Here is a 72,089-nt window from a genome sequence, read left to right as displayed (position 1 = left end):
TCAGTACGAATCCAAGGCAAACCATTCAACATCACAGTAATTCAAGTCTATGCCCCAACCACTGATGCCGAAGAAGCTGAGCTTGATCAGTTCTATGAAGACCTACAACACCTTCTAGAACTAACACCAAAAAAAGATGTCCTCTTCATCATAGGGGATTGGAATGCTAAAGTAGGAAGTCAAGAAATCACCGGGATAACAGGCAGGCATGGCCTTGGTGTACAAAACGAAGCAGGACAAAAGCTAATAGAGTTTTGCCAAGAGAACACGCTGATCATAGCAAACACTCTTTTCCAACAGCACAAGAGGCGACTCTACACATGGACATCACCAGATGGTCAATACTGAATCAGATTGATTATGTCCTTTGCAGCCAAAGATGGAGAAGCTCCATACAGTCAGTAAAAACAAGACCTGGAGCTGACTGTGGCTCAGATCATGAGCTGCTTCTTGCAAAATTTCGGCTTAAATTGAAGAACGTCGGGAAAACCACTAAACCATTCAGGTATGACCTCAATCATATCCCTGATGAATATACAGTGGAGGTGAGGAATACATTTCAGGGATTAGACCTGATAGAGTGCCTGAGGAACTATGGACGGAGGTCCGTAACATTGTTCAGGAGGCAGCAACTCAATCCATCCCAAAGAAAAAGAAATGCAAGAAAGCCAAGTGGCTGTCTGATGAGGCTTTACAAGTAGCTCACGAAAGAAGGGCAGCGAAAAGCAAGGGAGAAAGGGGAAGATATACCCAACTGAATGCAGAGTTCCAGAGAATAGCAAGGAGAGACAAGAAGGCCTTCTTAAATGAACAATGCAAAGAAATCGAGGAAAACAACAGAATGGGAAAGACTAGAGATCTCTTCAAGAAAATTGGAGATCTCAAGGGAACGTTTTGTGCAAAGACGGGCATGATAAAGGACAAAGAAGGCAGGGACCTAACAGAAGCAGATGAGATTAAGAAGAGGTGGCAAGAATACACAGAAGAACTCTACAGGAAAGATCTGAATGTCCCTGATAGCCATGATAGTGCGCTCACTGAACTTGAGCCGGACATCCTCGAGAGTGAAGTCAAGTGGGCCTTAGGAAGCATTAGTAACAACAAAGCTAGCGGAGATGACGGTATTCCAGCTGAGCTATTTAAAATCCTAAAAGATGATGGTGTTAAAGTGCTGCATTCAATATGCCAACAAATCTGGAACACTCAACAGTGGCCACAAGACTGGAAAAGGTCAGTTTACATTCCAATTCCAAAGAAGGGCAACGCCAAAGAGTGTTCAAACTACCGCACAATTACGCTCATTTCACATGCCAGCAAGGTGATGCTCAAAATCCTACAAGCTAGGCTTCAGCAGTATGCGAAGCGAGAACTACCGGAAGTACAAGCTGGGTTTAGAAGAGGCAGAGGAACTAGAGATCAAATCGCCAACATTCACTGCATCATGGAGAAAGCAAGAGAATTCCAGAAAAATGTCTATTTCTGCTTCATTGACTATGCTAAAGCCTTTGATTGTGTGGATCACAACAAACTGTGGCAAATTCTTAAAGTGATGGGAGTACCAGACCACCTTACCTGTCTCCTGAGAAACCTGTATGAGGGTCAAGAAGCAACAGTCAGAAGCAGACATGGAACAACCGATTGGTTCAAAATTGGGAAAGGAGTACGACAAGGCTGCATATTGTCACCCTGCTTATTTAACTTATATGCAGAGTACATCATGAGAAAAGCTGGGTTGGGTGAATCAGAGGTCAGAATTAAGATTGCTGGGAGAATTATCAACAACCTCCGATATGCAGACGATACCACCCTAATGGCAGAAAGCGAAGAGGATCTAAAGAGCCTCTTGTTGAAGGTGAAAGAGGAGAGTGCAAAAGCTGGTTTGAAACTCAACATTAAAAAAACTAAGATCATGGCATCTAGCCCTATCACTTCCTGGTATATAAAAGGGGAAGAAATGGAAGCAGTGACAGATTTTACTTTCTTGGGCTCCAAGATCACCGCAGACGGTGGCTGTAGCCATGAAATTCAAAGACGCTTGCTCCTTGGGAGGAAAGCTATGGCAAACCTAGACAGCATAGTAAGAAGCAGAGACATCACCTTGCCGACAAAGGTCCGTCTAATCAAAGCTATGGTTTTCCCAGTAGTAATGTATGGCTGTGAGAGCTGGACTATAAGGAAGGCTGAGCGCCGAAGAATTGATGCTTTTGAATTGTGGTGCTGGAGAAGACTCTTACAAGTCCCCTGGACTGCAAGGAGGTCAAATCAGTCCATCCTAAAGGAAATCAACCCTGAGTGCTCATTGGAAGGACAGATACTGAAGCTGAAGCTCCAATATTTTGGCCACCTAATGCGAAGAGAAAACTCTCTGGAAAAGACCCTGATGCTGGGAGACTGAAGGCAAAAGGAGAAGGGGACGGCAGAGGATGAGATGGCTAGATAGCATCACCGATGCAATGAATATGAATTTGAGCATGCTCCGGGAGAGAGCGCAGGACAGGAAGGCCTGGCGTGCTATGGTCCATGGGGTCACGAAGAGTCGGACATGACTGAACGACTGAACAACAACAACAACAACAATCCATATTGTTTAACTGAACATGTCATTTCAGTGGCTGTTTATATATTAGTTTGTGTTATTGCATTATAAACTGCTATGACTGTTTTAATAGAAAAGCAGGGAAAAATACTGACTAAAGCAAACCAATTTCCATTATGCATTTAATTTGTCATACTTGCAGACAAATCTTTCAAACCCTTTTCTTTCTTTCTAAACAAAACCAAGGATATTTGGGGGGAGACCACAGGACCACCAGGAGAACAGCATCTTGAGAAAAGGGCTTCCTTTAATGTGAGACAAGTGGAGCAAGCCTATGCTTTCTGCTCCGATGTCAGAATACGATGTCAGAGCAATCCAATGCTCTGCAGGCTGATGTCCTCCTTTGTGCCCCCCCACACACACCACTTTTGAGTGCATCTACTAGTGGAGTCATGGGAGCATGACCTGGTAGGCTCCAGGCTCCTGCAGACCCCTGGTCCCTCCCCTCCCTCCCCTCCCTCCCCCTCCCCCTGTTTGCACCTTCACCCAAGGTCAGAGCTCTGAGCTCGAGTGCGGAAGCCACCACATTCTTTTAACGCTGCTGCAAGAGGCAGGGGGAAACAATCTCCATTCGGATTTCTCCTTCCAAAGCCAGTGTCCATGGCCTCAGAGGGGAAACTCAGAAATCTCCTACAGTCCCTGGAACACTTTCCATAGGATTTCCCCCGGAACCTGTGAAACAAGGCCAACTTTCCTATACTTACTTTTAAGAGGTGTTCTGGTGTGCAAAATTTATCGGTGACTTTTATTATATCTGGAACTTATTTCCATCTCCAATGACTTGTTATCCTGCATCGTAATAAACACCATAAATATATGCTTGGCTACACTTTATGTCTAATTACACTTTATCCAGTTTTTCAATACTTGCTTTTTATATCCCATCATAATGGCTTTTTGTTGCTATATCATTCTGACTTTCTTTGCAGCTTTCATCCCTATAGTTATACCAAAGAAAAAAGAAAAACAAGAATGCAGCATTATAATTATAATCTCAAGTCCAGTGAAGTATATGATGTAAGATAATTATACTGTGTTTATTTGCGTACTAGCGGAACATCAAACCACTGCAGTAACCTTCCTTGGCTATCTAATTAGGGAGTAATGGGGCAGAACAGTTCAAGGGTTTGTGGACTCAGTGCTGGTAACCTGTGCTCCTGCCTTGTTCTCATGGAAGTTGTCTACTTGTATCTAGACGACTGCAGTACTAAAATCTGCCCTCCCAATTTCTCAAAAGTTTTCTTGCCCCATAAAAAGTGTCTTTTTTTGCCACATTCTCAGGTGCTTTAGAATTTCTTTTGGCAGTGTTTTGCAGCTAACCTTATCACTGTGAGGTGGTTGAGAGTGGTTTGTGCGTGTGTTTCTGTTACCCATTCTCCTATTGTTCTGCAGCCTCCTTGGCTGTCCACACTTCCTGCTTTGAAGAAGCCCCATGGGGAAGCTAGGGAGACTGCAGATTGCCAAAGAGATGATGATACAATGAAAGGCAATCATTGTCTTGGCAATCTCACAACTATGGAAAGCACAAGGGAATGAGGATGGTAGAGAAAAAAGGCAGAAGAATTTCTCAGCACAACATTAATCGGAAATGGGCTGTGGGCAACATTCTGAAGTGACCCAGGAACCATGGGAACAGCCAGAAGTCATGCCAAACTACTGATTTATCAGGCCCATTCTCAGGTGACCTGGGGAAATGCTGAAGAAAGTCTTCAGGGGTTGGAGACTTACATGCTTATATTTGAGCAGAGGGTAGCAGTAAGAGGTCTGATAGCATGCTTTCTTTTAAATATCTTTTTCTGCCTTGCTTTATTTTAAAAGTTTCTGTTGCCACTTTCCTTTTCTTAAAGACTTTGATAATTGATATGCTAATGGGATGTTTATGGAACATAATATGAAGTAGTATGAAAGACAAAGGATGCCTTCGATCACGTGCAGAGTGCCGGTGTCCCGTCACGATGGAGTCATTACAACCTTCACTGTCGCCGAGTCATTAAGGGCACAATCCTATGTGTGTTTAGACAGAGAAAAGGCCTACAACTCCCAGCATTCCCCAGCCAGCCATTCTGGCTAGGGAATGCTGGGAGTTGTAGGCCTTTTCTCTGTCTAAACATGCATAGGATTGCGCCCTTAACCAAATGCAGACTCTTCACATTCTTTCCCCCACTCTGAACTCTGCTTCTGAATATTTGGGATTACTCTTCAAGAAAGAGTTCTAGTCAGGTTTGAGCCACAGTTCTTTCGTCTTTGAAATTATGCTGCTAATAACAGCGAATATGAGCTTTCTTAGTCTTGTCCCAAGCACTCAGCCAAAAGCCATACATGGAAAGGGGCCCTGGCTCTATCAGACAGGAGTGAATTTCACCTGCGGCGACTCTTGACAAAGAGGCCTCAATAGCCAGGGATAAGTTGTCAGAGGAAATAAGGACTTAATTCTGCTCCTCTTCCTGCTGACAGACTTCTAAGTTGAGAAGGTCAAATGCGTTCTCCAAAATTTCCCAGTCTCTCCCAAAGAAAAGAATATGTAAAATAAAATAATAATAAAATAAAATAAAATAACATAGTAAAATGATGATGATGCAATGAAGAGATGGCTTGGATCAGTCCTCATCACCCACCCGCAAGCGGGGAAGGCAGCCTGTCTCTAAAAGACTCCCCACTCCCGTTTCTTACTGGCTATTAAGCTTTGAGAACAAACCCTTTCAGCACCTTGGTTTTTCAAAAGATGCCCGCCCAGGTATCGTACATCATGTACACCAAGATAGGGCCAGATCAATCAAATTATCCTGATCACTTTATCTCCCAACCCCACTGCCAATTAAGGAATGTGAACACACACACACACCCAAAAACACCCCTCTTACTTAGCCCTAACAGCAACAGAAGAGCCTTGCTGGATCAGACCAAGGGTCCATCTCGTCCAGCATTCTGTTCACACAGCGGCCAACCAGCTGTCGGCCAGGATCCCACAAGTAGGACATGAGCACAACAGCACCCTCCCACCCATATTCCCCAGCAACTGGTGTAAATAGGCTCACTGCCTCTGGTCCTGGAGGGAGCACAGAGCCATCAGGACTAGTAGCCACTGATAGCCTTTTCATGCTGCCTTTTACTGATTTATTATTGCTGGCAATCCATATTGTTTAACTGAGCATGTCATTTCAGTGGCTGTTTATATATTAGTTTGGGTTACTGCATTGTAAACTGCTATGACTGTTTTAATAGAAAAGCAGGGGGAAAATACTGACTAAAGCAAACCAATTTCCATTATGCATTTAATTTGTCATACTTGCAGACAAATCTTTCAAACCCTTTTCTTTCTTTCTAAACAAAACCAAGGATATTTGGGGGAAGACCACAGGACCACCTGGAGAACAGCATCTTGGGAAAAGGGCTTCCTTTAATGTGAGACAAGCGGAGCAAGCCTATGCTCTCTGCTCGGATGTCAGAATGCGCTGAAAATCCAATGCTCTGTAGAGTGATGTCCTCCTTTGTTCCCCCCCACACCACTTTTGAACGCATCTAGTGGAGTCACGGGGGCATGACATGGTAGGCTTCAGGCTCCTGCAGACCCCTGGGCCCTCCCCTCCTTGGTTTTTCAAAAGATGCCTTCCCAGGTATCCCATATCATGTACACCAAGATAGGGCCAGATCAATCAAATTATCCCAATCACTTTATCTCCCAACCCCACTGCCAATTAAGGAATGTGACCCCCCCCCCAAAAAAACCCTCTTACTTAGCCCTAATAGCAACTGCCTAACCCTACTAGGGATGGCGGAGAATTTCTCCCTGAATCTTCGGGATGCCGAGCGCCGAGGCATTCGGCCCCCCGAAAGTGTTGGGGAAATTCTCCGCCGGCCCCCCGCCCCCCCCAGGATGGGACTTACTGTGGCCAAATGTCCCTCTCGGCGGCAGGTCCCGGCGGCGGTTCGGCGGCAGTTCAGCGGGGGCGGGGGCCGGTCTCCCGACTGGCTGCCGCCGCTGCCATTGCAAAAAAAAAAAGTGCAGTAAAAAAACCCAACCCACACAGCAAATAGCGTTCCCTTATTTTCGCCGTGTTCTACGTAAATCTTTACATAGACTAGATGTGCCAAAATAAGGAATGCAAATGGCGGCGCCCATGGGCTGCCGCCATTTGCGTACGCGCTTTTTTTTTTTCAAAGTCACCCGTGATAGGCTACGTGACGATTTACATAGCCTATCATGGGTGACTTTGGAAATCTAGCCGTGATAGGCTACGTAAATCGTTACGTAGCCTATCACGGGTGTGTGTTTTTTGTTTTTTTGTTTTTACTTTTTTTTTCGCGGCCGGGTAGACGGGGCACTTCTACCCGGCCTGAATTTTGCTGGCGAGGGATGGGGAGCCTCCCCCCCGGCCTGAATTTCGGCCAGGCGAGGCGGGGCGCCTCCCCTCCCTCACCTGAACTTCAGGGGGAGAACCGAAGCACCTCCCCCCCACCGCGAAGCAAGCTTCGAGGACAGGTAAGGGACTTTCGCCCATCCCTAAACCCTACACTATCTCACATTAGTCTTAGAGACTCCAAGTGAGAAAACACAAACCCTAAAGAGATCTTTATACATGTGCCATCCCAGCCATCTGATTGGCTGAGGTGAATGAGGCACACCTGTTTCTAAATGTGTCACCTAACCTTGTGTCTCTTTTTAAGCAAGGGGCTGGTGCATCTTGACTCTCTCCCACAATTTCTGGGCTGGGTGAGTGCTTACTGCTATATGGTGTGTGTGTGTGGTGGTAGGTTGTAGAGGGCAATTCTGAGCTGACAAATGACCAGTGGGGAAAGAGAGGTAGCATTCCCCCACCCGGGTTTGTTCCACTCCTTCTGCTCCTGCCGCTGACTGGGGTGGCAGAATTTTGTGATGGTTGAGCATTATTTTCCATTTTGGGGGTGGGGATGAATGTTCCCACAAGTGCAAAAGTTCCTTCAAGAAAAAAAAGGGAACTAAACTTAGCATGCAAAGAAGAAAAGTTAAAATCTACTCTGTTCCCTGAACATGTTAGTTTGTACCTAAAGGGAGTTTTGTTCATGGAAGAGATGTTTCAGAAACGTGATCTGTTGCCTTCAGTCGGAAGTATTATGGTCCATTCTACCACCTTATAAAAGTTCAGAGGGGTCATTTAGGCCATGGAGTCCAACCCCCTGCTCAGTGCAAGAATCCAGTTTAAAGCATCCCTGATAGAAGGCTGTCCAATCTCTGCTTGAATGCCTCCAGTGATGGAGAGCCCACACCTCATAGGAAGCTGCCATACTGACTCAGATCATTGCTCTATCCAGCCCTGTACTGTCGACACTGACTGGCAGTGGCTGTCCTGGGATTCAGGCAGGACCTTTTCTATCCCTACCTGGAGATGCTGGGGGTCGAATCAGGAGCTTCTGTATCCAAAGCACATCTCTGCCACTGAGCTATGGTCCCATCCCTCCCTTGGCAGTTGGTTCCATTGTCTAACTGCTCTGAGTAGTAGGAAGTGTGTGTGTTTTCCCCGATGTTCAACCTAAAACTCCCTTCCTGTAACTTAAGGCCATTATTTTGTGGCCGACAGTCTTGGATGATAGAGAACAGTTGTGGCCCTGTTCTGTGTAGAGACCCTTCAAGAGTTCTTGAAGAGTGCTATCACATCCCTGTCTGCTCTTCTCAAGACTAAACATATCCAGCTCCTTCAATCTTTCCTCATAGGACTTAGTTTCTAGTCCCCTGAACATCTTTGTTGCACTTCTCTGAACTCATTCCACTTTATCTGAATCCTTCTTAAAGTGTGGTGTCTAAATCCAGACACAGTATTGGAGGTGAGGTCAGACCAGCGTAGAGCAGAACTTTTACTTCCCATGTTTTTGAAACTATACTTGCATTGATGCAACCAAAATTGTATTTGCCGTTTGTGCAGCCACATCACACAGCTGGCTTATATTCAGCTTGTGATAGACTACAATTCCAAGATGCTTTTCACATATACTATTCCCAAGCCAGGTATTCCCCATGTTATACCTGTGCTTTTGATTTCTCTTTCCTAAACAAAGAACTTTGCATTTGTCACCTGAGGACTTTGCATGTTCGTTTTCATAATTCTTCTATCTCTGCTGTTCAGGCTGTGGGTGCCATTCATTATATAGCCAGCATGGCACCACCCCCACACAAGAGGAATGTATTAGCAGGCTTGCAGAAACACACACAAAAAAATCCTTTAGAAAAATCCTAAGGTGGGAGTCCCCAACCTTTTTGGGGAGCCCTGTGGTCACATGTGGGAATTTGAGAAATTGCTGTGGGCACCACCACAAAATGGCTCCCATGGAGGATCTGGTGAGTCACATAATGGCTGTCATGGGGGCCTGGCTAGTCAAAAGCAAGCTAAAGTGATGGTGTGTGAGTGAATGAGCGTGAGAGAGAAATAATGAGGCTAGAGGCCTGGAGGGAGGGAAAAATAGCAAGGGAAAGAAGTGGGGTGATAAATAGGGGAGCTAGAGTCTGGGAGGGAGGGGAAACAGAACTTTGCATTTGTCACCTCAGGTCTTTGCGTGTTCATTTTCATAATTCCTTCTATGATTCTATCTCTGTTGTTCAGTCTGTGGATGCCATTCATTATATAGCCAAGGCAAAGGGGAGAGAAAGGTCAGGGATAGAGGCTAGAAAGGCAGAGAAAGAAGACTATCCTAAAATTTTCCAAGGTTTTTATTTTAAAGGGGGGGGGCAGGAAGTGGAGAGTTTTGTGGGTGCTGTTGGAAATCCCCATGGGCACTGCATTGGGGACCCCTGACCTAAGGGATGAGAAGCCCCCAAACAGTCTCACTGACTACAGAATGCTGACTCACCATCTGTGGGTGTGGGGGGGAGACAGAAAACAGATGGGGAGGGAATGGAATGGAACTGAGTGGGTAGAAACCTGAACTGTGCCCCAAACTTTGGCTAGATCTTTCTTTTTCGAGCATTGTTTGCTTGCGAGTGAATCAAAGACAAAACAGTTTCCCCCCAAATTCTCAGATGAGGTGATGTTGCTGCGTACCTTACCTTTATGAGGGGTGTGTGTATGTGTTTAACTGAGATCCCTTACCAACCCACCCAGCCACTGAGGTCATCAGAGGACATGCTCCTGGTGCTGGTGGTTCCACATGGACCTATGGCTGAATGGAGTCCACCCAGAGAAGAGCCTTCAGTGTGGCGGCCCCATCCTATGGAACTCCCTGCCTCTGGAAGTCAGGCAGGCACCCAAACTGTTGTTTTCATCCCCTCCCGAGAACAGCTCTTTTTTTCCAGGAAACCTTCCTTGGTTGACCAGCCATGGTTTTATTGGCACTCTGTTTTTTTGTTTGTTTAAAATAATATCGCATGTTATTCTTTTTTATACTTTTATCATTTTATCTCTTGTTGTTCACCACTCCGGAATCTGTTCAGATGTGGAGCGGTATACAAATGTTGTAAATAAATAAACTGAGAAAAGGTTCATGTGCTGCTCACCTTAAAAACAAAAAGTAAGCAAAAAAACCCTCGGCAACCTCATAAGCGGCAACCTCCTTTTGCCACAAAATTCAGGGAAACTTGTTTTCTCCCACTGAAAGAAGAAAAAATTGCATCCTCTTTTATTGGGGGGGATATATTCAGAAACCCGGAGAGACGTTTGGCCCAGTGTACTGAGCTCCCTTGCCATGTTTTGTTGCAGATCCAATTTGTCTCATTCTAGTGCGCATATCAATCAGGTGTCGGACACATTCTGCCCAGTCTCTGTGTGTGTGTGTTTTAAAAGGAAAACCATGGAGGAAAAAGGTTTAGGGGCCTCTGCCTAATGTGTCATTTGAGCTGTGGTGACCGAGAGAAGATTGACAGATGGTTCAAATTGGTTTTGGCTTTGGGCCTCGCAGTGGTGAGCTTTTCCAAGGGCTCCCATACATGGCAAAGATGAGAAACCATCTGCCACCATAAGAGAAGATTGAAGCCTATTAACTACATTGCAGTGTTTCTCCCCCAATGTTTCTTGTGGTTCATTTTGTTGCGAGGATTTGCTGTGTATCAGCACAGATCTCATCCCAACCAGTCCCACCGACCTCCGCAGAATTTTGGTGAGGTCCTTGCTTTTTTTAGAGGTATGGGAAAGAGACCAAAATCGATAACAAATGTAAGGGCTCTTACGCCTCTTCCAGCAATGTAAGGGTCCTACGCTTCTTGATGGACCTGGAAAGAGTTCCTCCATCCTTGAATGCACAATATGAATACGAATGCAGCAATATTTTTATTTTCAAACACATTTGCTTCAACAGTTTTGTCACATAGCAAAGCAGACACTTTGGCCTCAAGCCAAAGATATGCACATGACAGCCATAGACTGTACACATGTATCTGTGAGCACTACCTGCCTGTCAGTTTTAACAGCACCAATCACCTGTCTGGGAAAATGGGAGATCTGGATCCCCCAGGCTAACCCCCAAACAGGTGTTCTGATGATTTAACTGGGCAGCATTGACAACATTTTTTTAACCAGTGGCTTTGGTGTATGCAGTGCAACTACCGAGGATTTCATTGTCCGAAATTATTAACAGAACTGCCTACAGAAAATGAAAGTGGTATTTTGAGGGGGCGGGGAAGTATTCCAAGGTTTATTTGTTGTTAGAAAAGTTTAAAAATACATAGTCCTGTGAAGGAAAAAAGCAGCAGGACCATTTTATTGAGAAAATGAGTGTATTTGTCATTTAATGGAATAACAGAGTTCAAGATGCAGCACAACTGTATGTGTTATTAAGTACATTATAAAAGTGGTGATGGTCAAGCAATACTGAATAATTATTAGTGTATGTAATTCATTATAATTAAACTGTTAGTTTAATTATAATGAATTACATGTTAATTTAATTTTCTGTTAGTTTTAGAAATTGTAAATTGTAATTAAGATTTTTTCTCTCTTCTGTACTAATATGAATGGTATCATAATTATAATACTTTTTTTTTAAAGAAGGTATGTGTTACTCCAGGATCTGCAGTATAGCCCCATAAAAAAAAAAGCTGGGCAGAGAATTGTGAAGCTCATATGTTTTTGGGACAGGTAGCTACAAAATTGACATGGGTAGATCTGTTCATTCTGTGGCATTATATATCTGTAGCCTGATGTGTCTGCCTTTTTTTTTTTCCAAGATGGCAGACACATGAATGTGGATATGCTGAAAGTGTGCATGCGTGTGCTTTGAACAGTGCTATGGGGCCTTCTTTGTGGTGATTTTGAGAGGGAGGTGTTGTCCCAACATTCACTCCTTATCTTCAGTTCCTTAAGTGGTAGTGATCAATCAACAATATGTATGTGCTTTAACAAAAAAAGAAGTTTGATTTGCTACCTCTTGGAAGCTGCTATTTCCATAATCCCATAACACTCTGGTGGTGGTGCAGGGGGGTGGGGGATGGGGATGACAGAGGCTTCCAGAAAGTCGTGGTGATTGTCACTGCAGACCACCATGTTTATGTTTTTCTCACCCTAAACATGGGACCACAATATTCAGGGACAATTTCAGTATATCTATAATGTAAAGGAGGCTTCCTCAGTCTAGAGAATGGCTGGCAAATTATTATTATTGCTTTCTTTATTAGATCTATTAGCCGCCCATCTGGCCAGCTACCTGGCCACTCTAGGAGGCGTACAATACAAATAACAACACAAAATACAACCAATCAACTGAACAAAACGTTACTCTAATAAAACACATACCAAAACCCCAAACCCTCAACCCACCCCAAATGCCCACCTGAACAGCCAGGTTTTCAAAGCCCGGTGGAAGCTCATCAAAAAGAGGGGGCATGGTGGAGGTCAGTAGGGAGGGAATTCCACAGAGTGGGGGCCACTAGAGAAAAGGCCCTCTCCCTAGTGCTCACCAGCCTAGCTGTCCTGGCTGATGGGACAAACAGAAGGCTTTCTGAGGCCAGTCTCGTTGAGTGGCATCATTGGTGTTGCTGGAGGCAATCCTTAAGATAGAGTGGGCTAGAAAGCTCATTTGGAGAATTTCTCCAATGGTTGATATTCTGCTCTAATAATGTTTTATATTCAACCATTATTATGGTTGATATTGGTTGATATTGGTTGATATTCAATATGGTTGATATTGGTTGATATTGGTTGATATTCATATTGGTTGATATTCATATTGGTTGATATTCAATATTCATATTGGTTCATATATTGGTTCATATATTGGTTCATATATTGGTTATATATGAACCAATATATGGTTGGTTCATATATTGGTTCATATATTGGTTCATATATTGGTTCATATATTGGTTCATATATTGATATATTAGTTGACATTGGTTCAATATTGGTTGATATTGGTTGATATTGGTTCATATATTGGTTCATATATTGGTTCATATATTGGTTCAATATTCATATTGGTTCATATTCAATATTCATATTGGTTGATATTCAATATGGTTGATATTGGTTGATATTCAACCATTATTATTCATGGTTGATATTCAACCATTTCTCCAATGGTTGATATTCTGCTCTAATAATGGTTGATATTCTATTGATATTCTAATAATGGTTGATATTCTGCTCTAATTCTGCTCTAATCTCGTTGAGTGGCATCACTGGTGTTGCTGGAGGCAATCCTTAAGATAGAGTGGGCTAGAAAGCTCATTTGGAGAATTTCTCCAATGGTTGATATTCTGCTCTAATAGCACCCCCACCCCCTCTTTTCGAGATGAAAGTAATGAAAAGGCAGATTTGTGGCATGCTGACATTTATTGTTCTGCAGAGAAAAGGTCACCACATGCCATGCAAATCTTGTTGAAACAGGTAGGGAGATGACAGAAATGTCACCTCATTTTCCAGATCTTTTTCAGTAAAGTTTTGCCTGATGGGAGTTCTATTTTACAGTATGCATGTATTTAAAATGTTAGGTATAGTCTCAGTCCCAATGGGGAGAAGTCACTGGAATGCTTATATTTGTCACCATCATCATTCATGGGTTCCTTCCTCCCCCCGCCCCCGCCAGCCCTGGGATATCAAACTGGGGCATGTTGGGAGTTGTAACCCAACAGATCTAGAGGGTCGGAGGGGAAAATAATGCTGGGGGGAGGGGAACTAAGTGGCGTTTGGTGCTGGAGAAACTTCCTTGCAGGAATTGGCTCCAGAGATCAGCTGCCTATCCAGTGATGGCTCCAGGTTTTGAGGATGCTTCAGCAAAGTACACTCCATGGGCCCCCTCCCTCAATGAGTCTACCTTCTCACTGCTATTGTCACAAGCCATTCTTGCTCCCCCTCCTTTTTCTCACCATTGGTCCCACTCACTTGCTTGACAGGCAAAGAGCCAATGAGCAAGAAGGGCATGGAATCTCCTCTCCTGCTCCTCCTTCTCACCACCTCCATTGTCTGGGCCAAAGTGAGAGGCAGGAGAAAAAGCAGGTTGCAGTGGCAAGGAGTAGGAACAATGCCAGGGGCATCTTGTCAGAGGTCATAGAATCATAGAAGAGTAGGGCTGGAAGGGGCCTATAAGACCCTTGAGTCCAACCCCCTGCTCAATGCAGGAATCCAAGTCAGAGCATCCCTGACAGATGGCTGTCCAGCTTCATCTTGAATGCCTCCAGTGTGGGAGAGCCCACCGCCTCCCTAGGGAATGGGTTCCACTGTCGTACTGCTCTAACAATCAGGGAGTTTTTCCTGATGTTCAGCCGGAATCTGGCTTCCTGTCACTTGAGCCCATTATTCCATGTCCTGCACTCTGGGAAGATCGAGAAGAGATCCTGGCCTTCCTCTCTGGGACAACCTTTCAAGGATTTGAAGAGCGCTATCCTATCTCCCCTCAGACTTCTCTTCTCCAGGCTCAACATGCCCAGTTCTTTCAGTCTCTCCTCATAGGGCTTTGTTTCCAGTCCCCTGATCAGCTTCGTTGCCCTCCTCTGAACCCTCTCCAGTTTATCTGCATCCTTCTTAAAAGGTGGTACCCAGGACTGGACACAATACTCAAAATGAGGCCTTAATTTAAATCCCATTTCCACAATAGAATCAAGCATTCTTCCACGATGTAGTGTTTCTCTGTACTAACAGTGCTGTTGCAGTGCAATACTATTCATGCAGTGGGCTTACTCCCAGGTAAATGTGCATAAGACTGCAGCCTTAGTATGGTAAAAACATGAGGCAGACACCGGCTCAGAGCTTTTATTTATTTATTTATTTATTTATTTCTATACCGCCCAATAGCCGAAGCTCTCTGGGCGGTTCACAAAAATTAAATCCAAACAACACACAATAGAACAATTTAAAATATACAGAACATTAAAACCACAATATAACAATACAACCACAATAAAACTTAGCAGTAGTGCAGAAGTTTAAAATACAGATTTAAAACAGCAAAGATAAAAATTTAGAAGGCTAAAATGCTAAAATGCCTGGGAAAATAAAAAGGTCTTCACCTGGCGCTGAAAGGAATACAATGTAGGCGCCAGGCGAACCTCACTAGGGAGCTCATTCCAGAGCCGGGGTGCCACAACAGAAAAAGCCCTCCTCCTAGTAGCCACCCGCCTCACTTCCTTTGGCAGGGGCTCACGGAGAAGGGCAGCTGATGATGATCTTAAGGTCTGGGCAGGCACACATGGGAGGAGGCGATCCTTCAGGTAACCTGGCCCCAAGCCGTTAAGGGCTTTGAATGTTAACACCAGCACTTTGAATCGGGCCCGGAAATGGACTGGCAGCCAGTGCAGCTGGAAAAGTACCGGCGTAATATGAGCTCGCAGGCCAGTCCCTGTTAACAATCTTGCTGCCCTATTTTGGACTAGCTGAAGTTTCCGGACCGTTTTCAAAGGCAGCCCCACGTATAACGCATTGCAGTAATCCAGACGAGAAGTTATCAGAGCATGGATAACTGTAGCTAGGCTATCTCTGTCCAGATAAGGGCATGGTTGGTATACCAGCCTAAGCTGATAAAAAGTGCTCCGTGCCACTGAGTTCACCTGTGCCTCAAGTGACAGTTCTGGATCCAAGAGCACCCCCAAACTACGAACCTGATCCTGCATGAAGCATGTAAGATGGGGATGGTGGAAGGGATCACAGGTTGACAACATGAATAGTCAGGATGGGGCAGGGAAGACAGGGAAGATGGAGACAAAAATGAGGAAAAGGTGCTCCTTGGAAGGGGATACCGAACAACAGGGGCTTTTGAAGATGGAAGAGAAGCTCTTAGCTTGTAAGCCTCCAGGCAGGTGTGTCCCCCTTCATTTTAGATACTGCACCTAATTTTGGCAGGTCAGAGGTAGGAAACTAATGTTGGGGTATATCACTGCAGGTGGGGAATCTACATACAGTATCTATGATGTTAGAGGTTAAGTGAGTTGTATAGTTAATGTGCCTAACAATCAGGCATTGTGCACATTGCCCATGCTTCATGGAGAATGTGCATATAATCCATGCCTGGAGAGGGAATTGTGCTCATTCTGCAGCCATTGTGCATAATCCCCAACAGGCCTTGGAGAATGTGCATATCTTGACTGTATTTTGCACATTCTCAGGGCAATATGCACATTCTCTGGTGAAAGTGCATGCATTCAAACAGTCTTTGAGGCCTGTGCATATGCTTATGTCAACACTGATTTGTACATCTTCTGGTCAGTATGCACAGTCTTCAAGAAACTGGAGAATGTGCATACCGCAGCATAACCTTGTCATCATTTTTAATTTGCCCATGCGAGAAGCACGGCCTCCAAGGAACCTCAGAGAATGCGCAGAAATCAGCAACATAAAAAAGGATTTCTGTGCATTGTTCGTTTGATACAATCTGTCTGCAACTGACGTTAGTGAACATTTGTAAAGAACTATTAACTGTGAGATGAATCTCCAGGATTCAATCTACACACTGGTGCCACCTAGAAATCAATCTTGCTCTGACCACACCCGGACTAAAAATAAAGTTGATTTCTGGGATTATTAAAAACAAAGAAACAAGGGCTGAAACAGAGCTCTCTCAGTGGGTCTGGTTGAGTCAGTTGGTTTCTCTCTCCTGTTCAGGATTCCAAAGACTCTGTTTCATTCCTCCTCCCCTAGTTTTCCTTCCCTACCCTTTCAGCAGTCAGTCAGCATTCTGTGCCCACTGACCATGCTCATTCTTCAATGGGCTGTTTTGGGGGCCACCCCGATATGTTTTGCCCTTCTGAAAACCTTGGGATCCCACCAAGCCCACTGACCTTTTTTCCCTCTTGGGCTTGGGTAAGGCCCAGCACTTGTAGGATTGAGCTCACGCTCAGTCTCTATGATGATAGGTTAGTATTTCGTAGTGCCATCCTGCTGGGAAGCATTTGAATCCTACTCACTGTTTGCTGCTGCTTCCATGACCATGATCAGTGCATCGATGCAAACCTTGGCCAATGGTGGGTCCTCATTGCTTTTGCTTTCCATCTATTCTCTGACATCACTCCCCTCCACCCTTCAGCTGAGCTCTGACACAAAAAGTGAGTCCAGCTGGAAGAAAAGCTCTTTGAGAGAGGGGTGACAGGGATGTTTTGGGTGAGAGGAAAGTTCTGCAGCCATCCCCAAGATGTCTCCATTTTCTCCTTAAAGAAGACCCTGACCCCATTTCCTGCATGATCACAAGAGATCCAGGACTAAACACATGTTTCTTGGGTGGCTGAGAAGCACAATCTGAGGCTCAGTTCTCACTGACGTTGCAGCAGGAATTGGTGAAGCCCTGTGTGGCGAAGCACAGAAAACAGCTTCCAAGTGAAGACCCCTCAAGCCCTGGACAGACTATGCCAACTCAGACTGGCCATTGGATCCTCGACAGGAGGGAATATTAAGACATCCAGTTCCACTGGAGCCTTAATTGAGCAAGAAGTCTTTAATACTCTCTCCTGTCTTCCTGAGTTCTGGTCCTGATATTTTTGGTCATCTTTTGGTCCTGAGTTGTGGCTTGCTCCTTGCTCCTGGTTTGTCCTCTAGTCTTGGCTTGCTCTTTGGTCCTGACTGCTGCCTTGTCCTGTGGTTCTCAGCTCCTGGCTCACGTCTGCCTAGTACTCGTGGCTAGGAATGCTGGAGAACTCTGCTGCAGACTCAAATAAGGCTGGATTCCCAACAATCCAACCAACGGACTCTGCATCAGATCAACTCTTGTTATTCTGCACCCACCTGCCTCCACATGGGATGGCTTCCAGGTTCTAAAAGGACAAGGTCAGTGAAAGGCAGCTCCCATCTGCAGACCTCGTGAAAATCACGTCTGTAAATTGCACATTTTAGGCCATTTGTGGCCGTAAGGCACTCACATCTACGTAAAGTACAGCTGTAAAAGTGCTTCTACAGCAGCAATGTTTGTAGACGTAAGTGCTTTATGGCCTCAATTGGCGTAAAATGTGCACTTTAAGGCTGTGATTTTCTGAAGGTCTGCGAATGGCAGCCTTTTTAAAAACGGAAGGGCACTCTGCATAATCTGGCACACATGCACAGGGCTCTGGGGAAACCAAGTGGCCTGGATTTCCCCGTGGAGCCCCCCCCCCAACTTTGGGGGTTTGCTATCCCTACCCACAGCCAAGCCCTGATGTGTTGTAGAGCTGTGATTGGGTTTGCATAAATGAATGCGCTTCTACACATACACCCCATGCAGAAACTAGTATATCAGGGAGAAGAAGCCTTGCTATTTTCCTGACATGCTAGTTTTCTATCTGCAGGGAATTTTTTTACTTATTGCAGCAGCGGGCAATATGCAGCCCATGGCCATTTTGGGGTGGGGGTGGGGGAGTTCCTGACGGTGAAGCCACCAAGGTGGCATCAGCAAAAAGTGCAGCAATTTTGCAAGGAATTATGCAACATGACACTCACTGAAGCCTCCCAGGAGTGTGATTCTGTGGCCATGGCAACAATTTTGGCAAGGTGAGGTACATCCACCAGTGGGTTCCAGGATGATGTGGTCCCCTGATCCCAGAAATTGTCCACCCCTGATTTATTGTGTGCAGGGAGGAGCATTCAATCACTGTCCTAATCACATGAATCTCTGGCAATCACATCTTATTTAGCTTACTGGAACCTGGCTTGAATGAATTTTAGGAGGAAGAATAAAAATCGTACAAACTCCACCTGAGTTCTATAAAGCCAGACCATTTGACTTCAAAGGGACATTTCCAAAGAAATGTCCTAAGACTGTAGCCTAGAAAGGCATTAAAGAAGGTTGCTAATAATAGACCTGTTCTCTTGGAATTTATAAAATGTGGTATTTGTTCAATGGGAATCATCATCAAAAAGGTGAACTCTGACGCAGCCTTCTGAAAATATACATTTTCTTCCCAGCGGTTGGCCAGATACTTTGAAGTGACCTTGGCAATATATGGCAAGAACCGTACAATGATGGTTTTTGGCCAGGTTGTACCCATTAGCCATACAAAAAAAGGTGAATGAGGCAACTGATTTTTACCTCCCTCCCTCTTTTATAAAAGGACACTTTCCCACACCCTTTTAAAAAGTCAGTGTGCGTCAGGGGCGGGGTGTCTTTTAAACACTTTCTGGAGTTCGTAAAGGAATTAGAGAAAGGAGAAGAAGAGAAAGAAGAACTAACAGAACTCGATGCAGAAGCTTTGCTGTAACTTTCAGTGGAGTTGTGGGTGAGCTCTTTGAAAGGAGTCAGTAGTGCAAACTTAGAAATGCTGCCTGAATTCTTAACATACAGAGAAGTGGAGATTCTTACTTAGAGGTTCAATTATGGCCTAAGGGTATAGGGTTTTTCAGAACTTCCGAGAGTTATGATAGAATCAGCTGTCCCCAACCTGTGTCTCTCCAAATATTCCGGACTACAACCCCCATCACACTTGCACATTGGCTGTGTTGGCAGTAGCTGTTGACAGGGCAACTGATTTTTACCTCTCTTTTTCTTCTTTTATAGGAGGAGGCTTTCAAATACGCTTTTAAAAAGTGTGTATGTGGGGGGCGGGGCATATGCCAAGGATTATTTCCATGCTTGCATATGTCTCCTCTGGCACCCTCCTCTTACAACCCCCTTTGTAAAAGTTTGGGGGCTCCCTCTGTTTCCTAGGGGGGGCTTATGGTATCTTTCTAAGGTATTCTTGTGGCCATTGGAAATACAGGTCTGATGTAAGAGGTTACAGGAGGAGGGCGGAAGGAAGGAGCCATATGTAAGCATGGAAATAAACTCTGGCAGTTTTTGGAATTCCCCTCCTCCACCCCAACATACCTGTCTAGACCATTTCAAACTGGTGATTATAGATCATGATGTAAGACTGCAGTCCTCTTCTGTTGATTGCTTTCAGATTTCTTTCTGCATTTGGAGATGTTCCCTAGAAACTGCTGTGTTGGGGGGTCATAGGAGTTGTTCCCTAAAACCACTCTGTTAGTATGTATTTTGATTCTGAGTGGTTTTCTATGGAAAAAAATAAATGCTCTCCTCCCTCATCCCAAAGTGCAGGGCACAGAATAATGGGCTCAAGTGACAGGAAGCCGGATTCTGGCTGAACATCAGGAAAAACTTCCTGACTGTTAGAGCAATACGACAATGGAACCAATTCCCTAGGGAGGTGGTGGGCTCTCCCACACTGGAGGCATTCAAGATGAGGCTGGACAGCCATCTGTCAGGGATGCTCTGACCTGGATTCCAGCCTTGAGCAGGGGGTTGGACTCGACGGCCTTATAGGCCCCTTCCAACCCTACCATGCTATGATTCTATGAAGCTGGACAGCCATCTGTCAGGGATGCTTTGACTTGGATTCCGGCATTGAGGAGGGGGTTGGACTCGATGGTCTTATAGGCTCCTTCCAACCCTACTATTCTATGATCCTATCTCTTTTAGGTATTTTGATTTGAAGATGATCCCCAAAATCTTCCAGTGAGTCCCTATGGCCATTCAGAATGAACCAATTTACAAGAAAAGTAAAAAAAAAAAAAAAACGCCCCTGTGATAGGCTACGTAACGATTAACGTAGCCTATCACGGCTAGATTTGCAAAGTCAGCCGTGATAGGCTACGTTAATCGTTACGTAGCCTATCATGGGGCACTTTTTTTTTTTTTCAAAGTCACCCGTGATAGGCTACGTGACGATTAACGTAGCCTATCACAGCTGACTTTGCAGATCTAGCCATGATAGGCTACGTAAATCGTTACATAGCCTATCACGGGGCTTTTTTTTTTCTTTTGAAGTTCGTGGCCGGGGAGATAGGGCGCTTCTCCCCGGCCTGAATTTCGGCCGGGCGAGGCAGGAAGCCTCCCCCCCCGGCCTGAACTTCGGGGGGAGAAGCGAAGCGCTTCCCGCCCACCGCGAAGCAAGCTGCGAGACCAGGTAAGTGACTTTCGTACATCCCTAGATTATTTTCATAAAATCCGCTGTTTGGTGGACAAAGAAAAAAAGGGTCCATGTGAGCTCTGGTCCGGGTCGACTGGGCCGCCCTGTTCCGAGGAGGATTCCACGGACCGGATTTGTCAGAATTTGATCCCATTTAAAATTCGTGCGGAATTCTCTGACATCCCTTGATGTGTCGAGCAGAGATCACTATGGCACACACAAGGCTCTACAAAGCCTCTGTTTCATGGAAACCACAGAATCCTAGAGTAGGAAGGGACCTCAAAGGTCATCTAGTTCATTCATTCCCATACTGTTGCAGGAAATCCACGGCTACGGTATCCCTGATAGGTAGCCATCTAGCCATGTGTGTGTATGTGTGAAGTCCACCACCATCCTTAGCAGTCTTTTCTACTGTCGAACAGCTCATAGCATCAGGAAGGTCTTCCTCCTAATGTGTAGTCAAAATTCCCTTTATTTCTCCAGGCCCCTCACCATCTTAGTCAACCTCCTCTGTATACAGTCACAGTTTGTCTTTATCCACCTTAAACTCCAGTGCCCAGAAACAGAGACAGACAGTACTCTAGGTGAAGAGTCTGAGGAGGTTTGACCAAGTGATACTTTTAACATCAGTTTGCGCTGAGGATCAAGGGATGTGCTTTGAAAGCTATGAAAAGTTTTAGTGACAAGCCGGTAGAGACTATTTTAATTTTTCCAAGAGCAAGCAAGCAGTTTGTTGTGTGCTTGGCACATTGTGAAAATAATAAAATCCGATGACAGACTGACATTTAACAGCATGTCTGCATTGCTTGTCTATCTTCAAACCTTCCGGGCCGACATAACTTTATGTCAAAAGCCAACCTTGGGGCATTTCTCAGACAAATTCAAGGCAATGTTGTGGAGTCACAGCTCACCCTGTCTCCTTCTTGAAATAATCAGTTCACATAAAAGGTTTCATCAAGCGCTCTTGTGAAAGACAATTGCTTGTTGGGAAAGTTTAGCTTCAACTTCCAATTTTTGCAATGACGATGACCCAAGCAACTCATGTCAGAAAATATTTCCCTTCAACCTATTTAAAATTGCAACATTCCTCTATTTATGGGTATGCCATCCACATTTTTTTTCAAGCATAAAATGGATCAAATCTGTTTTAATGATCAGTCATGTAACAATGCTTCCCTCAGTGGCATGAAATGCACGCTAGGAAAGCATGCTCTGACCTGCATTTGCCCCCCACTTGCTTCTGTGACATGATCTGGTCCACTGGCTTGATCTATGGAGTGTGGGGTGGGATCCAGGCCCCAGACCAAAACAGCTTGCCTATTTGTGCTATTTGGTTATTGCGCAGTATAGAAATGTGATGGATGGATGGATGGATGGATGGATGGACGGACGGACAGATAGATAGAGGCTCTTGTTGGAGCTATAGTAGACCTGGTGACCCCAGCTGACACTACTTCTCTTCTCAGTCTCCTCTTCCTTCCTGGGAAAGTTTGCCCTGTTGCTGTTGCTGCTCCCAGTACTGTCTGCCTCCTGTCCCCTTGTGTCAGCTCAGCTGGGACTTGCTCTTCCGCAGTGAGCTCTTCTCCTCCCCTGGACTAGCTCTTCCGCTGGGGATCAGAGAGCTCGAAAGTGGTATCAGCCATGCTCAACGTTTCTGCCTCTCCCCCCTACATGCCCTCCCCAACTCCACTGTTGTCTCCCTTTGCCCTGTTGCTCCACTTTCCTCCTCTCCCTAACCTCTCTTGTTGCCCTTAATCTTCCCCACCAGTTGAACTTTCACCTCCTGCTCTCTCCCTTTCTCCTCCTCCTCCTCCTGAGCCTCAGGTTGTTGAGAGGTGTTTCCAATCGCTGCCACCCCCGAAGCTCCAAATCTGTCCACAAGCCTGCCCCTCCCTTGTTCCTGTTTGAGGTGGGGATGTCACTTACACAAGCACTGAACAATGGCTTCCTCCCATTCCTCTCCTCCTCCTATTTCCTGCTCAGCCCCTCCATGACCTGTTCTGGCTCCAGAGGCCCACCACCACCTCATTCCTCCACCAATGTTTCCTCCTTTCCTCAGACCTGTTCCCTGGGAGAGAGTTGCATCTTTGATTCCTCCAATGCATTTGTCTCCCACAGGGAATTATCCAGCCACGCTAGGGATGTACGAAAGTGACTTACCTTTTGCGGATTATGTTGATAGTGGGGGGGGAGGCGTACCGTCCCTCCCCCCGGAATCCTGGCTGGAGGGGAGGTGCTCCATTCCTCCCCCCGGTATCCTCAAACAGCCGGCTGTGCTCCGTGGCAGCTCTGTGGAGCAGCCGGCCAGGCCCGGCCCGGCCAGGCCAGAGTTGTCTGCAGCCGGATTTCCGGCCACGGAGGGCTCTGGGTAAAAAAACCAACAACCCGCGTACGCAAATGGCGGCGGCTACGGCCGCTGCCATTTGCGTTCCTTCTTTTTGGCCATCTTAATCTACGTAAATATTTACGTAGACTATGACGGTGAAAAGAAAGGGGAACGCAAAAGGCGTAGCGGGCGCTATTTGCATCCCTTTTTGATTCCCCGTTTTAGCCTACGTAAATCTTTAGCCATTTGCGTATGTGGGCTTGTTTGTTTTTTTACCCACCCAGCCGTGATAGGCTGCATAAAGATTTACGTAGCCTATCACGTCTTTTTTTCTTTCTTTCTTTTTTTAACACAAGACAAGCCTGGAAATGGTGCTGGCGGCAGCCCGTCGGAAGACCGGCCACCTCCGGATCCACTGCCGGAGCCACTGCCGGAGCCGCCGCCGCTGCCGCCCAGAAGATCCACCCCAGGTGAGTCTCGTCCTGGGGGGGATCCGCAGGGGGCGGGGGGTGGCAGGTCATTCCACCACGGTTTTCAGGGGGCCGAATGCGCTGGCATTCGGCCTCACCGAGATCCGTGGTGGAATTCTCTGACATCCCTAAGCCACGCCAAGTTGCTACTGCTACTTACCCTCCTCTGGGAGACTTGCTGAGGCAGCTCCCTCAGGACATTGTCTCCTTTGCCGTCTTTTCCTGCTCTTCCTTGGCTTCCAGCTTTTCCAAAACGTCTCCCTCGCCTCTTCCTTCAGCAAGCCCAAGCTGAGTCTCCCTGGGAGCCACACCCATTCCAGCTGTTTTGGCCTTCCTCAGCTGGAACCTATCTTGTCCCCATGAGTTGCAAGGCAAAGCCACCTCCCAAGCACCAGCCATCACCTTGTTGTGAGTCTCGTTTGAGCAAGGGGCCTCAACCCTGGTTGCTGTTGCAGCCCCTTCTGCTTCCTTCCTTTCTCCACATCTTGCTCCCCTTCTGCTGGGGGTTTGTTGAAGTATGGTGGACAGATGTTCCTTCCCCCAAGATGTCTCTCTCACACACACACAAAATTCCCATGCCCAACTCTTCCTCCCTCTTCTGGCTCTTCCTCCCCTTTTGCCCTTTCCTCTGCTCCTTCCATCTCCGATACGGAACCTCCTGAATGAGATCCATGCCCTTTGCCCTCAGCATTCCTCTTCCTTTCTCCCCCAAACCTCCCAGCCATTATGATTCTCCCTCAGCCTCCTGCAACTATCATCCAGCAGGGGCATCTTCCCACCTTCATCAACCTTCACATGGTGTGGCTGATCTCCAAGGGTACCCCCTCCTCACTTTCAGCCTCTTGGTCATGCCCACAAGAGCTTCCGTCTTCTTGCCTGGAGGCTTTTTGCCTCATGGGGAATCTTCTTTGGAGCCCCTGTTTTCCAGGCCTCAAAGCTCCCTTCTCTCTCTCTCCTCTTTCAAAACCTCCCCCCTTCGCTGCTGTCTGAAGTCAGAACCTCCATGGGTAACTTGACTCCAGGCAGCCCATCCAGCCCTGTCTCTACCTCTCCCTCCCCCATGCCCTCCAGAAACCCTCCTTCCCCACTGCTTCCACGCTCTCCCTTCTAGCAGCCCCCAGCAAGCTTGAGGGCTGCTTATCTCCTCTTCCCCATACAAGGACTATGCTCCAGCAGCCCTTAGCCCAAGGAAAGCTCAGCCCAGGCAGGGAAGTGCCCCCTGTCTGGGCTGGCCCCTTCCCCTCCAATGGCAGCTCAGCTAAGCCTATGCACTCCCTAGAGCTCCAAGCGCCCCACCACCAAACAAACATGGCTGGAGCAGCAGTTCAGCCATGCCTAGGGATGTGCAAACTGACCCCTGTCTGGGTTGTCTGGGCACCCGCCCAGCCCCTGCTTGCTGGTCCCTGGACTGTGCTTGAGCCCCTCCCATGCTCAGAGAGCAGGCAGCACTCACCCCGGCGGCCTCATCGAACTCCACGGTCGCCAGTTTTTGAGGTATAAAGTGGCAAAATGCATGCGCAAAGTTGCACATTTTGTGAATGCACACATTTGTGTGCATGCAAAAATGTGCATTTTTGAGCATATGCAAATATGCACATATACAAATATGCGTATTCTTGCAATCACCATTTTATTTCTCAGAAAATGATGACCGTGAAGCTTGATGAGGCTGCTGAGGTGAGTGCAGGCCATTTGTCAACCGTGGGGTGGGGGAAGCAGGGGGAGCAGGGGAGCAGGGGAGCAGCTCAGTGAGCGGGGCTCAGGGGTGTGGGCAGGGGCAGTTCTGCTAGATTCCTGGAAGGAATTGGGTGCCCGTGCCATCCCTATCCATGACCACCTACTTCTTATCCCCAAGGAGGGGTCTGGAAACCAAGTCCTATGAGGAATGGCTGAAAGAGTACCATACATTTAGGCTGGAGAACAGACAGCTAAAGCAGACTCAATATCAACCATCAGTTATCGGAAGTAGGGATGTCAGAGAATTCCGCCATGGATCTCAGTGAGGCCGAATGCCAGTGCATTTGGCCCCCCGAAATCTGTGGCAGAACAGCCTGCCCCCCCGCCCCCCCGCGGATCCCCCCGGGGACGAGACTTACCTGTGGCGGATCTTCCGGGCAGCAGCGGCTCCAGCAGCAGCTCCGGCGGCGGCTGGTCTTCCAACTGGCTGCCGCTGCCGCCATTTCCAGGCTTGTGGGGGGGGGGGGGAAGACGTGATAGGCTACATAAAGATTTACGTAGCCTATCATGGCTAGGTTTTAAAAAAAAGAAAAAAAGATGTGATAGGCTACGTAAATCTTTATGTAGCCTATCATGGTTGGGGGTGGGTTTTTTTAAAAAAAAAACGCGTACGCAAATGGCGGCAGCTATGGCCGCCGCCATTTGCATTCCTTCTTTTTACCATCTTAATCTACGTAAATATTTACGTAGACTATGACGGCGAAAATCAAGGGGAATGCAAATAGCGTAGCGGGTGCTATTTGCGTCCCCTTTTGATTCGCCGTTTTAGCCTACGTAAAGATTTACGTAGGCTAAAACGGTGAATGAAAAAGGGACGCAAATAGCGCCCGCTAAGCTATTGGCGTTCCCCTTGATTTTCGCCGTCATAGTCTACGTAAATATTTACGTAGATTAAGACGGCCAAAAAGAAGGAACGCAAATGGCGGCAGCCATAGCCGCCGCCATTTGCGGATGCAGGTGTTTTTTGTTTTTTGTTTTTACCCAGAGCCCTCCGCGGCCGGAAATCACAGCACAGCCAGCCGTTCAAGGATTCCAGGGGGAGGAACGGAGCGCCTCCCCCCCTGGCCAGGGTTCCGAGGGGAGGGACGGAACGCCTCCCCCCCCATCAACATAATCTGTGAAAGGTAAGTCACTTTCGTACATCCCTAATCGGAAGCGCTTTCGTAGGAGAGCCAGTGTGGTGTAGTGGCAAGAGTGTTGGACTGGGAGTTGGGAGATCTGGGTTCTAGTCCCCACTCAGCCATGGAAGCTCACTGGGTGACTTTGGGCCAGTCACAGGCTCTCAGCCCAGCCTACCCAACAGGGTTGTTGTTGTGAGGATAAAACGGAGAGGGGGAGAATTATGTACACCACCTTAGGTTCCTTAAGAAGGACAAAAGGCAGGATATAAATGTGATAGATAGATAGATAGATAGATAGATAGATAGATAGATAGATAGATAGATAGACAGACCCCACCAATGGGTGGGGATTTCAGGAAAGCAAATTTGGCTAACCATTAGGAGAAACATGGCAAGAGGAAGCTTTGGGAGGTGGTCATCTTCCCTTCACTGGGGGTAGTTAAGCTGTAGTCACATGATTGCTGTCCTGAGCAGGAGGCTAGAATACATGTCTTTCAACATCCCTTCCATATCCCACGTTCTATGATTCTGTGATTCAAGCAAACAGCACACATGTCTTTTTAGAAATTATCCATGTTCAGCTGGAATTCTGACCTAATTTGCTGTTTGCCTCATCCTCATCCCGAAAGCCCTCTCTGCAAGCAATCATGGCAAGTGTGATCTTCCCACAGCACCTCGCTCAGCCTGGGTGGGAATGAAGAGGGGGAGAGAGATGGGGGTATCAGGAAGACAGAGAGAGAGAGAGAGAGGGAGAGAGAGAGAGAAGGTCCCTTGCCCACCATTGGCATGTTGCCTCCAATACATCACTCCAAGGGAATTTGGCCTTCAACAGAAACAAGATTCCTCACCCTCTGCTGTATATTGTTGTCCACGGAGAGCAGCCCAGTGAAAAAGCCAATGTATGCTTACAGCCAGGCAACTTGATAAATCCTTGTGAACTAGAAAGCGATCCTGCATCCCATCCTGCATCTCATGGTTCACGCAGCTGGAAGAAAATAACAGTTGGTATAATTAGGCACAGATCTGTCACAGCCAGTGACAAATGTCTTCATTAATGGCTCAAAAGAGAATCAATCTTACAAATGAGCTCTTGTGAGCATATACTATTGAAGTTTCCTGAAGGCAGGGGGTTAGTCTTTCCCGCCCCTCTCTCTCCTCCTGCGGGTGTCACCTGAGCAAGTGGCCTCTATCTTGGCTTTTGGGGGGCCCTATCTTGGCATTTTCTTTCAGCAGGAAATGGAAAATATAAGAGCCGATGTCAAATTCATATATGGAGGTTAACCTCTTTTTCCAGGATGAGAGAATGGTTAACTTCTATCACTGAGCTGACATTTCTCAGAAGACCCAAATATAAATCTGTTCAACCCAAATATAATGGGGGAGAAATCCTCTATGGACCCCGGTGAGGGTGGATTCAAAAGAATCTCCCCCTCCCGGAGTCCGTGGAGGATCGGAAGACTTACCTCCGCCTCCTGGAGGAATCCTCGCTGGATGGATCCTCCCCGCCAGCCAGCTCCGGAGCGCCAGCGATACGGCCACCATTGCTGTATCGCTGGCTGAGGGCGACTGTCTCCAGACTCAAATGGAGTCCAGTACACCATTTGCGGCTGTAAAGGTCTTAGATTAAAGTAAATGCAGCTGTAAATGGCACAGTGGATGCCATTTGCGTCCCTGCTTTTTCATGTGATAGGCTACGCAAAGAATCACCGTGGAGCTGGCTGAGGAGGATTCCGGGGGGAGGGATGGATTGCCTCCCCACCCCTGCAGACCCCACCCCCCGGACCTGGAGGTAAGTATTTCGTACATCCCTAAATATAAACTCTTTAGGGTGTGTGAAACCCTATGGCTACTAGTCAGCGGCTAAATGGCCATAGGATAGGTCAGTTCCCAAGAACTGACTTCGGAGCCCGCACTCCGAGGTCATTTCCCTGAGAACTGACCTCCATCCCCTCCCACACTGCCTCGTAGGCAGCACGGCACGGCCCTGTGCTCCATGCTCACAAAAGGAGCAGGGAGCAGCGGAAACAGTGTGCTCTGGAGGCATGCCAGGGTGGGGAGGGCAGAAGTGCCATTCTGTTGCTTCCTATGCATTGTCTGGTGTCTGCCCACCCCACTCCGACTTCCGGCAGCTGGACAGCCAAAATTGGCCGTCTAGCCGCGAATGCAGGGCAGCTGAAGCACGGAGGGGATGATCCGCTCTGTGCTTCTCCTGACCTGCATTGGATAGGCAGTCATCTCCAAGTTCGGAGGCAGCCGCCTATCCCAATAGGGGTAGAAATGGACAAGAGAGACCGTTACGGAAATGTTTCAGTGTGGGGTGCCCCTGTTCAGTATAGATGATTCCATTCACCCTCCCACCTGGTCTTCCACCACCCCCTCCCCTGCCCCCAATCCATCACTATACTGTGACACATGAGCACCCTGGGGTTTTTTTGGGGGGAGGTCCTTCCCTTAGAGTTTGTTCTAATGCTTTTTTTTTTAATGGGGTGCATTCTGACCCCCATAGTCTGTTGATACCTCCTGCCTTGTGTTTGGATCCAAAACCAACGGCACTCACAGTCTGAATATTAGAAATAGAAGGAGTAATGGCTTGCAATTACTCTAGAATAGTGATGTACGGATTACTTACCCTGTTCCGGTCCGGGGCATCTGCGGGGGGGGGGAGGCAATCCCTCCCTCCCCCCAGGATCCTCCCCGGCCACAGCCGGACTTCTGTTCACTGCCGGGCTGCAGCCGCAAATGGCGTCCGGAATAGCGAGTGCCATTTGCGTCTCTGCATTAGCCATGATAGGCTACGTATATATTTACATAGCCTGTCACAGCAAAAGGCAGGGACACAAATGGCGTAGCAGACGCTATTTGCATCCCTGCTCTTTGCTGTGATAGGCTATGTAAATACCTATGTAGCTTATCACAGATAAAGGAGGGAGGCAAATGGCGGCTGCACACTGGGGCAGCCATTCGCAGCTGCAGACTGGGGCAGTGGACGGAATGGGCAGCCGACACCAGGCAGGGTCCGTCCCGGGAAAATTTTGCAGGGTGGTGGGGAGATTGCTCCATTCTGCCACGGACTCCGGGGGGCCAGATTCTAAAGAATCCGGCATCATTGGAGTCCGTGGCAGAATTCTCTAACATCCCTACTCTAAGAGGGAACATGTACACACTGCTTCTAATCATTCTACTCTTCTTGTACGGGTGCCGTGTCAGATCTCTGGTCATTTCGCTGATGAATCCTTGCTGTCTCTGTCTATTGGATGAGCAACTTTTGATGAAGCTGATGTTTGCCTTGATTGGTATCGTCGTTTAACCATCTCACTGAAGTGAGGCATCAGTCTCACCACAAATTAAAATGGATCAAACTTAACAAAGTCAGCATTGATGACCCTGTCCTTGAATTTTGACGTTGGAGTTAATGGAAATGAATCCTTGAGTTCAATGTATAAATCGAAGGAAAACCCGTTTGCCTTCGCTATCTATTTTCTCTGGTGCAAAAATCCAAACTGCAGCGCAGTCCAAAATGAACTCGTAAGTGAGGCCTTGGACGTCAGGTTTCAGTGCCTGTCTCTGAGAAGAATTTCAATTTACAGTGTGTGTTTTTAAGTGCTCCCCAGCTGGACTGCACCAAGGGGGCAATTTTGCCTTCACCTCTTAGAGCGATGAAGTGTGAGAACGGACCAGCACATGGCCCGTGTCTCCCAGGAAATCATGGTCAGGCATTTCTGGGCTTCTTCACAGGGGCCCTCAACTGGCTGCTGTTTCCAAGCGGTTGCAACTCACCCACCTGACATCCAAAAGCACAGGATTAGTGAGTGGCCGGTGGGTTTGAGAATAGAAATGTTTTGGTTCCTATCCGAAACTGCTCACAGGAAGGGAGCTTTGTTTGACTGCTCTGCAGCGTTGCCCTGAACAGGTTAACCAATGGGATTCTTTCAGCTTTACGTCTTTTACAAGATAAATAAACAGGGCCAAAGCATCAAATGTGTAAACCCTGCCATTAAAGCCCTTGTCTGTGTCTTTACAAAAACATGGTTAGTCATCGTTTTTTCGTCTCTGTTGCTCCAGAGCTGATCAAACAAAGGCACTTGTCTGCAGGTCAGGAGTTCACTTTTTCTATTGCAGATCAAACTGTCAAAGAGAATCTATTCTAGACTAGCTCTCTTGTAGTTGGGCTTGGTGGGGTGTTGGGTGCAAGAGTTTGGATTGGAATGCCAGAAAATATATGATACAATATGATACTTTATTGCTTAAAACCATAGGCCACCACAATGTACATTAAAGAGAGAGAGAGAGAGAGAGAGAGAGAGAGAGAGAGAGAGAGAAAGCATTACAGTACAGTCACGTATTTGTATATACATAAATTCATACATCCAACAATCATCCCTAGCAGGCTGTTTGGGCTTTGGCACTATTTTCCTTGCTGCCAAGGCAAATTTTGCTACCTGGGCAGTGGTAAAAGCATCAGTGCCAGAAAGAAGGACACATATCTGTTCTAAAGGTGTTCTATTTAGGAGGCTCTGGAAAATAATGGCAAGAAATTTATGCCTAGGATGGCCATAGAGAGGGCATCTTAACGAGAGACATCCTCAACCTCCCCAGACAGAGTCTCTGATGGACTGGGGTATTGTCAAATCTTCCCTCCAGGAAGGCAGAGGGCATGCATTGTAGATGCAATGCTGTAAATGATTTCTGTAAGTGAGGCACAGTCAGAGTTGTAAAGTAACTCTTCAGACCAAATGATGTCTTATATGATGGGTACCAGCAAGAATAAGGCATTTGTGAGATTGTAACCAAATCCATACACTTAGAATAAAGATAATTTTGTTTCTTTAAGCCTCTGCTTTACTCTATCAGAAGGAAAAGAAGGAAAGGACTCAGTATCAATTCCATAAGCTTGCAACATAGGTCTGGTCAGGGTTACCCAAGACTTTTGGGATGGGGTCTGAAGTTGCTCTTGAAAGCAATTGTTTGAAAGGCAGGAATCGCTCATATGGGTCAGCTTGAATCATATAATCATAGAATAGTAGGGTTGGAAGGGGCCAACAAGGCCATCGAGTCCAACCCCCTGCTCAATGCAGGAATCCAAGTCAGAGCATCCCTGACAGATGGCTGTCCAGCAGCCTCGTCTTGAACGCCTCCAGTGTGGGAGAGCCAATACAAAGCGAAAGCAGCTTGAATAGATGTTTTTAACTGAAATCAATCCCACTTCTACCCTTAGAAAGGGCCCCAGGTGTACTCCGGGGGACAGTTAAGAGAGATCTCATAAAAGAGTTCTGAACAACCTCAAAAATAGAGGCATTCATGTATCCCCATACCTCTGCCCCATACGTCAGTTGTGAAACTACCTTCTTCTGAAATATCTCAACTGCAGGGGCAACCAAGCTCCCCCCTTGTGATCGAGAGAACAGAAGGAGAGATTGAGTAGACTGGGATGATTTCAACTTAATTGCATCTCGATGTTGTCTCCACGACAGCCGGATGTTGAAATTAAGGCCCAAATATCTAAAGTTGTTCATTTGGATATAATAAAATAAACCAAAAAATTCTACATGACATCTAATTTGCTGCATGTGCCCCGTTGGGCTTCTCCAATCATGAGCAACTGGTAAGGGTGTTCAGAATGACTCAATGGCTAGGGAGGCCCACAGGGGGCTGTGCAGCATGTAGGGATGTACGAAAGTCACTTACCTCTCCGCGGAATTGACTCGCGGTGGGGGGGAGGCACTCCGTCCCTCCCCCCAGAATCCTCGATGGGGGGGGAGGCGATCCGTTCCTCCCCCCTGGAATCCTGCCCGGCCGGCTCTGCTCCACGGCGGCTCTGCGGAGCAGCCAGCCAGGCCCGTCCGCAGCCGGAGTTCTGGCCACGGCCGGGCTGCTGCGGATGCAAATGGCGGCCACCATAGCGGCCGCCATTTGCATCCAGCCAGGCTGCCGTGATAGGCTACGTAAGTATTTACATAGCCTATCACGGCTGGGCAAAAAAACCCCAGTGTACGCAAATGGCGGTGGAAATACTTACGTAGCCTATCATGGCAAAGACCAGGATGCAAATGGCGGCTGCGGCAGCTGGTCGAAAGACCAGCTGCCACCACCGCCACCATCACCGTCAGGAACATCCGCCCCAGGTAAGCCTCATCCCGGGGGGAATCCACGGGGGGGGCAGGCCGTTCTGCCACGGATTTCGGGGGGCTGAATGCCAGTGCATTTGGCCTCACTGAAATCCATGGAGGAATTCTCCACCATCCCTAGCAGCACATTTCTGCTTGATTAAATGACTTGATATTAGATGTTCTTATTCACCAGCAGTTGGCCTTTTTGCTGAGCATTTATCATATTCCACCCCACACCATATTCACCATTAATCATTAATGGCATTGATTTCTGCTTGACAAACATTCAACTCCAGGAAAAGACAGGAAAATGTTTCAGAGATGCTCTGAAGAGATCCATTGCTCTGTTGCATTGTGTTGGCATACCTTTTTACTGAGTGTCAGGGTGTAGTGGGGTCAAAGGCAAACAAAGTTATTGTAGAACTGAAAAAAGTGCAGAAAAAGGGCAACTAAAATGATCGAGGGACTGGAACAACTCTCCTATGAGAGAAGGCTACAACAGCTGGGATTGTTAGCTTGGGGAAAAAAAGGGTAAGGGGAGACATGATCGAGGTCTACAAAATTAAGCATGGTGTGGAGAATGTGAATAGGGAGACACTTTTCTCCCACTCTCAAAATACTAGAACCTGGGATCATCCTATGAAGCTGATTGGTGGGAGATTCAGGACAGATCAAAGGAAGGATGTCTTCACACAGCACGTAGTTAAACTATGGAATTTGCTACCCCAGGATGTAGTGATGGCCACCAATTTGGGTGGCTTTAAAAGGGGGTTGGACAAATTCCTGGAGGAGAAGGCTATCAATGGCTACTAGTCCTGATGGCTATGAGCTTCCTCCAGTATCAGAGGCAGTATGCCTATGTACATCAGTTGCTGGGGAACATAGGTGGGAGGGTGCTGTTGCACTTTTGTCCTGCTTGTCCTGCTTGGTCGACAGCTGGTTGGCCACTGTGTGAACAGAATGCTGGACTAGATGGTCCTTTGGTCTGATCCAGCAGGACTCCTCTTACGTTAGAATCATAGAATCATAGGGTTGGAAGGGGTCTTACAAGACCATCAAGTCCAACCCCCTGCTCAATGCAGGAAGCCTGATTCCCAGGCAGTCTCCCATCCAAGTACTAACCAGGGCTGACCATGCTTACCTTCCAAGATCAGACAAGGTCAGGCACATCCAGCCCTATGCTCACTCTTAAATAGCAGCATGGATCATAGTAGGGACCGGACAAGTTCCAACACAGCAAGTGACGGTTCAAAGGAAAGGACCAGAGGCAACACAGTCCAACCAAGACAGGGGAGTGGTTAGGTTATGGAGCAGGGAAACAAAGGTCAGACAGAGGCACCAGAGGTAGGTGATGTAGTCCAAGGCAGAATGGCTGGGTACTGGAAGGCAGCAAGAAAGGCAGGGAACAGGAGTTTGCATGGCTAGTCTAGCCACAAGTCGGGAACCAACTCTAGGTGGGGATGTACGATAACCTTGTTTGCTTGCAAATCACTCAGAAATGCCCCGTGCACAATCCTGGAAGCGAACGGGACCGCACATTCTCGGAAAATGTTTGTACATTTCTGAACTTCGGATCGCATTTGCAAAACGTGCACTTACAAACATGCAATTTTTGCAAAACGCACCACTTTCAAACATGTGACTGTTCCTTGCTCACGGTTGTCCCCTCTGCCAAGAATTTGGTATCCAGAATCTGATTCTCCTCCTCTGAACCTGGTTGTTCCTTCCATTCAGCTAAGCCTAACAGCAATTAACAGACATATCCTCGCCATATTTCCCTAATCCATTTTAAAGCCCCCAAAGCCAACGGCCTTCACCATACCTTGTGGCAGGACCAACTGGATCTGTGAAGGGCTGCCCTGTGGGGTGAACCACTGAACTCCAGGTGGTAGCTTGCCAATGAAGTAACCTCAGGTCTTGGGCTGACTCCACCCACCCAGGCTGGCCTTTGGATCCTATTGGACAGGAAGGAGTATTAGATGGTTTCCTGTTCTAGTTGAGCCTTCCTTGAGCAACAAGGTCTTCTTGAGTTGAACTCTGATGTGTTTCTATATCCCTTGGTTCTTCTTTGGCTGTGTGACTCCTGGCTTGCTCTTCAATCAAGATGTGTTCTTCAGTTCTGGTTCCTGGCTCACACCTCAGGCTGTTGCCCATGACCCAGCCCTGACAGGAGTTGAATTGTGCACTGAAGAGAGAAGTTATTCTTGTTTTTGTTCTGAACCGACTGCCAATCATTTCCATCTGGTGACCCCAAGATCTAGTCTTATGGGAGAGGTAGGGAAAAAAATGCCTTTGTCCACTTTATCTACATGGGACATACTCCTCTAAACCTCTATCATGCCCTCACCCCATAATCGTTTTTTCTTTTTCTTTTTGGTAACTTAATTTTCACTGAAGAAGCAGAAATCACCCATCCCCTTTCCACTTTTTTAAACTAGTGAAGCACTCAATAATTCACAGCAAAGAAATGTAATTATCTTCCTCTGAGATATTCCCTAGTGGACCTTCCAATTAACTGGGGGTGGGGGATACCCATGTTTTTAACAGGAAAAAAGTCACTGGGGGGGAATACAGGTGTGTTATGATTAGATATAGTGCAGTTTTGACCTTTGAAGGTTAAGAACCATCCATTGGAAGAGATGCACAGTGAAGATTTAAGAGGCTCAGGGTGTCTGTTTCCTTGCTTGTTTTGAAACAAAATATTTTTGTTAAATATTAACATTAATGGATCAGTGATCGGAAAGATGAGGGTATTTAAAGACAAGTAAACTTTAAATACCCTCTGCAGAAGCTGGAATGAGAGCTGTTGCACTGGGGCTTACTCCTGAGTAGACTTGCTTAGAATTGAGCTGTGTTTTGTATGCTTGGCGCTTGGCAGGCAGTGTTCAAATTGCTATGGAATATGTCTGTTCTGGGACTGGTCCTGTGTCCTTCGCACCACTCTCTGCTGGAACATGATCCCTGGGCTGGGGGGAAGAAGAAGAAGAGAAAAAAAAAACACAGTTTGCCACCTTTGATCTAATGCAGCATTTAGAGGGCTGGGAAAAAAGGGTTGAGGGGTTTCCTACCCTGACATGTTGCAACAAACCACTGAACTATGAAAATTGGCTATTTTTTTAAAAGCATGCCGTTGGTCAGAGCTTGAACTAGCACTGAGCTGAAAATGTCTCCCACATGTTTCTTGACCATTCTCATTCAATTTGATGGGAGAGAAATTGCTTTCGAATAGAAATTCAATGGTGAAGACATTTTGGAGAAATCTCATGGGTTGGGGTTGGGTTTCTTGGGCTTAACCTTACTTAGGAGGTGGCCAAGGAGTGAGCGCGAGTGTCCTGTTTTTCATTGTACGATGGTTTGTCCGGCAGCCTGTAGCCTCCTCAGCTTCCTACCCTTCAACTAAAGCCCAGTTTAAGGCACCATAAGGCAATTCCTCCTATAGGGCTTTTTTTTTTTTTTCCAGATCAGGATGTGCAGGCAGCCTGGGAGGCTGGCTGTGATTCGGTAAGCTCAGAAACGCCACAAAAATAAATGATCAGACATCCAGAATGAGGCAGAACAATGGAAGCCTCTTTCATGGAGGGAGAAAACTTTCAGAAAATTAGAGAACAGATTCTGGCAGAGCACTAAACTCCACCTCATCCCTGGAGCTGGACACCGGCCTGCCAAGGCAGGCGATGCTGTTGGAACACAAAGACCCCCAAACCTCTTTTCAAAAAAGAAAGAAGCTGTGCTACAAGCCTGCCGATGGGGAGCCCTAGGTGGGAGAAATGGTGGAGAATTTCTCCCCCCGCTGGAGAAGTTTGGTGAAATTGTCTCCCAAATGTCTCTGCCCGCAGGTAAGGTAGAGAATTTCAAGAGGCCATTTGCACACAGCTCTAGTAGTTTGAACTGCCCACGGATGGGTGGGTGGGGAGTCAAGACACCAGTAGCAGGGTTCAAAGAAGGGCCACAAATATAATTGAAACGGGATCTGCAAGGGAACAGAGTCTATATCGACTCGTATCTCCCAGTCCCAGTGTGGTTATAAGCACAAGTTCTCAGGCAGGGGGATGCCAACTCACAGCCTTTCTTGGCCCAGTTCAGGATGAGCTCACCCAGACTTGGGACACAAGGTTGCTGTGAGGACTGATCCAGGCTCTTCACATCCCATCTGGCAAGAGACAGGAGATCAGCATCCAAGCACACACTTTGCATACAGACGATCCCAGGTGCCAACCCAGCCTCTCCAGTTCAAGAGCTCCCATGTAGGGAAAGAGCTCTTTCTGCCGGAGACCCCACAGAGCAGCTGAAAAGGAAGAACGGACCATACTGGTTTGGTTGGAGGAATAGTCTGACCTAATATAAGGCCTTATTTCCTATGTTCCTACATATATCTGAAGATGGGCTGAGAGAAGACTGCTGGTGTGATGCAGCGGTGAGAGTTTTGGACCGGGAGTCGGGAAATCCAGGTTCAAGTCCCCGCTCGGCCACGGAAGCTCACTGGGTGACTTTGGGCCCATCTCAGCCCAGCCTACCTCGTAGGGTTGTTGTTGTGAGGATAAAATGGAGAGGGGGAGGATCATGTAAGCCACCTTGGGTTCCTTGCAAGAGGAAAAACGGCAGGATGTAAATGCAGTACATACATACATGTCACTTCCACCCCAGGCCTCAAGAGAGTTCCACTCCCTGCCCTTGAAGCCCAGTAACCCTGAGAGATGGTTCTGCGTAAGCTCCCTATTGATGCCTCATCAGCTTTCCCTGCGTCCTGTGCAGCTCTTTACCTACTCTGATCCTGCCAGCTGTGGCTCAATTACAGAATGCCCCACTCCCTGCTCTCATTCTGCAATGCTATGTGTAAAGTAGGTCTTTAAGAAAAAACCAAAACCCTTTAACCTTTGTGGGTCAAGGTTGGGGTGGATTCCTTCTTGGCCCCTACAAGACAGCAGATGGGTTGAAATCAAGCTGCCTTCCAAATGGCGCTGGGGGCCAATGTGTGACCTTCCAGCTGCTTTGGCCTACAACTCCCATCAGCCAGCATAGCCAAAAGCGAGGGATGATGGGAGCTGTAGGGCAAAAATTCTGCCAGGCTGCCCCTGCAATAAAGCTTAGTCATTGTCACCTCCTATGGGCTGCCCTGCATGAGGATGCATAGGTGACTGCTGGCTGATCCCATGCCCATCTCTTCACGCTGTAGTCCAAACAAGGTTTTCTGCAGTGAGCAGGGGGTTGGACTCGATGGTCTTGTAGGCCTCTTCCAACTCCACTGTGCTGTGATTCTGTGATTCTTTCAGCACTTGTAATGTCAAAATTACGTGCAGTGTGCCATTAGAGTGGGTCATCTCCTCATCTGCAAATTATTTAACACCTTGCATGGCTTGTACTGGAATATCTGTGAAATAGCAGTGAATTCCTTGTCGACCAGAAGGTTACTTAGCAACTAGAGAACACCGCACTCTCCTTCGCCATGGCTTCTTGCCTGCCTAATGAGCCATGTTGGGTCTGACACATTTGTTCAGGGAAGAGGTCATATAAGAGAGCGGGTGTATCGCCATATATAAATCTCTTGAGAAACCCAATTTTTATTTTGCCTTCAGAGGAAGGGAACTTAACTTGACAATGTTCCAGAATCATGCATCTGTCAACACATTGTCATTGTCGTAGGGATGGTGGACAATTCCGCCATGGACTCCAATGAGTGGCGGAACGGACCCCTTACCTCCGCCACCCCGCAAAGTTTGACACGGACGGACCCTTCCTGCTGCCGGCTGGGTCTGGGTCCATCTGCTGAGTCCGCAGCCTAGTCCGTAGCCACATCCGCTGCCAGTCTGCGGACGCAAATGTCATCCAGCGTAGCAGATGCCATTTGCGTTCCTGCCCTTTTCGTGATAGGCTGCGTAAATCTTTACACAGCCTATCACAAAAAGGGCAGGAACGCAAATGGCGTCCGCTACGCCAGACGCCATTTGCGTCCGCAGACTGGAAGTGGACGGAAGTCCGGCTGTGGACAGGCCCGGCCAGCAGCTCTGCAGACTCACCATGGAGCGGAGCCAGCTGGGGAGGATTCCAGGGGGGGAGGGACGGATTGCCTCCCCCTCCCTGTGGACCCCCAGGAGGAATGGTGAGTGGGGTTTGTATACCCCTATGTGTTCATAGTTTTAGATCAAATTAATTCATACAACTTCCCCACCCAAAAGATTCAGTGGTTGGATTTTGTTTTGTGTTTTGGCTTCACACTGACTTTATTTCTGTATGTCAGGGCGAGAAGGATTTCCTCCAGTGGAGGCCAGTGGCGGCTCTGATGTCAGTCAGGTGGTGAATCCGCTCCAGGTTTCAGCCAGAACCAGTCAGAACTCTAAAGGAGCTATTCAAAGCTCCTTTAGAGTTCTGACTGAAACCTGGAGTGGATTCACTCCCCCCCCCACCTGGCATTGGAGCCACCAGACTCCACTGTTTCCCTCCTCTGAAACCCTGTTGAACATTTCCTCCAGCAGAACATTTGGTGGTTTCAGAGTGCAACCTTGATGTTGTTGTGGCTTCCTGAAGGTCATAAGAAGCTGCTTTACGCTGAGTCAGAACCTTGGTCCATCTAGCTCAGTACTGTCAACACAGACTGGCAGCAATGGTTCTCCAGGGTTTCAAGCAGGGTTCCCCCCCCCCAATTCTACCTTGGAGATACTGGGGATTGAACCTGGACCTTCTTCATGCAAAGCAGGGGCTCTTTCACTAAGCACAGCCCTCTCCTAGTGGTTGCGGGTCAAGTGGGGCTGAGATAACTTTTGGGTGGTGGTGGACAACTGGTCAATATTTTGGCCACCTAATGCGAAGAGAAAACTCCCTGGAAAAGACCCTGATGCTGGGAAAGACTGAAGGCCAAAGGAGAAGGGGACGGCAGAGGATGAGATGGCTAGATAGCATCACCGATGCAATGAATATGGACTTGAGCACGCTCCGGGAGAGAGCGCAGGACAGGAAGGCCTGGCGTGCTATGGTCCATGGGGTCACGAAGAGTCGGACACGACTGAACGACTGAACAGCAGCAGGACAACTGGTTGGATGTCTTCATCATCTGTTCTTTTCTTTTTCTTCTACCCTTAAACCAAGGCAATGGACTGCACTGATCAGCTGGCTGTTAGTTAGCTTGTTTGGTGGTGGTGGTGGTTATTGGGTTGTTTTTTTAAAAAAAAAATGAGAATAGTGCTGAGAAACAGACTGCATCATGACGGGGCCATCTCTCCCCCCATACAGTGTTGTTCTGAACCATGTTATGTAATCATGTACTGACATTCCCAGTGACTTTCTGAAGCATTTTTTAACCAGGCAAGCTGTTGTCTACAGCAACTGGCCTTTGATTCAGGTAAAAAGGGGAAAAAAGCTAAAACCACCAGCCACGTCGTCAAATCGTAAGTACTTCACCAATCTGAAAATGGCCCTTCCCCCTTGCACTGGGGTCCCACTTCAAATCCATATTTTCCCAATTGAACCTCTTCCCCAAGGAGCAAAGCACACAGGCACCTGTGGGAGTAGGAAAGATCCAAGTCCTGGTTTAAGGACCGATACAATAAAAAACATAAGAAGACCCATGCTGGATCAGACCAAGGTTCTATCTAGTCCAGGATTCTGCTCACACAGTGGCCAACCAGCTGTCAACCCAAAAGCAGGTCAGCTGTCAACCCAAAAGCAGGACAGGAGTGCAACAGCACCCTCCCACCCATGTTCCTCAGCCACTGTTGCATAGGCTCACTGCCTCAGGTACTGAAGGGAGCACAAAGCCACCAAGACTAATAGCCATTGATAGCCTTCTCCTCCAGGAATTTGTCCAACCCCGTTTTAAAGCCATCCAAACCAGTGGCCATCACTACATCCTGTGGTAGTGAATTCCATAGTTTAGCTATGCACTGTGTGAAGAAGTCCTGCCTTTGATCTGTCCTGAATCTCCCACCCATCAGCTTCATGGGATGATCCTGGGTTCTAGTATTTTGAGAGAGGGAGAAAAATGTCTCCCTATCCACATTCTCCACACCATGCATCATTGTGTACACCTCTCTCATGTCTCCCCTTACCCTCCTTTTCTCCAAGCTAAACAGCCTCAGCTGTTGTAAGCTTTCCTCATAGGGGAGTTGCTCCAGCCCCTAGATCATAGAATCATGTAAGGATTGTAAGGGGCCTACATCAATCTTAAAGAAAATCAACCCTGACCGCTCATTGGAAGGACAGATACTGAAGCTGAAGCTCAAATATTTTGGCCACCTAATGCGAAGAGAAAACTCACTGGAAAAGACCCTGATGCTGGGAAAGATTGAAGGCAAAAGGAGAAGGGGGCAGCAGAGGATGAGATGGCAATGAATATCACCAATGCAATGAATATGAACTTCTTGAGCACACTCTGGGAGAGATTGGAGGACAGGAAGGCCTGGCGTGCTATGGTCCATGGGGTCACGAAGAGTCGGACACGATTTAACGACTGAACAACAAGGGTCCTACAAGGCCATTGAGTCCAACCCCCTGCAGGAAAACAAAAACTAAACTAAAAAGATCCAATGCAGGATCTTTTTAGTTGCCCTTTTCTGTGCTTTTCCAGCTCTACAATAACTTTTTTTTTTAGGCAGCTTGGAGTCAAGGAGGGTCAGAGCAAGGAAGGGAGTAGAATCCCAAACTCTCACCTGGTTAGCAACCAGCACAAAAGATGGGGCGGAGGGAGGGGAGAGAGGTCAATGAACTGTTACACTTTTTCTGATTAGTTCCATTTATTTATAAAGTTGTGACCTTTAGTTTAAACCATTTCCTGTATTTGAAGTCTCCATTCCAGTGTACAGGGACAACTCAATTTGTCTGCTGTATGTTTTCTGAAAGACTAGGCATTATGAGTCCTATGAGGAAACGTTGAAGGAACAAGGAAGCAGGTATCTTTAGCCTGTTTGCGGGGAAGGGGGAGACAGAGCTGCTGAGCCATGGTCCCTTCCCCAAACCTCCTCCCTGCATGCTGCAAAGGCTCGTCCTGTGGCCTAGATGGTCCTGGAGTAGCAGACGATGGCTAGAACAGGATAGATTTTGAGTGAACATGAGGAGAAATATCTTGAGAGTAACAGCAGTTTGACAATGGAACTAATTGCATTTTATTTTTGTATTTATTACATGTCTATATTGCCCAACAGCTTTCTGAGGGGTTCACAAAAAAATAAAACTACAAAGTGCAATGCAAAAACAATAGGATATATAAAAGCATAAAGCTACAGTATATAAAAAATAGAACCAAAATAAAATCTAGCAGCAATGCAGGGATGTAAGGTACAGTGACAAATTTAAAACAAAGCTAGAAGACTTGGATGTTCATCACATGAGGCTTAAATCCCGCATCCTTACTGGGGCTTTCTGCTTCTGGATTCTTTGTGGGATTACGACTGTCTCCTTTACATGGGCAGACATGTCGTTTGAACTGAGGAAAGTCCTTCCTCTGAAAGTTCTATATTTTTCTATATGTTTCATTTTACAGGCACTAGGCAGTGCTGTGCTAATGCTTTGCCATCTAGGGATGGACGAAAGTCCCTTACCTGATCCCGCAGCTTGCTTCGCGGTGGGGGGGAGGCGCTCCATCCCTCCCCCCAAAATTGTGGGTGGGGTGGGAGGCGCCCCGTCCCTCCGGCCGCGAATCTCGTCTCCTGCCGGGACGCAAATGGCAGTGGCCGTAGCCGCCACCGTTTGCGTCCCTGCAGTCAGCCGTGATAGGCTACGTCAATCCTTACATAGCCTATCACGGCTGACTTTGGGGGGGGAAGTGCGTACGCAAATGGCGGCACCCATGGGTGCCGCCTTTTGCATACGCACTATTTTGTTCCCCCAAAGTCAGCCGTGATAGGCTACGTAAGGATTTACATAGCCTATCACGGTGTTTTTTGAAAATCTAGCCATGATAGGCTACGTAAATCTTTACGTTTGTTGTTGTTGCTTCTTTACTTGGAAATGGCGGTGGCGGCAGCCGGTCGGAAGACCGGCCGCCACCGCTGCCGCCGAATCGCCGCCGGGAGCCGCCAGCGCCAGGGACATTCGACAAAGGTAAGTCCCATTCTGGGGAGGGGTGGGGGGGTGGACCGTTTCTCCACCAATTTCGGGGGGCCGAATGCGTTGGCATTCGGCCTCCCCGAGATTCGTGGAGAAATTCTCCGGCATCCCTACCACAACTGGTGATAGAATGGATTAATGTCCCTTGCCATTTTACCTCTGATCTTTTTGAAAGCAGGATAAAGGGGGGAAAGTGCGGGAGACATCCTGGAGGGTGATGATGTCATGTAAAGGACGTGCAAACGTCCGTGATTGGCCAATCACAAGTGTGCAATAAATTGGTTGTGTAGAAATGCTCTTAGATGCTAAAATGCGGGGAAAATAATAATAATAATAATAATAATAATAATAATAATAAGAAGAAGAAGAAGAAGAAGAAGAAGAGGAAGAAGAAGAGGAAGAAGAAGAAGACGAAGAAGAAGAAGAAGAAGAAGAAGAAGAAGAAGAAGAAGAAGAAGAAGAAGAAGAAGAAGAAGTCTTCACCTGGCACCAGAAAGAGCGTAACATAAGTGCCAGGAGAACCTCTCTAGGGATCTCATTCCAGAGCCAGGCCCTCTTCCTGATACACAGCAGAAAAGGTGCTGTTCCTGGTACATGGAGGTGTGGTTCGCTCTCCCTTGCAGAGGACTTCATTCAAGCACAGGCTGGACAGCCATCTGTTGGGAATTATCTAACCCTAGTATCAAGCATGGGGTTGTTGGACACACGCTTACACACATACACTCAACTCATGATTCTTTTTTTTTTAATACGTTTTATTCTATTTTTTATCTTTATAAATTAAATAAACAGTACCAACAAGCTAGTCATTATCTATAGTTTCCAACAATACAGTATTCTTAGGAGGACACAGCAATAACGAAAAAGAGAAAAAAAGGAAAACAGAAAACAGAATTTTTTTCTTCTAGCTAGGGATGGAGGAGAATTCCGCCACGGACTCCGGGGGGGGGGGCGGATTCTTGAGATCTGTCCTCCCCCGGAGTCCGTGGCGGAATGGACCACCCCACCCCGCCACCCTGCAAAGTCCGACCTGGCCGGATCCTACCTGGCACCACTGGGTCCAGGTCCACCCAGGTCCATCCGCGGCCGGTCTTCGGTGCACTACGCCATTTGCATCCCTTCCCGTTCCTGTGATAAGCTCCGTAAATCTTTACGTAGCCTATCATGGGAAGGGGAAGGGACACAAATGGCGTCCGCTGGGCTGGACACCATTTGCATCCAAAGACCGGCCGCAGCTGGCCCCAGCTGGCGTCTCCATGGAGTTGCCGCGGAGAGGAGCCAGCCGGGGAGGATTCCGGGGGGGAGGACTGGATCACCTCCCCCCCCCCGCACAGAACCTGCAGCGGACTCCAGGTAAAGCGGTTTCATACCCCTACTTCTAGCAGAAATATGAAAGCGAGCATGACATAAGATCACAGTCATCAACAGCCTCATCCCTTAACTCATGGATGTGTGGTTCCAGTTTTCCAAGGGAAGAGGAGAGGAACTGTTTCATATTAGCACTCTCCATTTCAGTCACTAATCAGCTAGACTGATTTGGACATCGAACATTCCAAGTTCTTAGCTGTTTTAATGTGCACAGATGTCTGCTTCTATTTCATACCTTGTTAAGAAACAGGTGCTAAATTGCCTCTGGCTGCCTTCACAGACTTATGGGGTTCTCTTGGCCATCTCTAATGTAATTAAACATTTACACTCAAATGAAAATTGTGGCGCTATCTCATCCTGTGTGTGCCTATTTCCTCCATTGAAAGTCAACACTTTTTTTTTTCCTTTTTCTTTTTTTGTACTGGCCATGAGGATGGTTCACATGCCAGTTTCCTTAATATTCTGGTACTCTGATGGTAAGCACAGGCTGTTCAAATATTTATAAATGGAAGGGAGTTGAAATGTAGCATCATTTTCTAAGCAGCTAGCTGCCTTCGCTTTGAAGGTGCTCAGAAACAGCTGAGCTCCTTACATGGATCTAACCTTGTTTGCAGTCCATGCATATAAATTCCAACTCATACATAGCTGGACTTATTGCAAGCAGGTTAACAGTTTCACAGACCTAGAGGTTGCATCCCGAACAGCCGCTGTATATGATTTCAGGAGCCTAGCTCCATTCCTGGGAGACAGCACAAAGTCATTACGTAGTGTCATTCCCAGGGGCATTGCTGAGAGGACGAGGCATTGGCTGCCAGATCAGATGCCAGCTTCTTTTGCCACTGAGCTGCCATTCAGCAGGAGTTCATAGAATCATAGAATAGTAGGGTTGGGAAGGGCCTACAAGACCATTGAGTCCAACCCCCTTCTCAACACAGGAGTCCAAGTCAGAGCATCCCTGACAGATGGCTGTCCAGCCTCATCTTGAACACCTCCAGGGTGGGAGAGCCCACCACCTCCTTAGGTCATTGGTTCCATTGTCGTATTGCTCTAACAGTCAGGAAGTTTTTCCTGATGTTCAGCCAGAATCTGGCTTCCTGTAGCTTAAGCCCATTCTTCTGTGTCCCGCATTCTGGGAAGATCGAGAAGAGATCCTGGTCTTCCTATCTGGGACAACCTTTCAAGGACTTGAAGAGCACTCTCCTATCTCCCCTCAGTCTTCTCTTCTCAAGGCTAAACGTGTGTGTGTGTGTGTTTTAATTGGCACTCTGTTTTGTTTTGTTTTTAAAGAATAATTTTTAACATTGTGTTTCTTTCTCTATCTTTTGTGCATGTTATCTCTTGTTGTCCACCACTCCGGAATCTATTTAGATGTGGAGCAGTATACAAATGCTGTAAGTAAGTAAGTAAATAAATCAAATCAAATCAAATCTAGTGTCTAGTTATGTGAAACAAGGTGACCTCATCTGCAACAGGGTTGTGTTCTTTAAGTTAACACACACACACACACACACCGACAGCAACACAGATCTGTTGTAGCTGCTACCATGGGCGCCTTTTCTTAAACATTAAAAATAACAGGAGTAGGTGGTGGGCATGAGGAGAAAGAGGAAATCCATCACCACTGCCATGGTGTTTCTTCCTTCTTGAAATGGCTTTGTCTCCCTCCTCCTCCCTGAACAGCTGTCTGCAATCCTTAAAGGGCCTATTGCTGACTGTGAAGCTGGATGGTCCTGTGTGGCTGAGTAGCACAAGGGATTGCAGAGGAGTCATCTCCAGAGTCTGGAAGGAGTTCCATGTCTTTGAGCCAGGCTGATGTAGAAGAATGCAGTGCTGAGAAGGGCTCCCCCTGCCCCCGTGTGGGGTACCCTGTGATTCATCCAATTCCTCAGGGTGATGCTGGGATCTGGATGGATGCACGGGCCATTACACAGCTCTCTGTGGAAAAAGGACTCATGGGTTTCCCTTACCCAAAAGACAGGCCTTTCCTGTGATGACTGGTCACTGTCTTGTTACACTTCTATCTTGCCCCCAACCCCCCCAGTCAGAGATAAATCACAGATTCATTGCTGGCGGCTTGGGGAGGGGGGAGAATTCTAGGGCACAAGTGCTTAGCCTGAAATGAATAGTTATGAAGTGAGAACGGCTATTAATATTCTTGCACTGATATAATTAACCAAAGAGCAGTGTTAGTGTCTGACCCAGAAAAGGTATTTATTAACAGGGTGTTCAAGGGGCAATCAGTTCCTGCAGTGAGGAAAGGTGTATGCATTCCAAATAAATCTTCTAATTGCTCAATGTGGCCTGGCACAAAATCGGAGACGCAAGAAAGCTGCTGAAAATGGGATGAAACAGGCTGTATATTTGACTGTAAACATGGCACAATAATAATAATACTAATAATAATACTACTAATACTGATGATGATAATAATGTCATTTTTAAAGTATCATATATATTTTCACCTTGACTAGGACATGAAATCACATTTTGAAGGTCTAACTGGAAATATCAAAACCCAATACAGCTATGGTCTAAGAATGCTTGTGACTAGGGTCCGGAACGGAACGTGGCTCCCGGAGTCTGAACAACTCTTCACTCCTTGCCTCCTTCCCCTCCAAAATATGAAAACGCGAGGGTGCCAGGTTCTCCTTCCTCTTCCTGAACCTGCCTCTGCTCAGCTGTTCAGCAGTCAGGAAGAGAAAGTGAGGCAATGCAATCGCAGTGTGAAAAATGTTCACATTATTTTCACTAATCTACCCATTCATGTGTGCACTTTCCCCTAATATATACATTTAATTGGAGAACTTTATTGCAAAAGTTGGAGAAATGCAAATATCAAAGGATAACTGAGTTTTGCTTGTGTATTGATTCGAAAGGGGCAAAATTCAGTTCACATTAAACTGAGAACCAAATGAATTTCTCCCCACCCCTGTTGAGAAGTGCAGGATATGGTGTATGCACCAGCTCTGAAACGTATCTTAATCACTCCTCCTAGTTGGGACTTCTAGATGAGGTAAATTACCTAGAACCATGGCAATCATTCTGGCCTCTGGCCTGGTTATGGAACAAACATGGTTCTAGTCGCCTTGGTGGACAATTCATGTTGGGAACTGGACAGGGAGAGTGTGTCTCTGTTGGTTCTGCTGGACTTCTCAGTGGCTTTCAGTACCATCAACCATGATATCCTTCTGAGGCCTCTGTCTGAGATGGGATTGGTAGGTGCCATTATATCATGGGAATAGGACTTCAACCTATGCTGGATTGTGTTACACTCCTCCTGAAGTCTCAGGCTTGCAGTCTGGGTGTATGCCTGGAATCATCTGGGACCCTGGATGCCCAGTTCTCAGTGGTGGCCAGGAGAGCCTTTGCACAGCTGAAGCTAGTGTGCCAACTGTATCCATTCCTAGAGATGTCTGATCTGTCCATGGTGGCACATGCTTTAGTTACATCCCATTTGGACTACTGTAACACACTCAATGTGGGGCTGCCTTTGAAAACTGCTCGGAAACGTCAGTTGGTCTGGAGTACTGTGGCCAGACTGTTGACCAGCGCTGATTACCGGAAGCACATGACTCCCTTCTTACAACAGATTCACTGGCTACTAGCCTGTTTCCAGGCAGAATTTGAAGTGCTGGTTATGACATATAAAGCCCTATACAGCTTGGGACCAGGCTACCTGAAAAATGGCCTTCTCCCATACAAGCCTGCCAGGACCTTAAGATCTGTGGCCCTTCTTTCAAGACTGCCACCTTCAGAGGCATGTTTGGTGGTGACCGGAGAAAGGGCCTTCTCTCAGTGACCACTCCCTGGCTGTGTAACTCCCTCCCAAAGGAGGCTAGGTTAGCTCCCTCTCTGCTATCCTTCCACCAGAAGGCAAAGACTGTTTTGTTCAAGAACATGTAAAATGTTCTGTCGGGCTGGGTGCTGGGGAGTTTGGGGTGTGTTTTTATATTTGTTTTTAATGTATTTGTTTTATTATTGTTTTTTACTGTGTGTGTGTGTGTGTGTGTGTGTGTGTGTGTGTTTAAATATTTTTTTATGATTGTTAGCTGCCCTGACTGCCATTTTCTTGGTGATGCATTAAATAAAGTGGTGATGGATTAAATAAATAAATAGTTCAGAACTTGTTGCATAAATAAAATAAATAAATAAATAAATAAATAAATAAAACAGGAGGTATTCATCCTCACCCATGAATAAGAGGGTGGGTTTGTGCAAGCTTGGGGAAATTCTGAGATCTGCAGAAGTACATACAAAAAATTAAAAGCTGAAAGAAAAAAAAAAGTTATGCCACCCCCCCCCCCAAACACAAACACACACACACACACACACACACACCAGGGGAAAAAAGGATTGGAGAAGACTGCTCTCCTGGATTACACCTAGAAGACTAATGTGGAGCTGAGCCACTAAGGAAGATCCTAGAATACACATAGGTTCATATGGGGAAGCCAAAAAAAAGTCCTTCAGGTCTTGAATATCCTTTTTAGAAAATCCCATGGATATCTGGATCATTTTTGAGAAATGCACAATTTGTTGCTGCTAACCATAATGGGGGAGTTATTCCTTAATATTAAAGGATTTTGCTCTGCAGTAGTCATGCCATTGTTTCATCAGAAAAGGCAAACGCACGTGAACGGTCGGTCAATTGAAAGCTGGGAAAGGAGACTTTGGGATATTGCCTTACTAGAAAAATTAACCAAAGAGCCAAGAGCCATGCCTAATAATGCAATTGACAGTGACTGTTACATATGCTGGCAACCCTGGACCTCCTTAGCCCACCAGAGCAATGAGGAGTTGACACCGCCACAATCACATGTAATCATCTGGAAAGACCAAATTAATACACCCTAACTAAATCTAGATCAATAGACCTTCAAGTGGAAGTTTAGTCCTACAGTTTTATATACTTGTATCAATAATATGCAGGTCATTGTCGGGTGGTTATTTCATGCTTGGTGTCAGTTGTGTTTTCATATTGTCTTGCCTATTGATGAAATAAAAAAAATTCAAAAGAAAATGAAAAGGCAGACACTATCAATGCAACATTAAATTATTTTGCAGAGCTCCTTGATCCGTTAATTCTGACAGCTCACAGCCAGTCAAGATTCCCTTTTATTATAGCATGTATTTCAGTTCCTATGTCAAAAAATAATAAATAAATACATTCCTGCAAACAATTTTTCCAATTTGGAAATGATAAAGAATATCATCTTTATCTTGGATGCCAAGCATTATAAGCTAGGTATTAATTACTTGCCTAAAAATATCCAGAAGAGTGGATCATAATAGGCTGATAACAGAAAGACATGTTTGAATGTTGACGATTCAGGAATTTAACATTTCTGTAATCTAATCACAAAGCTAATATGACTTCAGGAAAGCAACATAGCTATGCCAGATTGCTGGCAATTGCAGTAGCCCTTGTAAGAACTACATCTCCTATGATCTCCCAGGCTTTGTGCCCTGACACACTGTTTGTTCAGCATGTCAGAGTGTTGGAAAAGGAGCAAGTAAAGGTAACAAAGCTCTTTATTCTCCCTGTTCTCCCCTGTTGCTTCTCCCACTGTCCATTGCTTACAAAGTAACTGAAGTGCGGAAGGAACGTGGGGTTTTGGAGACCACAAAGGCTTTGTGAAGCTGTAGCGAGTTTGTTGGTGAGGAATAAGGTGGACTTCACAGCATTCCTATACGTTGGTGGGTAGCCACCTAGAGGCTTGTGTAGCTAACATAGTGAGCAGATTTTAGCAGGCTTTAGCTTCCCAAGGTGGGCGCCTCTCACACATGCTAACTGGTATCAGGCAAGTACAGCTTCATATGTCAACAATTGTACATCTGCTAAGCCTTGGCCCAGTTACTTCATCCTTCTGAGATAAGGATCTTGTTCTTTGCTTCCCATGAGAAGTGAAAGAGAACCCCCGCCCCACTTCTTCTGAGATGGGGGAAAGGTGTTGCCTGTCAGCTCCTGAAGTGAGAGAAACTTATAAAATCCAACCCACAGGTTTTCCCTTTGGTCTCAATCCATGGTCTGGCAAAGTGTGTTGCCAGCCTGAAAAACTTGTGGCCCTAGGAACACCCCCCCCCAATACATTGTCAATATGGGCCACAGAGTACATATCAGCTTGTGACAAAAGTGCTTGCTTCGTTAACGGATGAGAGGGATGTGAGCTTTCTTTGCACTGTTCTTTCTGCATTCATTTTCTGTCAATAAACTGTCATCCCTTTGCACGTGTGGCTTCGTTTCATCTTGGTAATCAAAACAATCTATATTGACTGGGACCTGGTGGCAGAATCAGATCAATACAGAAGCTTGTAAAACCCATTTCCCATTTAAGGTGGGCTTCGATCATTCTGTTCTGAGTCCAGGTTTGGAGAACTTTGCCAGCATTGCTTTAAAAAAAAAAAAATCCACCAACTTACTGGCATGGCAGGATAACCTGCTGATCAACCATGGTTAACCTCCAACACCGTGGGCTCCTTAGTCTGTCCTGCAAGGCCATTTGCCAAGGAAACACCCTTGTTCCAAACCGCATCCCTTACCTCTGATCTGAGCTGGCTGCCTTATTGAGCTGCTCACTGAGGCGTTGGCTCAGGGGACTTCACCCATTGCTTACCATCCCAGTCCTCAAAGTGCTGGATGAGTTCAGATTCAGAACTAGCTCTGTCCTCCCCTCTCCATCCCCAAGACAAGAGGCAAGTGAAGCCCAATGCAGGTGTGTTTGTGAGTAAATGGGGAGACAAGCAACTTGGGAACCTTCAGGCCAACAGCCCTGGTGCTGATGCAAGTAATGCTGTGCCGAAAATGTCTCCCACATTTTTTTTTCAACCATTCTCATTCAATTTGATAGAAAAGAAATGACTTTCATAAAGAAATTCAAAGGAGGAGAAATGTCGGAGAAATTCTCATGGGTTTCATTGGGGTTCGCACGTTTACCTTACTTATGAGATAGCTGAGGAGTATGTGAAAATGTCCTATCTTTCATCATACAGTCATCTCTCTGACAGCCTGCAGCCTCCTCAGCTTCCTGCACTTCAGTTAAAGCCATCATGAGGAGCACATCATGGGGCAATTCCTCCCATGAGGCCTTTTCAGGAAATGCAGGTGGGGTTCAGGAAATGCAGGAGGCCTAGGAGGCTGGAAAGCCATGGAAAGATGTGAAAGAGAGAGAGAGAGAGAAAAAAAACACACAGCACCCTCGGCCACCTCTCAGTGATTAGGTGAGCTCAAAAAGACCACCAAAAGAAACGTAAAAATACTGCCTCAGACAAGAGGAAGCCTCAACACAGTTGATGCTATTGCCACCTACAGAAGCAAGCAGCACAATAAACTGAAAAGCCTTAAGAAAAAAGAAAGAAGCTGTGCTACAACCCCTGCCAATAGTGAGTCATATCTGTGAGAAAATGTTGGAGAATTGTCCCTTCCGTAGGAGAAGTTCATTTTCTCTGCCCACAAATAGCCTGGAGAATTTTGAGAGGCCATTTGTGTGCAGTTCTAGATAAAAGAGTGATATTAAGAGAACTGGTTGCTTGTACCACTATATGGATATGGAACATTGGTTTCTCTGTGTTGTTGGAGCCTCATGGCCCAGAGACCTTATCCATTACCTCAGTGGCTCCAGACGGAGAGGCACAGCTTCCATCTTTCAGAAAAGATTTGGCTTCATGAGGTGGGTTCTTTGCACCAAATGAGGCCTGGACCCAGGTATTGCAAGTAGATAACTTCAATAGGGTACCATAGTTCAACCCCTCCCACAGAACATATTTCAGTGACTTTACAAGTGAAGATCTAAACTACACCCTTCTGGCCATTATCACACTGTCCAACCTGAAAACGTCCACCAAAAATGATGGACATTTCAAAGAGCAAAGCCTAGTTCCACCCAAGTCAACGCCACAAAGTTGAACACTATGCAGTAAATGCAAGAGTTTCTTGATCTTTTGATGTTCACAGTCTGTTTCTCCCCATGGTGTTTTCTTCCTTCTCCTCTACACCCTGCCCAATGAAATTGCTGTAGTTGAACTCTTTCAAGTTTCCTTCCAAAGGAAGTTCCTTTTAACCAGAAGCCACTCATCCTACCTTTGCTTAACCATGAACTCCGGCACCAGTTGTAAAGGGACTACATCATGCCATTCCTTTGTTTGATATTGTTGCCTTTTTTGACAGATCAAAGGAGAGTGAATCTTAAAAAAAAAAAAAATCACTGCTAGAAAACAGCCAGGAGAACCAAGGACACTGCTTAGTCAACTAGTGCTCCCAAGTTTGGGGTTGAGCTGACCCCTCCAAGATTCTTTTCAAGGGCTGATGTTTTATTACATTCATTTTTCTGAACATTTCTCAGCACTGGTTAGGCCTCATCTGGAGTACTGTGTCCAGTTCTGGGCACTACATTTTAAGAAGAATGCAGACAAACTGGAGAGGGTTCAGAGGAGGGCAACAAAGATGATCAGGGGACTGGAAACAAAGCCCTATAAGGAGAGACTGAAGGAACTGGGCATGTTTAGCCTTGAGAAGAGAAGACTGAGGGGAGATAGGATAGCACTCTTCAGGTAATTGAAAGGTGGTCACAGAGAGGAAGGCCAGGATCTCTTCTTGATCATCCCAGAGTGCAGGACACGGAAGAATGGGCTCAAGTTACAGGAAGCCAGATTCTGGCTGAACATCAGGGAAAATGTCCTGAGCAATACGACAATGGAACCAATTCCCTAAAGAGGTGGTGGGCTCTCCCACACTGGAGCCATTCAAGACGAGGCTGGACAGCTATCTGTCAGGTGCTTTGACTTAGATTCCTGCATTGAGCAGGGGGTTGGACTTGATGGCCTTGTAGGCCCCTTCCAACCCTACTACTCTATGATTCTATGAACATCTGACTTGGTTCATAGTGATGGTTCATGCTGGTATTTGATGCCTCCACACAAAGCATGAGAAGACTGAAACAGAGATCGATGGCATAAGAGTTTGTTCTCATAATATGGGGGAGGAGGATGTTTCACCATGTTCTTGGATGGGAACAAAGTTCCAGAAAATGCACAGCTAAAACAAGATGTTTCTTCCACCATTGGTTAAATTGATGTGGATATTTTCTGAATTCAGCTATTCAGTGTTGCTATGCAACTGCCATGTTCAGAAGTAGTATTTGTTTCTGAATACCAGGTAATGGGAAAAAAAGATGTGGGAGAGGGATTGTTGGCTTTGCATCCTGCTTTTGAGCTTCCCATAAGCTGGCCACTGTTGTAGGCAGAATGCCGGACTGCACTGGATGGACCTGGAGAGAGAGAAACTGACTTCCAGGTCAATTCAAGGTGCATATTCTTGCCTAAAAAATCCTACAGTGTGTTAACCTGACATGTTTTAGTCACTGACTCTTCATATGACCTTGTACATCCATTAGCTTAAGGAGGGAAGGTCCTTCTTAGAGCTCACCCCCCTTACACACACACACACATACACACACACACACATACGTCTTTAATGTAGAATATCTGATCATGGTGGTGGGAGGTGTAATAGGGCCTGTTTGGGGGTGGCCCCACATCTGTGGGGGAAAAAATGGAGAAAAGAAAATGGAGAAATCCCAGGTGCCTATAGAAAAAGGTTTCTTATAGTTCTTTTATGCGGGCCCGATACATTTCAGAAATACTGATTTCCTTCTTCGGGGGATACAATAATACACACACACACACACACACACTCACTCATGATCATCATTAGTCAGTTCATGTTACTCCAGAACATATAAAAACATCTCAAACACTCCTAAAATAAATGATTAAATTTCACAACCAATTTTACTCTATACACGATTCATACTTCTAACATTCACGTAAAAATCAAGAAACCATTACACATATTAAAACCAACAAGGCAAAAAATGAGAATGAGAAAGTGCAAAGATTTGTTATTGTCTGTACATATATAAAACTTCAAATGGGAACATCAGGATTACTTTAACCACAATAATCATCATATAAGAAAATAAAACATCAGTACTGGTTTATAATATTAAAAAAGCCATCCTCACATAAAAACAGACCAATGACTTGTCTACCTGATATTTCACACTTGAAACTGACCAACACCTTTTATATAAACATATTACCAGCAAATTATATATATTATGTTGAACTACCTTTATAACAGGGTAGGCTTCATGAAGTAAATCTGTAATAATGAAAGTATACCACTTGTAAATAGCTCTCAAAATGGCATCCCTAAAGCCATTCTAAAAGAGAGGATTTATCATCGAAAAAACCTAAACTATGATTCCCTTATATTATGCCACCATTTCGTAAGATAATCAGACAAATTAAAGTCCTCACTTCATGTTATTTTACAGAAAAAAACTTTTTTTTTTTTTACAACAGGCATTTGTTCTCCTATAAAAATCTGTTGTTCTTTAAAAATTGCCTGAAACGGTTAAGAAACTTTATTTGAATGAACAGGAAGACCACTAGGAAAGGGAAGAGAGGTTAGGAATGTCCATACTAGAAAACTGTTTGATATACAACCTAACAACACTTTACTCCCTTATGTCTTGTGCCAAATACAAACAGATCATAGACTCACCAAAAATGTTATAATCTTGTACAGGCCATTGTTTTTGCAAGAACATTAATTGCTTAACGCCCACAAATTCACCTTATCTTGTAGTCAATACACTAAGACAGACAAACCTCATCCATTTGTATTAGCAGAAAGGGTACTGTGGGCTAGCTTAAGTCATTTGGATAAAATGCCCTTAGGGCACAATCCTATGGGGATAGGTGGCTGCCTTCAAACTTGGAGGCAACCACCTATCCAATGCAGGGTAGGAGAAGCATGGAGGGGATCCTTCCCTCCACACTTCTCCTGCCCTGCATTTGCAGCCAGACAGCTTCAGCTAATACAAATGGATGAGGTTTCAGCTGTCTAGCCACAGGGAGGCGGAGCTGGGGAGGAGGCTGCTGGATGACACATAAGATACATCATGCCGGCATTTCCGCCTTCCCCATCCCGGAACGCATGAACATGTATACACATTTCATTGTTGTTGTTGTTCAGTCGTTCAGTCATGTCCGACTCTTCATTTTACACACCTTTTATAATTAAAAATGCATTTTATATGCACCTTGTTTTAATGTAGATTGATACATTTTTAAGCTGAAAACTGCAACACAAAATTTGGAGAAGGGCCAAATCGAAGGAAAACTTAATTTCAATCTGCACATTATTTTGAGAGATACAAATCATAAGAATATAATAGCCATACTGCATCAGATCAAGGGTCCACCTCGTCCAGCATTGTATTCATACAATGGCCAACCAGCTGCCCACGGGAAACCCACAAGCAGGACACGAGTGCAGCAGCACCCTTCCGCCCATGTTCCCTAGCAACTGGTGTACATAGGCATACCACGTCTGGTGCTGGAGGTAGCACATAGCCATTAGGACTAGTAACCATTGATAGCCTTTTCCTACAGGAATATGTCTAATCATGTCAGTTTAATTCAAAATGCAGACTGAACTAAACTCTCAGGCGTCCCTATTCCAGATACAGATGAACTGAAAGCCAATGGTGCAATTGGAAATTAAAAACAAAGCAAAACACAATGGCTAACAAAACAGAACAATGAAGAGTTAAAAAAGCATGAGTTCTGCTTCTATAAGACCACCAGATTGTGAACTCCAAAATCCAGGGGGAAATTTAGATGAGAGTATTGGAAAGATCCTTTCTTGAAAATTATTTCTTTTCCAAGCTGTTGGTGGACATGAAGTACCATAACTTTGTTATCTGCCTACCTTGCTGAGCCTTTGCCTCCCTGAGGCCATTAGCATTGTCTGGCTAGATTGGTTCTACAGACAGGGAAGCTCATTTATTAATATCGGGTGAAGCAATTAGCGAGCTCAGGAGCAAGAAGAACTGCCTGAGTGTGAAGTGATGAAGCTTAGCCTTTCAAACAGAGTGACCTCATTTATCTAGGTTACAGATATTCATAATGGGGAGAAAAACTCTCAGGAAAGAGAGGGAATACTTGTCATGATTTTAGGCTGACTGAAAGGCAAAAAGAAGCAAGAAAAAAGAAGTGTTGTTTGACTAATTCTGTCCCCGAGAGAGAGAGAGAGAGAGAGAGAGAGAGAGAGAGAGAGAGGAAAAAAAGTGTGTCAACTTAAGAACATAAGAAGAACCCGGCTGGATCAGACCAAGGGTCCATCCAGTCCAGCATTCCATTCACACAGTGGCCAACCAGCTGTTGACCAATAAACAGCTAACCAGACATGACCATGACAGCACCCTCCCACCCACGTTCCCCAGCAACTGGTGTACATAGGCTCACTGCCTCTGGTACTGGAGGTAGCATAGAGCCATCAGGACTAGTAGCCATTGATAGCTTCCTCCTCCAGGAATTTGTCTAACTCACTTTTGAAGCCATCCCAATTGGTGGCCATCACTACCTCCTGTGGTAGCAAATTCCCTAGTTTATGCACTGCATAAGGAAGTCCTTCCTTTGATCTGTCCTGAATCTCCCACCAATTATTTTCATGGGATGACCCCATGGTGCCATTGGATTCTAGTATTACGAGAGAGGAGAAGAACAGTCTCCCAATCCACATTCTCCACACCATGCATAATTTTGTACCCCTCTACCATGTCTCCCCTTACCCTCCTTTTTCCCAAGCTAAACAATCCCAGCTGTTGTCACCTTCCACCATAGGGGTGTTGCTCCATCCCCTTGACCTTTTTAGTTGCCCTTTTCTGCACTTTTTCCAGCCCTACAATATTTTTATTTTATTTTATTCTTTAGGTTTGGTGACCAGAACTGTATACGGTACTCTAACTGTGGTTGCACCATAGATTTGTATAAGGGAAGTATGACATTGGCCATGGCATTCTCAATTCCTTTGCTAAGTAGGTCTAACATGGAGTAACTAGATTCTAGTTCAACATTGCCTACACTGCCTGGCTTTCTACGGTTTCAGACAGGAGTCATTCCCAGCTCTACCAGGAGATGCCAACGATTAAACCTGGGACCTACAATATCTTTATGGAATGGATGCATCAGTACCGCCTCAGTGGTTCCATTCCCAATGGATTAATCTGAATTTTGTTCAGTGCTCCAGCACAGTCTCTTGCAGGCTTCAGGTTGCTATGAAAAGTGAGGATGCTTACCTGTAACTGAAGTTCCTCGCATCGATATCTGTGCATTCAATCATATGGACTCTGTGCCTGTGTGAAGACTTGAGTCAGGAAACTTCTATAGCTGAGGAATTTTGTGGTGGGCTGGGAACCCTCCCCTACCATCCCACCATGCATGCTCCTTCCTATCCCTCAGTTCAAAGGAGACCTCCTATTGTGGCCCCTTTGACTGAGATATACTCAGCATAAAATCAATATCAACATTGACACCGACGTGGGGATGGTGGGTGGCTTGTGCGAATGCATAGATGACCACTTGAAGAACTTCAATTACAGGTAATCAACATGACTTTCTTTCATGGTCTCTGTGCATCACACATATGGGCAACTAAGAAGCTTACTCACCAGATGATGGGTTGGTGTCTTGATGGAGAAAAGCAGATAGAACTGCACATCCAAAGGAGCAATCTTTCCTCACACAGACATTGAGATGGTAATGCTTGACGTGCATGGATAGGGTTGGCCATGTCGCAGCCTTGCATAAGCTCGATAATGGAACTCCACCTCCAAATGTCACAGAGATAGCCACTTCCCTCATCGAGGGCACCCTAACGTCTCCTGACAACTGCAGTCCTGCTAAGTTATAAGCAAGTTTAATGGTCTGTACAACCCAAGATGCCAACCTCTGGGCAGAAATGGGAACTCCCATAGCAGATGAAAAGGAAAGGAAATTGAAACAACTCTGTTCTGGCCTTATGAAAGGCTAGAGCTCTGCAGACATCAAGAGTATGTAATGTAGATTCAATCAGTGTGGAAGCGTCTGTGAAAAAAGCTGGCAGGATTATATCCTGACTCAGGTGAAACTCTGATATGACCTTAGGTAAAAATGTAACATCAGGGTGAAGGTGCAGTTAGGGGCCTTTCTAAATGACAAATTTCAAGCCTCAAATAATAATAAAAAAGACTAATTCAAGGAAGTAGTGACTCTGAAGACAAGTGACACAGAAAAGGGAACAGAGCAATGAGCACAAAAACACACCAAGTAAGAATGAGAAAGGATTGTGCTTTATAAGCAGGCTTTGTCAGATGGTACAAATGGGTGTCTTCCTGTGGTTAATATTTGGGTAAATAAACATAAAGTGCAATTTTCTTAAAGTGGACAGGGGTCTCTGGGAGAAAGTGACGTTAAGGGAGATATGGATAGGTGTAAAAAGGTGAGAGTAAAAGAATACTGTAACCAATCACATCACATATCATGTTCAAGTGTAAAACTATAGAAGTAACACACAGACACACACACAGAGAATCATTTAAGGCTTTAAAGGTTAAAATTAACCTTTAAAGATTAAAAATCAATACCCCTGCAAGCATAAAGCTGTATTGGTATGGTATGCACTGTGTCATGTCTTGTTTTCCTGTTTTAAACTTTGTTAACAAATATCATGGTACCATCTTCTTCCTGCAATACTCTTGAGTATATTTGCCTTCTGTTAATGAATATTTTAAAATACGAGCTACATTTATGAGCACCTGTTTATAGAAGTCATTATGCTGTCAGAGCCCGAGGATGGAGTATAGCCTACAAATCCAGCCCCACTCCTCCCGCATGTCCTGGACAGGGACGTAGGAACCTGTTCTAATGGGAACATTTATTTAAGCTTAAAAAACCAAAATCAGTTTTGGGGTCAAATTATCTCCCCTATACCAGTAAGGCAGGGGTGTCAAGCCTCAGGCCCATGGGCCAAATCACATTGCCTGGGGTCCTTTAGACTGAAAGAGGCTCAAAACCCCCTGCAGTCAAGGATTACAGTAATCAAGCTAGAATATCTTCCAAAGCAAGTGGCATTATGTTCAGTTCAAGCTGGGAAAATAAAATTATACCCCAGTTTTCCAATAAAATGCAGTGACTACCTGGGGGGAAAGAGAGTGGGAAAGCTCTGAGTATGGGCGTGCATTTGTTTTACAAATCAAGCTCCATATTGCTTTCATGGGGTCTGTCCCTCTGCAGGGGAATCATCCTTTGCGGCCGCCCCGGAAGCTTTGCACCCACCTATGATCTATCAGGGATGGAGCCTCTGGAAACTGGCCCTGCCACCTCACCTGAGCACACTTGCTGTTTGGTTGGTAGCAACTGCTGATAAAGGCCTGGTCACAGCCTTTAGAGGAAAATGCACCGGAAGATGATTGCATCTCGAGCGGTTCGGGTGATGTGGAACAAACGATTCCTTCCATGCCTGAATCTCCTGAAGGGCCTTAAGAACCAGGCCCCCTTATGGGTTGTCAGGCCTCTTGGTCTGGCTTCTTGGTCTTCCAAGGTTAGCAGCTTGCTTAGAAAGATGCAACCTAGGGATGTACGGACTGTGTGAAATCTGCTCCGTCTGTGTTTCCCGGAACGTCAGGGGCCTTTTGTTCCATTGCCTGCTCACCGACGAATGCAAATGTATTTTTTTCGTCAGGCAGAAGCATAAGCAAATAATTACGCAAGTGCACAGTGTGTATTTACATGATTTGCCTTAATGTGCAACGTTTAGCACATTGTCCCCTGTGCCAGGTCCTGTAGCACGGGCCTCTTCCTACTATGGCACCTGAGGACAAGGAATGGCAGGAGGTTCAGTCCCATGTGCTCTGCTGGGAGTTTAGCTCACAAGGTTGCTTTCGCTTTATTAGTAGCATGGCAGCCGAATACAGGTCGCAGCCACACTTCTGAGAATAAAACCTACATAAAATAGAGCCTATCGCATACAGATAATAAAATGCACAACATCAACATCTTAAGTCTTGAGATAGGCCAAATAAGCTTGTCTAGGCTTGTCTAAGCCAGGCAGCCTTCACTGCAAATTTAGCCACACGAAACATTATAAACTTCTCTGGGCTGGACAATAGGTTCTCTGGGCAGGCCTTTTTAGTGGTGGCTCCCCATTTATGGAATAAGCTCCCTGACAAGGCCCACCTGCCACCAACATCGTCATCTTTTCAGCTCCAGGTTAAAACGTGTGTGAACTGCCCAGAGAGCTTCGGCTACTGGGCGGTATAGAAATGAAATAAATAAAAATGAAATAAAATAAACTTCCCTCTTCTCTCAAGCATTTGGCAGCATATAATGAGTCTCTTGATTGTCTCTGGCTGATAGTTTAAAATTGTTTTAGATATATGTTCTTGCATGTGCTGTTGAATGAACTTGAGCACACTCCGGGAGAGAGCGGAGGACAGGTAGGCCTGGCATGCTATGGTCCATGGGGTCATGAAGAGTCGGACACGACTGAACAAGAACAATGTGTTATTGATATCATTGTGTGAATGGTTTCTATATTTTATATCATGTTACAGCAAAGCATGCCATGGCTTTGAGAGGTTCCAAGTGGGGGAATGGCCTGGATGTGACCTGACCTGTGCCCATAGATCACTTACTCCATTGCTGCATAGTTTTACATGGGAGAGGCCTGTGTCACTGAGTTTCACAAAGGGTAGACAAGCAGTGCTGGCATTTGAGGCAAAGGTCAAAGGAATGGCTGATTCTTCAGTGGACTTCAGGGTCTGGCACATGTCTGAAGGATGGGTAGGACAGTGTGCTAGGAATATCAAACTCCAGGGCATCTGTTTCTCCAGAGTACCTGAAAATGCCATGCCAATTGGATCAAACACACATATGTAATAAGCAGGAGACATGTAACTGGGTCTTCCGTGGAGAGTAATTGCAAGAGTATAGGTGCAGCCTAAACGATTTGCCAAATAAAATGTGGACTTTGGGTCCAATATGTCTGACATTTGTCAGTCCTCATGCTCTGGGAGGCTGGTAGAAAGATTGGGAATGCCATGCCACTTGGATAGAAAACACAGAAGTTACAGGGAGCAGAAGATTGGCTGGGTCTCCTCTTGAAGTCGATGGGAAAACCCCACAAATGAATCAGTGAAATGAAATAAATGCAGTTCAAGAATGGAAAATGAAATGAATTAAAACGGAGTAAAAACAATTGGGAAAACAACACGATTATCTCCCCACTTGCCCACACCTAGTTCTGTGCATCCACCAACAAGCTGATCCTGCCAGCTTGTGAATGCAGACTAAGGTGAAAGTCAGCTCCAAATCATTAAGTATAGAGTACTTTTCAAGACCGCGGTGGCTTAGTGGTTAAGACGCTGAACTGCAGACCGGAAGGTCGGCAGGTCAGCAGTTCGAGACCCGAGTGCTGCGTGACGGAGCGAGCTCCCGTCTTCAGTCCCAGCTCCTGCCAACCTAGCAGTTCGAAAGCAAGAAATTGCAAGTAGACAAATAGGCACCGCTTCGGCGGGAAAGGTAGCAGCGTTCCGTGCACCTCGGTGTACAGTCATGCCAGCCATGTGACCACGGAAGCGTCTTCAGGCAGCGCTGGCTCGTTGGCTGTCAGTGCTGGCTGACAGCCACACCCTAGTAGAGTCGGACACGACTGGTTGGGGACACATTTACCTTTAATTTTCAGAGACCGGGCACCTGATTTGTAAAGAAACCCATGACTATGAGTACTGAAGATTTGCTTATAAGAACTTTAGTCGATGACTTTCTCAGCATCAGTAATTGATTTTTTTAAAAAAATATGCTTTAGATTTTTTGATGCTGTATCTCATTTTTTACTATCAAGGCCCTTTGGGTGACTGGCAGAGAGGTGGCGACACATAAGAACTAGGGATGAGTGATAAATGCTGATGAAAACCAAACTGAAATGAAGCTATCAAAAATTGCATTTTTCATATTTGGAATGGAAAAAAACTTCAGAACGAAAAACAAAAATTAAATGAGGGACTGACACATTTGTCTATCTAGGGCCAGGGCTTTTGATACTTCACTCTTAAAAGTGTCTTGTTTTGAATCTTTGTCTAGTCAACCATTTTTGTGCTGAATTAGGGTTGCTACCTCTCTTTTTCTGACAGGCTCCTCATCTGGCAGGTGCAAGATTTATTTATTTATTTATTTATTTATTACATTTATATCCCGCCTTTTTTCCTCCAAGGAACTCAAGGAGGCGTACATAATCCTCCTCATCCATTTTATCCTCACAACAACAACCCTGTGAGGTGGGTTGGGCTGAGAGTCTGGGACTGGCCCAAAGTCACCCAGTGAGCTTCCATCCATGGCTGAGTGGGGACTAGAACCCGGATCTCCCAACTCTCAGTCCAGCACTCTAGCCACTACACCACACTGGCTCCACTCCATGTTGGGAATTGCTGTACCTATTGAATTTGGCTGGTGCCAGTGGGTGAGAATTTAATTCAAGTTCGTTTTTGATATGAATGTACCAACATTTGCAAAGGGCTTCAATATTTGGGATGGAAAGAACATGGGATTTAAACTATTTGAATTTGGGAGAAAGTGTCATTGACAGATCCATCCACCCCTAATAATAAAGAATAAATGAGTGGCCTCAGACAAATGCAGAACATTTGATGGAGTCAGAGTAGATGGTACAGGGGTGTTGTCTCCTTTCCCCTTCCTGGATTAACACTCACATTGAATTCTACAACCATCGTAATTTGAGGTTGTTTGTGTCACTGATTAAAACACATTTGAGAAGTCTTAATTAATGAGTCATGCAGTGTAATTCTCTAGACAATGATGGCTTACATCTGGGTAGCAGCTGGGCTTAGGTACTCATTCATTCTCTAAGTAGAAGTGGGTAGATGCGGGGGCAGGGGGGAACCCTCCTGGTCAGAAATACATTATCCTTTCACCTCTTGGATAATAAATTAGATTTGGATGGGGCCAGCTGGAGATCCATAATTAAGGACATCGGAGCCTCAAAGCAATACCTGCTAGCATTTTGGAGTAGAAGAACGTGAACCATTGTTATGTTTGCTGAACTTATTATAGATAGCAGTGGAAGGTTTCATTGTTGTGTTCATTGGAGTGTTATTATTAGGTTTTGGGTTGTTATGGAGGAAGAAAAATGTTCCTTCCCTCTGTCATTTGCATGCACAGAACTGAAACACATTTGGAGGAGAAAAAGTCTCAAATAGAAATGCAATCATTGGATGGGGTGTATGTGCCTCTTAGCTGTGGAGAGATATGCCAGCAAGGGAGGACCTGTGTTTGCCGTGGAGGCCCCAGCTACACCTGAGCAAAGCCCTGTGGGTGGGACTGCACTACCAGCTGGGTTTCCAGTGGCAGTTGGCCCTGAAATGGGGAGGGGGAAGCAGCACAGGGGTGGGGTGGCATTGGATCCAAAGCCCCCTCAGTCACCATACCTTCTAAACTTTTATCATAAACCTATAGCCCAGCTGGACTCCACCAGGAAAAGAGCCTTCAGCGTGGTGGCCCCCTTCCTGAGGAACTCCCTGCCTTTGGCGGTCAGGCAGACACCAACATTGTGTTGTTTTCACTTCAGCCTCCTGAAGACATCGGGCTCCTTCACACAGAGCTCTTATCCTGCAATTGAGATTGCTCCTTCACAGAAGTTTGCGGGCCCTTTACATGATGCCGTGATCATTCAAGGCAGGTCCTGCATGAAATGCCCTCTGTTCCATTTTTAAATAGATCACAGATAATGAGCTATCAAATTACCCTGTTGTGTTCTGCTTCATTTTCCTCCGTGAAAAGAGGAAAAGTGGCAAGAGGAGATCAATGGAAGATATGGAAGACTCAGATATGGGGGAGAGGAGGAGGGGAAAAGGAAGCATGTGAAAAGGGGAGTCGTTGTGATCCTGCATTTAAAACAGAAGCAGAAAGCCCTGTTTTAAATGCAGGATATTAGGTTGGTGTAGAGATGCCCGTTATTATCTTGAGAGGCCTTCCTTGCATGACCAGCCAGTTTATTAAGTTCAGAATCTGTTCTTTTAAAATATTTTAACTGTTCTAATTGTGGGGTTTTATTCTTTTGTCTTGTTGTTCACTGCTCCGAATTTTTTAATGTGGAGCTGTATATAAATATTGTAAATAAATAAATAAAATAAATGAATAAACATCCCATTCTAATTTAGTTGAGTTGTAAGAAACAAATACAATTCTGAATTCACAAGATCTATCATATTGTCCTTTCTAATTCATTTTACTTTTTATTGCAGTTCAAAATAAGCAAATAATACCTATTCATTACAGATTGTGTTATATTATATTATAGATTATGTTATATTATATTATAGAATATAATCTATATTAGTGTTGGACAAGCTTTACACAGCTCACCTAAAAAAAAAAAAAAAAGCCCTTTTTCTGAGTGCTCTTTTTCCTTGGAGAAAATCTAGGTTTCACCAGAGCCCTTTCAGGGAAACCTTGGAAAAACCAAATGCAGGGGTAATATTCCCCCTTCCCACCACCCCGCCTGTCAGCCCCCAGTCCACTTCCACCCACCCAATGCAGTAGCCCTTGAGAAAACTACATTTAGAAAGCAATCCTATGTCCCCTAGACAGTGTATGGGGGACACTGGATATTCCGGTTTCCTGGCTCTGAGCTCAAAGCCAGGAAACTGCACTCCCCGCCCCTTCCCCCAGATAGCCAGTGCCTAAAGAACCATGCTGGCTAATGCTATGAGTTTGCAACACAAACTCATAGGGGACAAAAGAGGGCATTCTCGGGGGTGAGGACAGGAGGAGACTACGGATGTGGGGCTATGAGGTGTCCCCAGCTGTCCCCAGCCTCTTTCTCTCCCCCTTCCTGAAGCCTCTGCTGAACAGGTGAAATCGCCCATCTAGCTAAAATGGGGAGTGGGAGGCACCTTGCAATCTGCATTGGATACTCATAAGCCTCTGAGTTTGGAGTCTTATGAGTACCCAGGGCACAGCCCATAGGATTGCACCCTTACGAAGTCTCCTTGTATCTGGTGCACTACATAGCAAAACACCCAGCAACGCAGCAGGAAGGGCTAGAGAGACTTCCCTCCTTCCCAGTCACCAGCAGGAGGGAATAGGCCAAGGGGCTGGGGAGAGAATAGAGTCTTACTTTGGGCTTGTGGGATAATGGAAGGAGAAGGAGTATCTTTGGCTCAAATAATTATCTGTAGTCATGTAGTCATATGATGTAGTCATAATGCTTGTATTATATTTAAGGTGAATATTACAAAGCTCCCAAAACTGAGTTTTCTGAGCCAGGAAATATTTGTATCTATTTTCCCAAGTCAGGTTGTAAGGGAAAAACTGGAGGCCCAAATTTCAGGGTCCCTGGCATTGCTTTAAAAAAAAAAAAAAATACTTACTGCATTTCTATCCTGCCTTTTTTCCTCTTGCAAGGAACCCAAGGCGGCTTACATTATCCTCCTCCTCTCTGTTTTATCCTCACAACAACAACCCTGTGAGGTGGGTTGGGCTGAGAGTCTGTGACTGGCCCAAAGTCACCCAGTGAGCTTCCATGGCCGAGTGGGGGCTAGAACCCAGATCTCCTGGCTCCCAGTCCAACACTCTCGCCACTATACCATGCTGGCTCTCTAACTAGGCACACCTACTTTAAACAGCCTCAGCTTGGCCCTGGTGTGGTCAGTGGGGTTCCTCTGGGGACTAAGACCAGAGTGTCCACATTCACCCAGATGTACTTAAATTTTACAAATAAGGACTAAAACAATGACATAAGCTAAATGTATTTATTAAAGAAAGTTAAAGAAAATGTTTAACAAGCACACAAACCTTCCATGCAGCAACGAAGTAAAGATAAGACATACTCACAAAGCACTACTTTACCATGAAGAGTAAAGGGACTCCCTCCTACCAAACCCCAGCTTCAACAATGGCCTATAACACAGATCACAGTGTAGCAGGTTCTACCTAGAGTAAAGACAGAAGACCCAGATCTCTTCTGTGTATCAACTTAAATACCCACACAAGTTTGGTGTCCTCCCTTCTAATACATATTCCAAAATCTTCACAACTCTTTGTCCATGTCATCCTATATGTCCCACCTCATGACACATTTCCCAGATATTCCCTCCTACCTCTTGTTTACTATGAAACTGGTCTAAGTTCTCCTTTTATGTGGTCCACAGCTCCTTTTCTCTTCCCTTTATTTCCAGACAGGGGGATCCCAAACCACAACATGTTCTTATCTATGACCCCTTACTTTTTACCCAGTTTCCTTAAAAGGAAGAGACAGTTGATAAGGTTGTAAGGTTATCAAAACATCTCGCATCAGCATCTAGCAAGCTTAATACAGTGGATTTTACTCCCCTACTTGTCCCACTGCACGTTAGCTTTAGCCTCACCCATCCACCCACCTACCCACCCAATGTAAATTGCAAGGCCCAAGAAAATCCTTACAAGGTGATTTATCTATTAAATGGGGTTGAGGTGAATTTTCCCCCACCTGCCTTGGTGGGATCAAACCCTGCAAAGATGTGGGGAGAATACTGATAACTTTTGGGGATGAGCAATGTCAGAGGATATTAGGGGGATGAGGAGGTGAGGGGGTAAATGTTGATCCCTCCCCACCTTTCTTATCTTTAAAAATCTAAGTCACTATATCCATCTTTTTTTCTTTCATTTTTTTCTCTTAAAATGGATATGATATACTGTACTGAAATCTCCTGATTGAGGATGTATAGAAATGTGCACACACATTTATATATTTAGAAATGAAACTACCTAAAATATAGATAGTACAAAATACATTAGTGATTGTTCTATTTTTTATCCTTTATAATTCTTTTTAATTATTAAAATTTTTAATAATATTATCAATATTATGATACTAGGATTAGTAATATTTCTGGCTGGTTGATTTTAAGCTTTATTATGATATAGTAGCTAAAAGGCATTATATGGCCAATGGGAATGAATTGTTAGTTTGTTGTTGTTGTTCAGTCGTTCAGTCGTGTCCGACTCTTCGTGACCCTATGGACCATAGCACGCCAGGCCTTCCTGTCCTGCGCTCTCTCCCGGAGCGTGCTCAAGTTCATATTCATTGCATCCGTGATGCTATCTAGCCATCTCATCCTCTGCCGTCCCCTTCTCCTTTTGCCTTCAGTCTTTCCCAGCATCAGGGTCTTTTCCAGGGAGTTTTCTCTTCGCATTAGGTGGCCAAAATATTGGAGCTTCAGCTTCATTATCTGTCCTTCCAATGAGCAGTCAGGGTTGATTTCCTTTAGGATGGACTGATTTGACCTCCTTGCAGTCCAGGGGACTCGTAAGAGTCTTCTCCAGCTTGCTCCCTTGTTATAAGCCTGAAGATACAATATTGAAATTGATTACTTATGCTGTTTTGATTTGTAAGATTGGTAATATTATAGATATAATTTTTAAGGCGAGTGATATTTGAAGTTTTTGTGTAATGTAGTTTAAATTTAAATTCAAGTTTGTTATGTAATCTTTTGTTTATATTCTGCTTTGTTTTCCTTTTTTCCCATTTCTTTCCCCTTTGTCCTTCTCTCTCCTTTTTATATTTTCTCTTTTCCTCCTATTTCCCCCCCTCTATTTTATTATTGATGGGTCCTCTTAAGAAAGGCTGAGCGCCGAAGAATTGATGCTTTCGAACTGTGGTGCTGGAGAAGACTCTTACGAGTCCCCTGGACTGCAAGGAGGTCAAATCAGTCCATCCTAAAGGAAATCAACCCTGAGTGCTCATTGGAAGGACAGATACTGAAGCTGAAGCTCAAATATTTTGGCCACCTAATGCGAAGAGAAAACTCTCTGGAAAAGACCCTGATGCTGGGAAAGACTGAAGGCAAAAGGAGAAGGGGACGACAGAGGATGAGATGGCTAGATAGCATCACCGATGCAATGAATATGAACTTGAGCACACTCCGGGAGAGAGCGCAGGACAGGAAGGCCTGGCGTGCTATGGTCCATGGGGTCACGAAGAGTCGGACACAACTGAACGACTGAACAACAACCTCTTAAGAATACTGCAATGTTGGAAACGGTAGAAGATGATTATGTTGTTGGTGTTCTTTATTTCATTTATAAAGATAAAAGTAGAATAAAAAGTATTATATATTATATATAAAAAAAATCTAAGCCACATGTCCAAGCTATAGGTTGGCTCCACTCAGCAGCTCAGCTTTGCATTTAAAAATGTTGTCAGGAATGAAATGATGTGATGGTGTAGCTTACTTTTAGGAATGTTCTTGGAGAAAAGAAGATGTCTTCCCTCCAAGGGCACAAAGTAAGTACACCCCTTCCCCCCCATAAAAGTACTGAGACTTTTGTCCCTTCCCCTGAAAGCATATAAAAAAACCCCTAAGGCTGAATACTTTGGCCCAACACTACTATTAAGCTGAACCACAAAGGCTATGACCCCATGGCAAGAAGGGTGCAGAATATTATACATATTACCCCCCCCACACACACACACACACACAACCCACTGTTACAACTCCCTGCCATCACTGGATTGGGGAAACGTTGTAATGAAAACTCACCTAATTCACCCTTCCGCCTGAACCATTATGCAAAGTAAAGCACAGTTATACTTTGATATTAGCACTTTTCTGAATTTTGCAATGCAGTTCTCCCATCAAAAAATGTGAAAAAATGTGTATATTGCGGAAAAGGACACGTTGACATGTCTACGTTAATGAACATAACATACAGAAATACATAATATTCTGGGAAACTGCTTGCAAAAATGTGTATATTAGGAAGTGTGTGTTCGAGAATATGCATATTTGAAGAAATGTGCATGAAAATGCATACAAATGTTTGCATGGACTCCCCCCCCCCAACTGATGCAGAAATGGGACAAAGCCAACGTAATGCTGAGAAACAGAGAGACATTAAAGCGGAGAGATTTGTTCATTCCTAGTGACAACCCCTTCATTCATTCATTCATTCATTCACCTATGCACCGAATCAAGTGAACAGATGAATGGGAATAGTGGTCAGGAGCGGCTGCCATGCACTCACCTGCTTACTTCCTGCTCTGCCAGAGTGGGGGTTCGCAGTGGCAGCTGGAAACTCCACTTCCAAGGGGCTGTGATTCCATTCAAGGTTTTAGTTACCACCAACCAAAACTCTAACGGCGCTATCCAAGTGCTGAAAGGTGCTATCCAAGGTGCTGAACCCATTTTCGGGATAGGGTTCAGCACCTTGGGCATCGCCTTTCAGCACCTTGGATAACACCATTAGATCTCTGGAAAGGAAAGGTTCCTCTTGTGCAAGCACTGAGTCATTACTGACCCCTAGAGGGATGCCGTTTTTTCCTCAGAGTTTTCCTGGCAGACTGTATAGTGGGGTGGTTTGCCCCTGAACACTGCCCCCTGAAAGGCACCCAGATTCTACCCCCAGAAGCAGCATACTTCACTTTGCTGCATAGCAAGGCCAGACACTGCTGCATGAGGGGATCTTTCACAAGGGCAGGCAGCCTCCTGAGGAGTTCTTGGCCAAGCCCTCCTTCTCAAAAACTGGATGGAGCAGTGCTACCCTGCACTCTATTCTGTGGTGCCAACCGTGCCATACATGGGACTATTGGAAGGTGACAGAAGGCAAGAAAGGGAAACAGATCTGCCAGCCATGCCTTGCCTTGCCTTGCACAGCCAAAGTGACCCCCTGCCATCTAGTAACAGCTGAAATTTGTGCCAACATATTACAGTAGTGAAAAAGCTTAGGTGGGATGGAAGGGGGTCCAAAGCAAGTGAAGCAATGCCAATGTGGAAGGACCTGAAAGGTTTTCATTGTCCAACTTTCTGCTTGAGGATCCAGTTCTGATGTGAATTCAGTTTATGAATGTGGATCCAGTTCATGAATGTGGATCCAGTTTCTGAATCCAGTTTCTGATGTGAATTCAGAATGCCCAATTCTCCTTGAGGATCCAGTTCCGATCCACTTCTGATGTGAACTGGTCTGAACTGCACTTCCCTAATATATGCAAATAGGAGCATAACTACCCTTCAGACAACAAAGGCATCCCCAAACTTGGAGATGAAGTTCTTGACCCCAAAATACACCAAAATGTGCATTAAGGTATTTCTGTTGGGATAAAATGTGTCTAGAAATGTGTGTTTTGTGTAGAAATATGTTGAAAAGTGTGTAGCAAAATCCAGATTTTCATACTTTTTTTAAAAAAAAATGTAAATTAATGAAGAAATGGGATGGAACAGACCTGTAAATGAATGTATGTGAAACCAACACAGACCCAAAACAGACTGACCCATCTATCTCTGCCAAAACACCACCCACCCACCAATCCTCCATTTATTAGCCATAAGTCTTCAATCAGTTGTATGGATTCTGCTTACCAACCATTATGCCTGTGATCAATAACAGACTGTTGTGCATTTGTCATGATTGCTGTGAATGGGTGTCTGATGAATGCCAGGGTTTTAACAAATGAACCCTAATGTTCCTTTAAGGGCTGCAGATGTTCTCCTAAATGGGCAATCCATATGTAGGTCTGGGTTTGGGGTTCTTGGGCTTACCTTACTTAGGAGGTGGCCGAGGAGTGAGCACAAGTGTCCTATTTCTCATTGCACAATCATTAGAGAGTATAATCCCTCTAATATTGTGCTTATTTAGCTTTCCCTTCTCCAAACTGTGCATATGTAAATATGCGCATTTTTAAAAACTTCCTGTTTTACGTAGCAATCAAAGGTGCAAAAATGGCTTGGCGCTCACCGAATGGGATCGCAGTGAGTCCTGGAGAGGCAGAAGAGCATGGGCGGGCACGAGCGGAGGGTGAGCAAGGACAGCTTCTCAGCAGGCACAGTACAGGGGTCACGGGCAGGGGGAGCCTGACGAATTCCCAGACCTGGTCAGGTGCCCGCGACTAGGGATGTACGCATCCCTTACCTTGCCATCCACAGGGGGGCTGCTGGGGGGGGAGGCAATCCGTTCCTCCCCCCCAGAATCCTCGCCGGCCGGCTCCGCTCTGCGGCGATTCCGCAGAGCCACCGGCCGGCTCCGAAATCCAGCGATATGGCTGCCATTGCCATATCGCTGGTTGGACTGACAAACTGCAGATGCAAATGGCGTCCAACGTAGTGGACGCCATTTGCGTCCCTGCTTTTTGACATGATAGGCTACCTAAATCTTTACTAAGCCTATCACGCGAAGGAACAAGGACTCAAATACACTATGCCAGATGCCATTTGCGTCTGCAGTTTGTCAGTCCAGCCAGCAATACGACAATGGAGGCCGTATTGCTGGGGCTTCAGAGCCAGCGGAAGGCAGGATCCACCAGAGAGGACTTTGCGAGGGAAGCGGAGGCAAGCGATCCGATCCCCCACACACTTCAGGGGGCCGGATTCAATAGAATCCAGCCTCATTGGGGTCCATGGAGGATTTCTCCAACATCTCTACCCACAACATCCCTAAAAACTACAGAATAAAAATACAACCAGAATAAAACCTAGCAGCAATGCATTTTTTTTTGTTCAAAAAAAATGAACAGATATGCTTTACTCAATGGGAGAACAATGAGCACATTTCAAAGATGTGCAGAACTGATGCATACATTTGGAAAAAAATCCATGCAAATACGCAAGGATTTTTGTTTGAACACACCCCCCCCCCACCACCACCACCCCAAGCTTGCAGTCTGATATGGACTCAAGTCGGAATTAACTTCAAGATGGAATTCAGAGAACTTCAGTGAGCATGAGTTTTGCTGATTTGCACATCCTTACTTTTCAAGTAGGGGGAGTTTGTTATTGCAAGCTCCCCCTTTCCTCAGCTGAAGTGAGTAACTACCATCTCAGCCATAAAAGGAAGGGGATGCTGGTGAATGAGTGGAATGAAAAACAGTTGATGCGGAGAGAAAAAGTCAGGGAAAGAAAGATCCTTATCCAAAAACACAATTTTACAAATGCAAACACATTATTGCAAGCATGAAGACAATTACCCCCCCCCCCCGCGTGCAAGTCCACTTCACATAAGAAAGGGCTATTTATGGTATTTTTCAACACCCCACGTGCTTCCCATTTTCAGAACTAATGAATACACATAGATTTTCATGCAAAAAGAATTTTAAAAAAGCTTGTGGTGATCGTATGGACTCAGGTCAGAATAAGCTTTGAGATGGAATTTTGATAACTTCATCAAGCTCAAGTTTTGCTTATTCTCAAATCCCTGGATGT

This window comes from Heloderma suspectum, chromosome 16 (genome assembly GCF_057233095.1).
Source record: "Heloderma suspectum isolate Gila_16-S chromosome 16, 16-S_ref, whole genome shotgun sequence".
Classification (NCBI taxonomy): domain Eukaryota; kingdom Metazoa; phylum Chordata; class Lepidosauria; order Squamata; family Helodermatidae; genus Heloderma; species Heloderma suspectum.
This window is presented reverse-complemented; position numbering follows the sequence as displayed.